The 72,089-nt window shown below is 41.3% G+C and overlaps 1 long non-coding RNA gene and 3 pseudogenes across 1 annotated transcript; 1 reads left to right on the top strand and 3 right to left on the bottom strand.

Annotated features, from left to right (window-relative positions):
* Positions 1-1,147: 1,147 nt before the first annotated feature.
* LOC147429869 (uncharacterized) lies at positions 1,148-3,030 on the bottom strand. Its single transcript, XR_015185907.1, has 2 exons — positions 2,267-3,030; positions 1,148-1,389 (listed from the first exon to the last, which is right to left on the bottom strand). It is a non-coding gene; the product is annotated as an uncharacterized LOC147429869 (long non-coding RNA).
* A 21,861-nt stretch (positions 3,031-24,891) lies between these two features.
* On the bottom strand, positions 24,892-26,078 carry LOC147429868 (uncharacterized; annotated as a pseudogene).
* Positions 26,079-41,547: 15,469 nt separating this feature from the next.
* LOC147429867 (uncharacterized) lies at positions 41,548-51,230 on the top strand (annotated as a pseudogene).
* A 12,519-nt stretch (positions 51,231-63,749) lies between these two features.
* On the bottom strand, positions 63,750-66,420 carry LOC147429866 (uncharacterized; annotated as a pseudogene).
* Between the last annotated feature and the right edge of the window lie 5,669 nt (positions 66,421-72,089).

Genomic DNA, 72,089 nt, shown 5'->3' with positions numbered 1-72,089 from the left:
GATTGAGGGTGTGGTCAAGGAAATCAAACTTTAAAGAATGTAGATAGAGATTGCACCATAAGGGTGAACATGACAACCCCATTGGTTTGCCATTCACTTGTCAATACACCTTACCCTTGCATTGAATGAACATATTGTTATTCAACCATGTGTTGAGTGCAAGTGTAGTCTTAAGATCAAAGGATAGCCCTGAATTGTATGATCTGGAAGACCATGTTCCTTCCACAGAGTGAGAGGGGAGGTGTCGAAAAGAGATAAAATCCCCATGTGAGCACGAGAAGGTGTAAGTAAGTAACTTTTGAATGTGGTGTATTAAACCAATGGAACCTTGATGGGGTATATTCTGATAACATCTCTTAATGTCCCTAGTATAGGGTATTTACATGTGTGGGTAGATTTAGAACGCATTCATAGACTGATTCTACAATCCACCAAGATCGTAGATGGATATTATGACAAAGAAGTGCCTTTTGGTCTAGTTTCCTAGCCCTTGCTTTGAGAGTTTTCATGCAAGTCTTGAGGAAACTTTTGAATAACAGCAGGAAGAGCCACACATTATCCATCGAAAGGAAGCTTTGTGTATCTTGAAGATAGCAGTAATGTATGGGTGTGAAGGATAAAGTGGTATGAGGATATTGGTGAGGAAATTGGGGACTAGTGTGAGGGTTTCCTCAATGGATTTATCTATGATTGTGAAATCTATCCCATTGAGCCTTTTATGTGCTTCCAAGGAGATATATTTTTTACATACAAGTACTATATTATTGGGTGCTTTGTCAAGGCAAGAGATAAAAAAACTTTCTTTGTATTTCCTCTACCTCAAGTCCTAAGGATGGGTGTGGTTGATGTTGCCTCTAGGTATGGAGATGTTTGAGACAATAACGAAAGATGTGTTGTGATGCATGCTCTCATGGTAAAGTAGAAGAAAGAGAGATGCACTCCGTTCACATAATGAGTGAAAAACACGATTTAATTCATTGTAAGCTTGGTCTATGTTTGTTGTGGTGGTGGAGATGTGCCCAAGGCCTTATTCACATACATTGGAGAGAGTGGGGCTCATGTGTTTGCCTAGATGAGTTGTGATGATATGTTTCTCTTCTTTAGGAAATAACTTACAAGAAAAAAAAAATGTCTCTTCTCCTGAATGTAAAGTAAACACCCTTTTGGCATTATATAAGGTGATTTTTAGAGGGCGGTCAAACGGCCAACTGAAGCTACATTCATTCCATAAGGGGGAAGTTATAATACCAAGACCAAAAAAGAATAGATTACAAAAGGAGGTGAGGCACCTAATGTCCATTAGGGGGTTGACAAAATGGATGGGGATCAACATGCTTTTGCTACACTCCTTCGGGCAAAGCATAGTCTTTCATGATGGTCTCTTTGTACCTGTTCAATCATACAAAAAAGACTTAGCACTAGCAAGACAATAAGCATTAAACATTGGCAAAGATGGGCGGGGAAAATGGTGGGCGGATGAGGAGTGGGGTATGGGGTTTTACTACTTTCAGAAGTATCAGCTCGTGAGGCCGATTTCCATCGAGATAGGTGAGTAGAGCCCGTTAACCATTGTGGAGTATGTGTGCATCCACGCCTCTGTGGAGTGCGACCACCATCTCCTCTTGTTCTCGTGTGTTGTTGAGTGTCATTCGGTTCTTGATGAGGTGAGATGGCTTGAACAATGTAGGCTTCTACTTTTGAGGTGGTGGAGAAAGAAGGAGGAAGTTGGGTGAAGAGTACAGAGTGTTGGATGGCTTCCTTGAGCTTCTCTAGGTAGAATAAGTCCATTAATAAGGCTTTGATAGCTTCTTGAGCTTCCTTTGCAATCCAAGTAAGGAAAGCAATGGTGGAATTCTTGAGAGAAGTGGTTGGGAAGAAGATGGGAATGTGGTTGAGGATGACCACAGTGCATGATCAAACCTAAGAACATTATTATCACGATAGTGGTTGCCTTGCTCGACATGCTCACACCCGCATTTAAGGAATGGTTGGTGCACATTCCACACTTGTGTTGTATAGTTAGTATCCCGCCCTATAGTGGAGATAACACCCTTGACCCCTACAGCACACCCAAAAGATGCATTGCAACTCTTGGATTCAAAGCATGACATGGTAAACGGGGTAGCCATGAGGGTGTTTTCAATGAGATTAGAGGAGTTAGTTTCTAAAACTTGTTGTAAGCCAATTTTAAGAGCTACCTTATCACTATCATCAATGAGAGTAAGTAGGAGGTGCACGGTAAGCGGGGCAAGTAATGTGAACTTACCAAAATCCCAAGGCTTGTGAAGACCATCCGCCATGTAGACCATCCTCATCGAGGTCATCTTGTATGAGGGCACTACCACCGGCCATGGTTGGCGACATGGATACCTCCGAGAGACCATTGAAGAGTGTTTTGCATCTCTGCCGTGTGATAGGGTCTTTTTTTAGTTTTTGACCATGGCCTTCCATTCATCTCTGCATAATGTTGGGTCCATATTTGAGCCATTCTGAGTGAGCCTTATCGCTAGTTGCAGCTATAATTTGTAGACCATGCACTAATTTGTTTAGTGCGTTCTATTAAAGAAGTCAAATCTTCACATGATGAAGCGTAACTCCTGAACCAAGTTGTTACGTCAACCAGCGGGCAGAGACTAAGACTAGCCTCATCTACTTGCTCATGCCATTCCAACTCTAGCAAGGATGTATGAAAGCTTGGCTCATTGAGGCAACACAGTAGCCCTAGATAATGTAGGGTAGCGCGGTTGAGTAGACTGCATACCTCAGCACGACGAGAGAGTTGTCCCAATGTGCACCACTGCCCTAAAGAGATAAGCCACGTCAAAAAAGCTTTAGAAAAGTATTTCACTATGGTAAAATTGCAAGAAGCCGACGGACATCCTTTCCTTTTGTTTTATGTAATAAAAAAAGTGGAGCGTGGAAAGGACAAGCAAGTGGAGTGTGGAGACAGAGCTCCTGAACCTTACAAACATGAGGCGAATCCTTCCAAAGAAAGGGGTTACACTCATGCCACTACAGAGAGTAGGTGATTGGGCCTACTCTTCCAAAATACCACATTGAAATTCCAAAAATTAATCATTTTTATAAATTTTGAAATAACATGACACAAATAAGAGAACCAAGAAGCTGCATTGGCCAATTGTATTATTGGAGTTAATACAAGGGTGGGTATTCCCAGAGAGCAAGATTTGCAGGCTAGGAAATTTTGGTGATGAATATTTTTTAAAAAAAGACTTCTTCTATTACCGGCCACCATCACCAGAATCAAAAACATAAGAGTGTAAGTATTTACAAGTGGAAGACAAGAATCAACAAAGAAGTCTACTTGTTATTGTTGTCATTTTAACAAAAACACCAAAAAATATACGTGACCTAGTTAACCTGGGTAGAGGGGTCCATGGATGAGGTAGCTGAGTTTAGAATAATTCAAGCTCCTTCTAGGTGAGGTATCCCCTTCCTTGTTGTACCCTTCATCTCAAGATACAAGCCCCTCTTATACCCTATTCCATAAATACCTAAAATCAAGGGGTCCCAATCGTATGAACGGTTGGGGAGGAGAGGAGTGGTTGAGTGGGTTGGGGAAGGCGGGCGGGGGGGGGGGACATTTATACCAACTGGTGGGAGTTGGAGTAACATCCACATACCTCCCACATAACTTCTTTTGTTTGAATCCCTTCTCCAAAAAAAGAGGGCTTACTATACAAGATAGATTTTAGGGGGGGAATGACAGCGAGCATAGTGTGAGAGAGAGAGACCTTCCTCCACCCACACTAGGATTTTAGTCCTTCTTTGGGGTCAATGGGCCCCCAAAGGGGTCTTGTTGCCATCCAATTTTGAGATTATCTAACACGACAATGGGGTTGGATGTATGGGGAGAAGCGACACATGCTTGAATGTACCCTCTAACCAGTCTCCAAAGTTTTACTCTCTCAAATCCATTACGACAAAAGGCATTGACTAGATTCCTTATGTCATGTGCAGCTTCTGAAGGGTTTGAGTTCAAAAGAAGATTGGTTTGAATTGGGATATAATGACCTTATGTGCTCAGTTGGACGGTCTATTGTTTGCTCTCTTCAGGTATTTGATAAGTGTGCAAAGGAGGCTCTCTTTCTTTTTGGTCAAGGGATTTGCAAAGTCGCATATTGTTGATCAACAGTCTAATCATCAATTCTTTGTCTTGACGTTACCATTTGTCACATTTCTAAGGGACGTGGATGAAGTGATTTATCACTTAAGCTATTATTATCAAATATTCCATAGCTGAGAGTGTATTAAATAGGATTTATAAATTGATTAGGAGGAATTACAATTTTTATTATCATTAATGCTTGATAACGTGCTTAGTCAAATGATTAATATTGAAATATATAGGAACCGAAGTAAAAAGCGAGCTTATTAGTAAAAGATATGAGTAGTGGATTTCGGCATTATGGAATGTGCCCTTATAGACCTCTTGGATTGGCCGAACAAGGATGGGCGAATTTAGGAAAGTTCGCTTGTTCTAGCATAAACCCCAAGAGCGCATATATGGTGGAAGTTAGCAAGAAAGAGGATCACCGAGGACTCGACACGCTTTAATTTCTCATGGAAGGAACCTTGTAGGAGGAGAGGAGTCTTGAGACGTTAGGATTTCTGCCACAATTGGTGAATTAGCAGCAGAAGAAAAACCTGCACAAAGTAGCGGAAATCCTACGGCACTTATACTCCTCAACCAAGGTTAAATAAAGTAAATAATTACAAATTGCACAAAAGAGCAGCGTTGACTATACAGTATGGTCGTCCAGGTCATTGCAACACAGACATTATGGCAGCACACAGATTATGGTAGTGCAGAGTGCAAGACGATAGGTAGCAGTGATAGCAGCAGGATGCAGCTACAGTCTAGCAAGGCGTAGCAACACCGGCCTGAGCCGTTCGTCTTCCACCCCTTGCCCAACCCCGATGGAGAGGGGGAAAGGGGAACACACTCAGCACACAACACAATGCCTCACTATAGCCCAGGGTATACAGAGCACCCCAATCCACTAGAGTTCACCTTCAAAACTTGACACTACCTGCAAGAAAACCACCGCTTGCACACAACCATACGCACACACCCCTTGCAATGCACTAGATAGACTCAGTCTCTTTGCTCTGCTCAATTCACAGCCTTCCACAACCACACAGCCTCTCTCTACCTCTCTTTGCACAACCAACTTTGGGGGGGCACACACTGACACACGCTCGGAACCACACGTGCACAAGCAAAGAGAAGAAGGGGGAAGGGGGAATGATGCCCAAAACAGTAGAGAATGGTCCTTTTGCATAAACAACACCATGTACAACCAATCCCGTGCCTGCACAACCTCGACAAAAAGACAATTCCTCAAAGCCTACACAGGCCAAGGAGCATCCTCGTAAAAAGCCTCTGGCAAAAAACTACATTGGTCAAAAGCCAACATTGGTCAAAGACCCCAAAAAATGAATGTCTACCTCCTGGGGTGTGTCTAGAAGAACTAAAAAAGAAATAATGGGGGAGCTCCCATCGCGTGCACTTCACTTGCAGCTTCATTTGGAATTTGCTTTGCATTGCTTGCATCTGGCATAGTCTTTTTTGGCAACCTTTGCATGGCACCTCTCTCTGTCCAATTTGACCACCCGGCTTCCTTTGCATTATCCTTTGGGAAAGCCCTTTTCTCTCTCTTGTTGTCTATTTCTCCACCTCTTGCTTCTTCGACTTGGTGACGGGCGGCATAGACCCCTTTTGGAATTTCCTCTCTCTCACCGCCTTCATCACTGCAGGACCCCTCCCCTTGTCGAGCAAGAGCGACATCGCTATTGGGAAGGGGCTCATTTTCCTTAAAAAATGGGGGCCGCGGTGTCCTGCCGCTCTGCTCCCATGACAAGAAAATGAGCAAAGGGATTGCAAACAGGTGTATTTGAATCCAGATGATTATTCAGCACTTATAAGGGCTTGCTAACAAGCCAATTTTTAAGCTAAAAGTGTACCAGATGAGGCTCTAAGGGCCAAAATATGTCTTGGTAATGCTAAACAGTGAGTATGCTTGAAGTGGTCACAACTAGGAATTTATTGATCAAAGTTGAAGTACTTGAAGGGCTCTACAAGCCTATCTTTACAGCTCGTCGATTGGAGCTATGATGAAGAAGTTATGACAGTTTAAAGTTCAAGTCCATTGCAGATCCGTACCGGATTGGACAACTGCAGCTAAGGTGACAGAATTGAAATGAATGTACGGGCCTGAAGTGCTCACTCTGAGGAGCGCGTCGGTCTTTTCAAATGAGTGATCGGAGTCTCGGTCGCCAAGATATTGGCCGACAAAGATTCACCGGGGGCCGGTTCTGTACTAGCCCAGTCCGCTCGATCGGTGTGCCATTTTGGAATTTTGAGCAACAGCCAGGGTTTGGAACGCAGTAGAAGCAACAAATTTCATGATGAGGTTGCTTGACGGGGCTACTAGGGGAAAGGTGTTCTGCTTACCAATGCCTTGCCCGATATTGTATCAGAGTGGCGTATATGGGTATTTTGGAAGCTTGCAGTGTGATTGAAGCCATTGAAAAAGGAAAGCACATTCATGATGAGATTGTTGGCAGAGACTGCTTAAGTGAGATGTTGTGCTTGGCATTGCCTTGGCCGACATGTGTACCGAACATGAAGCCTTTTTGCAAAACATTGCATGGCCGTCATGTATGCTCGAATGTGATGCTTGCTCGGCCGAAATGTGTACCAAATATGGTGCCTTGCAAGCCAAAGGCCGCCCGCCCTTTAAGACCGGCCGCCCAAGGGCCTAATTTAAGGGCCACCCTAACTAAAAGAAAAAGGAAAAAGGGTGTGAACAAAAGAGGGGCATGGCGAGCAGAACCGCAACGGCAGCGTGTGAGGAAGGAGACGGGCTCGTACAAGCCGAAAGACGCCTCGGATGAGCTCGCCGTAGAATCGTAACTTGCTCAGGAGCTCCTCGCGCTGATTTTTGGCACCAGCGGGGCTGGTTTTCGAGCAACTCAGAATCCACCTGCCATGTCATCGGGGGGTACCCATTAGCGACATCGCTAATCGGTGCCTAGGCTCCTTTTAGCAAGGAACTTGGCTCATGCAAAGTATAAAAGGGGAAAGATGTGGCTCTCTTAAGCTCTCTAGTGTTTCTTTTTAGAATCCTCTTCTCCTTTAATGAGCTCTCTCTCTGGGGAGAAAAAGCCTAAACCCGAATTTCTTAAGCTCTCCTTAAACTGAGCTAATCTTAATCTCCTTAAACCAAGCCAAAATTCTTAACACTGATTAGCCAAGCTTGATCTCGCCCTCTTAAGCCGAACCTTCTTGGATCAACATAAGCCTAAGATAGGATTTCTAATCTTTTCTCAAGCTAAGCCAAAGCTTCGATTTCATTGAGCCTTGATGAAACGAGCTCTAAGCCTAATCTCTATCTTCATAAGCCAAGCCTAATCGAAGGTATTCAAAATCCTCTTGAGCTTTAATCCTCAATCATAAGCCAAGCCAGGTTAAGCCGAATTTCATGAAGCTTCCTTAAGCCGTGCCTAATCACAAACTCTTAACCCAAGCCTAATATTAATCTCGCCCAAGCCATAATCTTAAGCTCTCCAAGCCATAATCTCCAAGCCGTTAATCCGGTATTAAGCCGGCACCCATAAATTGAATTGGGCCAACCAAGGCCATTGGAGTTGAAGGCAGAAGTAAGTCCAAGGCAGTTCCTACTGATCGTCTTGATTATCACGTAGATTGAGACAAGTTAACCTTGTAAAGAGCATGAACATTTCCTTTAACATTTGATTAAGCAGGGATACTGTTGTTTATTAGGCTTAAGCTAAATTGTCTATTTTGAGCTTTGTTCCCGTTAATTGTGTCTATTGCAACTCTTTTCGCCCGCACCTCTCACAGCCAGGGGCCCGGCGCCTTCCCGGCTCACCTTTCGCATAATTATCCCCCGATAGTGGGAACTAGCCCATGGTGGGTGCCATGTCACCATAAACTTCCACTGGCCGACAGCGCCACCGGACGCCGGCCGTTTGGCCCTATCGCCGCCTCTACCAACAAAACCCAACACCGCCATGAACGCAGCGCCCTGAGCGGGCCGCCATAGCTTCACGCCAAGGGAGATCTCACTCCACCTCATGATTTACAAAGGGCTCACGGCCCTGCTGTCCCAACTGTCTGTCGGCTTCATTGCATGTGGGTTTTTACCCGGACACGTGGCAGTCCCTCGTCAGTTTCCTTTCAAATGCCTTCAAAGCGTCTCATTTTATGAGGGAAATCCCCCCTTTTGGGATGCCAACTTCATCCCAACTCCTCCTGCTCACAGACCCAATTTCAGAGCTACAAGGCCCAGTCCCAAGCTCATATCCCCGGCTCCCAACTTGCCAATCCCTGTCGCATTTTGAGCTCCCCAAGCTGTAAATCAAGGCCACTAAAAACCGACAAAAAACATCTTTATGCACTCCTCCATCAAATGCTCCCAACAATGACCTTCAATATCTCCACCACCGCTACTCGGTTAGGTGAGTCGTCAATTCTTGCTGAGTCTGTATGATACATACCCTGCTCTAGAACCTTGTCGAGGCTCAAAAGACGCTAGATGGCCTGATTCCCCATGTGGTGAGAACCTAGCCCCCTGCAAAAATTCAACTAGCCATAAAATACAATCTGTGGCTCCTATATGCAATCTGAAAAGATGTGTAGGCTCCATAAATTGGGCACTACACACTTGTACCTTGACTTCCACTTGGACCACCTGTCCCTAGCTGCCCTGTCCGGCAAGAATCTGCAACACACTGAACCGTCAACCTTCAATAACTTGGGCTCCATAGCTCGATTTAATGAGCCGTTTGGACCTGCTCCTTTAGCACTTCAAACTCTACATTCTTGGACCCGAAGACTGCACCTCACTGTTAGAAGCAAGACACACCCCACGGTAGTAACTACTCGGAGGATTATTATTTTTGTAATTATTCATTCATTAAAGAAAACCTGATTTTTCACCTTGTAATTATTGGGACTTACAGAAGTTTCCAGATTGTATCCCAGTTTTGATAGTTAGATTGAGTAGATGGTTGATTTTGGAACTTTAGGGTTTGAGAAATTGTAAGGTATATATACCACTTTTTGACCTTAATGAAAAAACCTTTTGTCATTTTAAAACAAGTTTTGAAGTCTGTGAGTGAGCGTACTGTGTACGAGAGAGAGAGAGTGTGAGTTTCATCTTGACGCTACGTGTGCTCCAGTGGTCGGAACTAAGTGCGAAGAAGTGCAGTGTGTTGCCCCCGACGAGAGCTACGCGCCGATACCTACATTGCGCGCATACGTTCTAGTTTTGCGAGCTCCTTCTACGAGCTTTATCGGGTGTTTGGGTGAGCATACGTTGTCCGATTTTGCATTGCAACATATCCACACGTTCACATTGAGTAGAACTACACATTAGGCACTTTAGATTTCGGAAACGAAGACCTGTAGATTTCGGCCAGACATCTTATGTGTTTCTGCACCAGGTGTTTTGGGTCGTGATTTTGGTTCATAGACCTTAGGGAGAGCGATCTATTGGTATTAGTAGGGTCTCCTTCAAGTTCTATGGTGTTTCGAGATTGTTTGATGGGTGTTCGGCTCTAGAAAGCGTTGTAGGAAGTTTCCTCTTATGCACTCTTGAAGGCTGTGACTTAGACAATTGGTACAGACCTCTGTAGGAATTAGTTAGGAGTCGGTCGAGTGTAGGTTGACACCTTATGCTTGCTTCCACGCGCCTGCGTGTCGAGCTTCATCCTTAGCTGACATTACATGTTAGGTGAGTTCTCGCTGTGCTGACGCTCGTCGCGGCGTATCCGTCCAACATTGGCGCCGCTGCCGGGGACAAAAACCTTAGGTAGGTGACCGAGACTAATCCTTGAGGATTGGGATTTTTGGCTTGCCAAGAGTCTCGCTTTACATTTAGATAGGATCAGAGGGTGGAGGACTCTCTAGGTCTTAGAGGGAGTCTAGGAAGCGTGTCTGGCCTAGATCCTTCAACTTAGGTAGATGAGGTAGACTTAGGTAGTTTTAGGTGGTAGTCGAGTTCTAGAGTAGGAGTTGGAGTGGTAGAAGCGGTGAGAGGAGAGCTTGAGAGTCCGGAGAGGCCAAAAAGCAACCAAAAACATCATTATCACCATTTAACATGATAGGTAGGAGTAGAGTAAGTAGAACATCATGATTCAGGATCTAGAGAATTTCATGCATGTACACTTGCTTGGTAAAGTCATTACAAGTTTGTAAAAGACGCAAAAGTGTGTTTGAAGGCCTAATTGAAGTCCAAAAGTTACCGTGAGTGTTTCTGATAGATCTACAGCGCATAAGGAGCATTCCTGTCAGAAAAAAATTTAATTTTAAGCTAATCTGGGAGGAATTTTGGGATTTTGAGTTGACCAGTGTGTTCAGAAGGTAGGGTTTACCCTAATTTCAACTGGAAAGTGGAAATTTGGTCATATCTTGACAGGATAAGGCCAGATAGACTGAAATTGCCAGACATCCTACCCAAATAGTGCCAAAACATTATTTTGAGACCAAAACCATTAGATGGCTGCATGAGCATGTCTTGCATGATATATTGAGTGACTGAAAGGGGTTTCACCTCATTGGGGTGAAAAAATTGGATTCAAAGCGGACTTTAGCACTTTTGACTAAAAAAGGCAAGAACAACTGAAATTTGGGATTTTTGACATCCAAACCAAAATCTAAGCATACCACTGGGTTACTAACATCAAGGGGAAGCTGTGGGATAAGTCTAGGGTCAAACAGGCCAAAAAGACATCCTACGCGTAGGATGTCTTCTGAGTGATTTTAGACTGCAAACCAAATTTTGAGTATACCAAAGTGATCAGGAACTCAAGGGGAGCCTGGGCTTTGAGTTTGAAGCCATTCTGATGAAAAAAGACATCCTACGCGTAGGATGTCTAATGCAAGAAATTGAAGCCAGACTTTGACTTTGAGCATAGTAGGGTGTTATATAGCCTAAGGCAAGCCTCCTAGTCAATTTTGGTCCAAATTGGAGTTGATTAGACTGATCAATATCAGCAACTGGCTGTCGGCACAGATTTCTGACTCGTTGACCAGCTAATAAGTGTCCAATTCAAAAAGTAAAAGCAGTTGTAAGCTCAACACAACAAAGGAAAACAACAGTGCAAAAATCCAGGCAAAACACAGCAGGAGACATCCTACGCGTAGGATGTCTATTGGGGCATACTGCAAAGAAAATTTGACCTGGCATAGACAATGAAATTCCATTTGGCCAGAACTTCTTTCAGAAGTGAAATTGGACCTTGTTTGCCCATTTGACGAAGCAAAGACTGAATTCAGACTTTTTTGTGTAAATTGACCAACATCTGAGGACAGTACTGTTTCAGATTAGCAGACCTAATCCAGAACATCAGCAGTGTATAAAATACACTAGTGGTTGAGATTAACTCTCCAGTTATACCAATCATTACTAAGATAACCTCTAGCAGATAAATGCTTTGATTCGATTGCCGAAATTAAAACGCTTGTGTACAGGTATATTCAGCAACAAAGCAAGAAGTTGTGCAGAAACTGACCCTTTGCCACGTGAGTGGTTGGATTTGTGATAAATTGCATTGATAAGTTTGATGAATTTAAGATCAGGAAGATACATTGTTAGAGACCAGAAGGTGGCAGGTGACCAAGGTAGCTTAGTGTCCATCGAAGAGAGTGTAACTCAGGCAAGGCTAGATCCGCTAGCACCGATTATTGAGGAAGGTAGTGATACTGACACTTCATCAGACAAATCTTTCTTCATGATGGGTAGTCAACAGCCATGAGGTTTCACCTATGATGGACCTATGCGAGGAGGAAGCACCTCCCGAAATCCTTTAAATGATTCCAAGCTCACAGTGATCTTCTTAGAGGGAACAAATTCGAGAGGATCCCTAGTCTATTCTAACTATCGAGGCCGCAAGTGCATTTGTATCGAAGAGAGGCCAGCTCAAAGATTGGAGATAATCCAAGTCTATGATGATGGAGATAGATTCCGAGATGAAAAGGGGAACCACTATTTAATAGTTAGTAACCCTGAAGATTACAACAGATATGGAGATAACGTGGTGAAAAGGAAAATGGTTTCAGAAACTCAAGAACCGCCACCAAACATTGATCGGCCTGGAGCTATTTTTATGTATGATAAGAAAACAACCAGGGTTCCAACTTATAACGAGAACGTGGGAATCTACAAACATGAGAGTGAGGGTATAGTCTCTTACTTTTGCAGCAAAGAACCATACGTAAAAGAATTAAGCAAAGACAAGGTTCTTCACTTATTCTCTTATGAAACTGCTACGGGGAAGGGCATAGTTTTTGTTGATAGATACGGGCGAGAATACCAACGTATTCTCCCAGAGGAGGTAGAGAGGGCAACAGGTCCAGGAGGTAGAGATACGGGTGAGAATACCAACGTATTCTCCCAGAGGAGGTAGAGAGGGCAACAGGTCCAGGAGCATCAGCATATGCCCCTGAGGAAGTGCACAGATCCACCTACACCCCAAGCAAGTCAACGAATCCTTTTTCAGATGAGTATGACACAACCTCACATTCCACCTGACCGCAAGCATTCAACAACCAAGACCAACTAGCAAACTAGCCATCATTGAAGGCATGGCTTCAACAGAGTGCAACAATGGAACTAGACCGAAACCGAGATGGTTATCAAGCCGCACGAGGGCTCAGGGATTTGCAAGAACCACCACTCTATTCAAGGTATCAGGCAGAGAGTAAGCCAAAGACTCAAGGGTTGACACAGCCTGGAGGACCACCCATAGAACGAGTTCGAAGAGAAGAGCCACCTCCAGCGAGAACCGTTAGAAATTATGGCTTAGGAGCACCATTGGGAGAGGAACCAGCCTATTATAGAAGGCCTGAGGAGTTATATCGACTAGGACGGGGAGATCCAATGATGAGGTTTGTAGACCATTGAAGAATTAAACATTCTGAAGTGCAAAAATGGGTAAACAAGAAATACACAGGAAGCAGAGACCCAAGAGATCATGTAGCAGCCTTTGTGCGTGTAATTAGACCTGAAGAGGTGTTAGATTTTCCTACCCAATTTGCAGGGTTTGGACTAACCCTAGAGGATGATGCTGCCACTTGGTTCATAAATTGACTTAACCATTTTTACCATATTACATCTCCTACTGGTAAGATCGAATTTGTTTTTTAGAGCAGATGCTTATCTCACCGAATCAGCTAAAAGCTATTTTGTATTTACTTAGTACTAGCTTCTGTTATGTTGCTCTTTCTCTTATTTGTTATAATGCTAAGAGTTGCAACACTTACTAGATTGATAAAGAGTGGCAACACATGCCGGATTGTCTATGGAGCTAAAGTGTGGCAACACATACCGGATTGATTAAGCTGGTTCCAAGATACTTGAGTTTTTTTCAACATGATGTTTAGTGATAGTGTTCGGTGACTTACCATTACTTCAACATGGTGATTGAGTTCTGAAGGGCTTGGCTGGTTTTGAACCTCGGCTATTCTATAAAATTTGATGGCTTCCTAATTTCACTCAAGTATATATGAACTGACTCTTACCTAGCATCTTGCAGTATATACAAAAAAGCTTCTAGAAGTTGGTTATAAAGGCCTTGGTATTATAAGGAAAGTCATATAATTCCCTTTATACTGATCTTTTCTGGTTAATCTTTTGTCGTATCTTTCTCGGACCAGGTATGAGTCTGATAGAAGGACTGACTCATCTAGGGCTTTATGTTTAAAAAAAAAAAACAGTTTTATCTGGCTTGGGATACAGTATGACAGACATGACATGATAAGCATAGATATTTCTTGAGAAATAAGGTTTATATATATATATATATAAAATATAAAAATCATTTTAAAAAAAAGGGGAGTGTACTCAGGTTTATAAATTTGTAAATTCTTAGATGATCTTTTTTGAAGGTATCTCAGGGTGCTTATAAAATGGGTTCTTAAAGTAGGATCTGTTCTAAAAGATTGTTTTTTTCTATACTTCAAACCACAAGGATGAGGTTGTCCTTAATTGAGCTGTGGTATGGCTTGAGATTAACTTTGCCTACCGATATTGAGTGAAATTCTCTCCAATCGGATTTAAAAAGAAGTTTTTCGTTTTTCCTAAAAACTTAAGTGTATCAAAGAATGTTTTTTAAAAACAAAGAGATATATATATATATATATAAAATTGAGGAATAAACAGATACATAGCTACTTTATGGGTGTTCACTTTCCTTTATCAGATTGGCAAAAATGCAGAAGAAAGGTTTTTTCAAAAATGAACAATATACTAGTTAAGAACTATGGTTTTTTTTAAGGTGACATGGATAACAACTGGGATGCCCTGCATCACCTACGTACAGTCACGTACTAACGAATAGTTTTCTTGTGGCTATGGGTGCAGGTGAGGGCTACCTTCCTTGATTAAAATGTCCAGTTCTTAACAAATGGAGGTTCTCTTAGTGTGACGCAAATTATCCCAGACTTTGGGTTTATGGATTCTTGAACCATATCTTGTTATCTTCATTACCTTGTACAAAATTTATTTTCAACTGCAAATAAATTATTGTGCAAAGCCACTGTACTTTTCTAGAATTGTTAGTCTGTGAACAGTTAGTGTTCGTTTGCGTATATTTATATATATTTAAAACTGCTACACACATACACACACACATTGCATGCGAATCCCTAGTTGGTGTTTAGGGCTTATCTTTGGACAGGGTACCCACTTTGGCATCCTCTTTCCACCTCTCAAAGACTCACAAGATGGTGGAAATCATTCCAGTTGAGGATGTTGTGAGTTTAACAAGTAGCACATGCCTTTGTTGTGACTCAATCAAGTGTAGCTCATGCAAACAGAGTGTAGTCAAGGATTATGAAGCAAACCAAAAGCGCTTATATCGCGAGAGAATCAAAGAAAGGGAAGCTAGAATTAAACAGGTTGATATTAATGAATTTCAGCACCGCAAAATTACTGCACAAGTGATCAAGTTTTTCAAGCAGTGCACAGAGGGTCTTGACAACAAGGCAAAGGAGGAAATCATATGGAGCATTCTCAAGCATCGAGCATTGAGAGACCTGAAAATTCAATCTACAGGAGGTGAGGTTTCCAATGATGAGCAGAGGGTATTGATTAACGGAATGCACAACACTATCAAGGTAATCAAGAGACCAAAAAGCTCGGCAGAGTTGTTTATTAAACGGGAGAGTATCATGATGGTTATGAATTCCACAAGCATAAAACCAAATATAGCAGTTGCATGAAGGCTTCTTGGTATCCATTGAAGGAACTTCTATGCAGCTAGATCTCGATTGAAACATAATCATACAGAACTTCCATTGCATTTGTGTGGGCGACAACCATACACAAATAGTGTAATTACAGAGGAAGTGAAGGCCACAATGGTGAGATTCTGGACTCACAATACTCGCGTATCGCCCAGCAAAAAGAATGTGTGTCGAAAGCGTATTGCACGCAAAGTATTTGATAAACACCCAGTGCATCTTCTTGAGCAACCCCAAGTTTGTTTTGACTTCTTGAGTAACTACAAGCTTATTTTCATTGACAATTATGGAAATGGTTTGGTTGTATTTCAATTGACTGTTGTACAGTTTGTTTATTGTTGCACATTGCTTTAGACCTAGTAACTACCACTACCAAATAGGTAGCTTACTATACATGACTAGTAGCTTCCATTGTGATCCTTATAGTTACCACTATCAGACTTTGGTAGCGTCAATTTGTTGTCCTCGGTAAAGGTAGCTACTAGTCTGATAGGGGTTGCTACAAATCTGCCATGGTGTTCTTGGTAAATTTGTTGGCTACCACGTTCAACCTGCTAGTTTACATTCTCATAGTCATGATAAGGTAGCCACTAGTCTGATAGTGCTTTCTACCAGATTGCCATGGTAGTATTGGTGCACTGTTAGCTATTATTGTCAACTTGGTAGCTATCAGTATCCTAGTGCTAGCTGGAGCTATCACTCTGAGAGTAATAGCTTCCAGTATGGCATACAATCCTGGTGGAAGCTACCAGTCTGTCATGGAAATCTTGGTGGAAGCTACCAGTTTGCCATGGAAATCCTGGTGGATTGGTATTTATCACTGTCAACATGGTAGCTATCAATGTCAACCTAGTAGCTACCCTTAGGTAGTCTGATAACAACCAGCCTTACAGTGCTACTCATGGTAAAGGTAGCCACAAGTCTTAGAGTGCTTCCTACTATTAGACTCACGCTCTTGTAAATTTTCTCCTTCCACTCATTACAAAATATTAGCTACCATTTTGAGAGTAATAGATTCCACTCTGCCATGCAATCCTGGTGGAAGCTACCAGTCTACCATGGCAATCTTGGTGGAAGCTACCAGTTTGCCATGGAAATCCTGGTGGATTGGTAGCTATCTTTGTCAACCTAGTAGCTGTCACTGTCAACCTGGTAGCTACCACTGTTAGCCTGGCAACTACCCTTAGGTAGTCTGATAACAACCAGGTCTTAGAGTGCTTTCTACTATTAGACTCAGGCTCTTGTAACTTTTCTCCTTCCACTGATCACAAAAGTATCAGTTACCATTCTTATACTAGCTCCCACCAGATTGATCTCAATTTTGCATGTCAACAATAAGTTATGATTTTTCCAATAAGTGTAATGAATATCATTATTTAATGCAAGTAGAATTCTTTCTTGCCTTCAAATAGAGTCACCTAGAGGTACAAATTCACCAAAGGACATTTGAAAAGCTGAAACCTTATTTTGTACGCAAGCTTCGAGATCGCTACAGCTGCTGTTGTATCACTCATATTCAAATGTCATTCTTGAGGGATGCTGTAAACCATATAAGGCAGATTTCTTATGGTGTGCATGGGAAAGAGTGTAGTTGTCAATGTGATATTTGTGGTGCAGATTTGAAATGTAGTGCTCAGACAAATCAGTGCCCTAGCCTTACAAAGCTTTGGGAGTCGGTTTTATGCTCGAAGGCTAGCGGGTCAATTTTTTTTGCACTGAAGTGTTTGATTTTCAAATGCTCTTCGTGTGGGCCTTCAAAGAAGCTACCAATTTGCCTGATTGAAGAATTAAATGGTGAACGCATGGTAACAGTTAAGATTTTTGAAGACCTTGAAGTTGGCGAAACTGTTAGGAAATAAGACGTAGCTAAATAGATATTTGAGTAGATTACTTAATGGAGAGAGATAGATTTACATACACAAGAGATTATAGAGTAGAGAGAGAGAGAGTACACACGATATACGTGGTTCACCCAATGTGGGCTACGTCCACGGGAAAGCAGCCACTCAATGGCTTTAGTACTTCAAAACAAGAAGTAGTTTACAAAGGGATTATATCCCTAATGGAGCTCCCGCCTTGCTTCACTCTCACCACCTCACACTCACCTTGTTGCATCAACTTCACACTATATAAAATGTGTGTAGAAATGGCCTCCTTTTATAGGCAAAAAGGGCTACCCTCTCTCATGAGAGGCAACCATGTGTAGCCGCCCTTGTGTAGATAAGTCCAAATCGGACCCTTCAATCCGCCCATGTGTGGCCGCCCTTGAGAAGACAAGTCCGCTTTTGAATTCGGCCACCGGCCACCGGTCATTGACTTCCGACCACCGGCCACCGGCCACCGTCCGGCCATAATATTCCGGCGAGGGAAAAAAAAGTTGCCCCTGATGTTTCGCCGTGAAAATTTTGGTTTCCGAAAAGTGATTTTCCTTCACGCACGATGGCTTCTCCTCATAATGGGGGCCTTACAAATGTGCGCTTTTACACACAGAAGATTACAAGGTAAATCAGGCTCCATACTTAACAATCTCCCACTTGGAGACTGATCTTAAAACCAAACCTGTGATTGCTTTCCATCCTGGCTTCTTATCCTTGAATTTTGATTGAAGATGAGCAAAATCTCAACTTCTCCTTGTTGACCACCTTTGTAAACATGTCTGCAAGATTTTCACTTGTATGCACCTTTCCTAGCTTTAGCTGTCCCTCTTCCAAAAGAGTGCATATGAAGTGATATCTCACCTCAATGTGCTTTTTCCTTGAATGAAAGGCTGAGTTCTTCGCAAGATGGATAGCGCTTTGGCTATCACTGTACAAGACACAATTGTCTTGTTTGAATCCAAGCTCTTCTAAGAATATGTGAAGCCACTGAATTTCTTTGCTTGCCTCCGTCATTGCTACATACTCTGCTTCCATGGTAGAAAGTGAAACCACTTTCTGCAGCTTTGAAGCCCAGCTTACTGCTGTGCCTCCAACCGTGAACGCATAGCCAGTAGTGCTCCTTCGAGTATCTTTGTCACCTGCCATATCTGCATCAGCATACCCTTCTAGAAAAATATCAGTTCCTCCAAAATACAAAGCATTTGTTGTTGTCCCTTTTAGATACCTAAGTATCCACTTCATAGCTTGCCAATGCTCTTTACCTGGGTTGTCCATGAACCTACTCACAACTCCCACTGCATGTGCAATGTCTGGCCTTGTCCAGACCATTGCATACATTAGAGAACCTACCACTGCAGCATATGGAAATTTAGACATATAGGCTATCTCCTCTTGTGTCTTTGGACACATATCCTTCGTTAGTTTAAAATGACCAGCCAAAGGTGTAGAAACTGGTTTTGCATTTTTCATTGCAAACCTTTCTAGTACCTTCTTGATGTAATCTTCTTGAGATAGCTTTATTGTCTTCTTCGTCCTGTCCCTTGATATTTTCATACCAAGTATCCTCTTTGCAGCACCTAAATCTTTCATTGAAAAAGATTTAGACAGCTTCTCTTTTAGGTCTTTGATGTCCTGCATGTTAGCACTTTCAATCAACATGTCATCAACATACAACATTAGTATGATAAATTTTCCATCTCCCAAATTCTTCGTGTAGACGCAGTGATCTGAGTTGCATCTTGTGAATCCATGATCCAACATCCATCGATCAAACTTCAAGTACCATTGTCTTGATGCTTGCTTTAAACCATACAAGCTCTTCTTTAATCTGCAAACCATTTTCTCCTTACCTTTTACTTCATACCCCTTTGGTTGAAGCATGTAGATTTCCTCCTCTAAGTCACCGTGAGGGAATGCGGTATTTACATCCATTTGATCGAGATTTAGATCATGAGCAGCCACAAGGCTTAAGACAAGCCTAATTGAGTTCATTTTTACAACACGAGAAAATATTTCATTGAAGTCAATACCTTTTACCACAAGCCTAGACTTGTACCTTTTCTTCCCACCTTCTTCTTCCTTCACCTTGTACACCCATTTGTTTTGAAGTGCTCGCTTACCTTTAGGCAACTCAACCAATTCCCATGTTTGGTTGCGATGTAGTGAGTCCATATCCACTTGCATGCTCTTCGTCCATTCTTCTTTGGATTCATGTTGCATAGCTTCTTCGTATGATTCCGGATCTCCAGAATCTGAGATCAAGAGATGGTTGAAGGAAGGAACAAACCTTTCTGGAGGTCTACTTGCTCTTGTAGATCTTCGGGGAATAGGTTGAGGCTCCTCATTTGGTTGAAGTTGTTGCACATTGTCACCGTTTGCAGTCCTTGAGTCTTCACTATCCTCAAGCTCCATGTACTCATCACCTGTTTCTTTTGTTTGTTTTCTTTCCAAGTAATCTTTGTACATATTTTGTTCGATAAAAATTACATCCCTACTCCTTAAAATTTTACCATCTTCAGGATTCCATAGGCGATACCCAAAGTCACCTTCTGCATAGCCAATGAAGAAACACTTTTTGGACTTTGCATCTAGCTTTGATATTAGGCTTCTATCTATGTGCATGAAAGCCTCACACCCAAACACTTTGAGAAATGCATAATTCACCGGTTTACCTGTCCATGCCTCTTCTGGAACTCCCCCATCCAATGCCATTGAGGGTGACCGATTGATTAAGTACACAAACGTACTTACAGCTTCCGCCCAAAGCTCAAGCGGTAGGCCAGCATGTAGCCGCATGCTTCGTGCTCGCTCCATGATTGTCCTGTTCATCCTTTCCAAAATCCCATTTTGTTGAGGTGTCCTTGGGGTTGTCCTTGCCTCCGAATGCCATTACTAGCACAAAAGCTTTCAAAAGCTTGGCTGCAATATTCACCTCTATTGTCGGATCTGAGGCATTTAACCTTGGTACCTGTTTCATTCTCCACAAAGGCTTTCCACCTTTGAAATATGGAAAATACATCACATTTATTCTTCATGACATAAACCCATGTTTTTCTAGTTGCATCGTCTATGAATGTTACATAGTACAATGAGCCACCAAGTGATGGTGTACTTGGAGGACCCCAAACATCAGAATGAACCAACTCAAGTTTTTTATTTTTTCTTTCATTTCTTGTTTTTTGAAATTTTACCCTCTTTTGTTTACCATAAACACAATCTTCACAAAACTCTAAGTCCACTTCTTTCAAACCTGGTAGAAGCTTCTTTGTTTGAAGGATTTGCATTCCTTTGGCACTCATATGCCCAAGTCAGTAGTGCCACACTGCACTGTCAACTTTTGTAGTTGCTGCACAAGCTGAAGGTTGCGTGCTAACAATACACAAGTAAAGTGTACCGACCTTTTCTCCCTTTGCAACCACCAAAGATCCCTTTGAGATCTTCCACCGTTTGTTTCCAAATGCAATGTTGTGACCTTCATTGTCCAATTGTCCTGTAGAGATCAAATTTTTGCGAAGAGAAGGAACATGCCTAACATCTTTAAGCTTCCATTCATTTCCGTTAATAGTTTTGACAGAAACTGTAGCTTTGCCGACAATCTCACAAGCTTCATCATCTCCCAAGTATACATACCCAAAATTACCTTTGGTGTAGTCTTGGAAATGTTGCTTGTGTGGTGTCGCATGGAATGAAGCCCCGAAATCTACTATCCAGGAATTAGACACATTGTCTAATGAGAGAATTAGAGCATCTTGCTCTACTTTACCTGCCACATTGGCCTCTGATGTTGGCTTGTTGTCTTGAGACTCTGTCTCCTTCTTCTTCTTGGACCAGCAATCCTTCTTGACGTGGCTCTTCTTGCCGCAGTTCCAACATTCAAGAACTGACTTTGTGCGTGACTTTCTCCTCCTTGAGCGATCACGACCCTTTTGGTTTTTGAACCTCTCCTTAGGGCTTCCTCTCGTTTCCACTGACAATGCAGCACTTGATGATTCTCCTGTGCTTATCCTTCGTATTTCCTCGCTTAGGAGAACACCCACAACATCATCAAACTTAAGAGTATTTGTGCCAGAAATAGAATTACTTACAACCATCACAAGGTTGTCCCAACTATCCGATAGAGATGATAGTATTAGAAGAGCTCCCACTTCGTGAAATTGATTTTCATCGATCGAAGTTGACTTATGTTTGTGTTAAAGTCATTTAGGTGTTCTGCAACTGAACCATTCTCTGCCATCTTTAGATTGAACAAGCGCTTCATAAGAAATACCTTATTGGATGCCGATGGTTTCTCGTAGAAGTCGTCAAGTGACTTCATCAAGTCCTCCGTGGTCTTCATCTCCGAAACATTGAAGGCCACCGTTGACGCCAAGCTGAACCGGATTGTTCCCAGTGCATTTCGATCAAGGACAATCCATGCTTCATCTGCCATTGTTGCGGGCTTCTTCGCAAGACCGCCTAGTGGCAAATAGAGGTCCTTTTGGTCGAGATAGCCTTCAATCTGCATCTTCCAATGTTGGTAGTTTTTTCCATTGAACTTCTCAACCTTGAGCTTCCCTTCCTCCGCCATAACTCCCACTCAATTCAAGGAATCCTTTCCTTGAAATAATTTAGCTACGAGCAAACCTTGCTCTGATACTAGTTGTTAGGAAATAAGAAGTAGCTAAATAGATATTTGAGTAGATTACTTAATGGAGAGAGATAGATTTATATACACAAGAGATTATAGAGTAAAGAGAGAGAGAGAGTACACACGATATATGTGGCTCACCCAATGTGGGCTACGTCCACGGGAAAGCAGCCACTCAATGGCTTTAGTACTTCAAAACAACAAGTAGTTTACAAAGGGAGTATACCCTTAATGGAGCTCCCGCCTTGCTTCACTCTCACCACCTCACACTCACCTTGTTGCATCAACTTCACACTATATAAAATGTGTGTAGAAATGGCCTCCTTTTATAGGCCAAAAGGGCTGCCCTCTCTCATGAGAGGCAGCCATGTGTAGCCGCCCTTGTGTAGATAAGTCCAAATCGGACCCTTCAATCTACCCCTGTGTGGGCACCCTTGAGAAGACAAGTCCGCTTTTGAATTCGGCCACTGGCCACTGAATTCGGCCACCGCCGGCCATTGACTTCCAACCACCGGCCACCGGCCATTGACTACCGGTTGTTTTCCGACCACTTTCCGACCGCCGTCCGAACATAATATTCTGGCTTGGCCGTGAAAATTTTGGTTTCCGGCGAGTGATTTTCCTTCACACACGATGGCTTCTCCTCATAATGGGGGCCTTACAAATGTGCGCTTTTACCACAGAAGATTACAAGGTAAATCAGGCTCCATACTTAACAGAAACAGATTCAGGGAAAAAGAAGAAAAGAAAAGTTCTTTCTCACAAGGAGATGCAGTGCGGGCAACTTTTCATACTGTTCAACGATCATCTAAGTAAGTTTATAAAGAAAAATTTTGTTTACAAATGGCAGGCCGAGCAGTTTAAAGATTGTCTACGTATCTTCCCTGAAGATGTGGTAGTGTCAGTGGTGGATTTCGTTGAAAATTACACTTTCAAATAACAGAGCGAGATCCAATCAATGCATTGGTTTTCTAGCCAGGTAACAATCTTCATTCACATTACATATGTGAGGATTGCAGGTAGTGTCCAAAAATACTATCATTTCTATATATCTGATGATAAAAGCCATGATACTCTTTTTGTCCAGCATTGCTTTATGCTCCATTATGGTTGGTTGAAAGAGCTAGGCATATCACTCAATGAACATTGGGTATGGTCAGATGGAGCAGCCTTGCAGTTCAAAGCAAAGAGGCCTTTTTATTTTGTTGCTTGATATGGAACTCTGACAAGTTTGAAAGTGACACATCACTTTTCAGGTTCAGGTCATGGAAAGGGCGAACATGATGGTGCAGGTGTTGTTACTAAGAGGCATCTCACTCAGGAGCAGCTAAAGCTAGACTGTGTGAAATTACAATGTGCAGCACATGTGGTGCCATTTTTGAGAGAAACCATGTCCAATGGTGCTACAACCATGTATTCTTTGCAGGTACAACCAGTTACTCGATTGTTCTAGGAGGTCAAAGTAGGTGATGTGGATAGAAGCCAACATCGGGATTGTAAATCTATGCCTAATGCATGTGGGTTACATTGTGTCAGCGGCTACTCGTTAACAAATGGAAAACTTCTTAGGTATCGACAATTCGCATGCTTTTGTAGTGCTTGTTTGCAAGGCAGCTGGAGGAGGTGTTCAAACAAATCACACGTTTTTGCATGGAATTATGTTACCCGTGAACCTACAGATGATGTCGAAGATGATGATGAGATTGAAGAGTTTGCATATGAAGGACACCATGATGCTGCTGTTATAGCTCCTCATGACAATAAGGAGCTTGTGGATTTCTATGTCTTGAAATGTACAGCAGAAAAGACTCAAACTAAAGCTTTTCTAAGAGATGCATGGGGGAATGTTTGCAATGCCGGCTCATTTTTTGTCAAAGGAGTTTGGTACGAACAAGCAAAAGAAAATCCCTATGAGTTCAAGCTATTAAATTCTGAGCTTGAAGCCACCTTGCAATCCCACTTTGTTTGCAATCCCACCTTGTACGAGCTATTAAGTTCTCAATGCAGAAAGTGGGATGTACAAGAAAATTCTTACTTTCCTCAGAAACATATGAGGCTATTTACAATAGAACTCCTTTTGATGTGTAGCATTCCTAGTTCTAATCTAAGATGATTTTGGTGGCCCTTCAACATCTTTTTTTTTCTTTGGGGGAATCTCCGTAATCTCTGTGCCGAGCATCACCTTGTTTTGCAATTTCTTGAATCATGTTTAAAATGCCTATGTGATATCCAGAGGCAGATAGCATGAACACTTTGTCGAAAGCCTTTCCCTAAAAAAGGAGATGAGGGCAACTCCAAATGAGACTTGCACATGCAGCCGGCCATTCAAGGGTTCGATGCCCCTAACGGGACAGCCAATTGATGACGAATCTCACACATGCACAGCAGGCGGTTGCTCAACGATTGTGTTGACAGAGGATAAGGTCAGAATTTGCAGGCCCGCAGCAGTAGGTGTTAGCAGTCTTTTGTAGGCTCCTGCTTCTCTCCTGCCTTCGCCATCGGCACCATTATAGCTGAATGTCGTGGGGGGGGGGGGGGGGGGGGGGGGGGGGGGGGGGGGGGCATCACGTGGGGGGCGATAAGGAGCCGTTCAGAATAAGCGCATGAGCGTGCAAATGTGGCAGCACTTTTTGAACGTTTGAGGCTACATGTGCCAGTCCTAAGAGACAATGGACAAGTGACTCTGGTAAATGCTGAATACATCTGATGCATGAATGATCATGACCACTAGAACCAACCCAAGTGCCCACCAGTACTCCGACGTGTACATTAAGCCATAAGAAATAAATCATCTCCACAAGAGACATAGAAAAATTAAACAAGCATAGCTAAGTAGCTGCAAGGGTAGCTACTATGTAGACTGGTAGCTGCCCTTAACATTTCCTGGTATCGGAAGCTATGTTAAGTACTTGTAATTGTGCAAATGTGGAGGTGTAGTGATGAACAATGCAAAAACGTAAACAAGTGTACAAGTCAACAAAAGCTGCTTTACTACATTGTGTCATCGTTACAAGTGAGCAAAATACTCCATAAGTCAGTAAATGGTTGACTGTTTACATCGCTTATCATGGTTACATGTCAGGATAATAAATCTAGCCGTTATACTCTAGATGCCATTGCTTTGAGATCCTAATGCTCAGGTTATCGATCGGTCTCGACAATGCACAATCCTCGGCATACTTGAGGCGATCTTCCGCACAAAGCCAAGCCGTGAGCCAAGATCTTACAATTGTTGTAAGATATCCTTGAATCTCAGTGGGATTCTGATTTTCCATATTCTTCACAATGTAGAAAGTGTCTGGAGGATTCCACAGCTGCTTGTACTGTGTGTCATCCACTAGAATTGTGGACGTAGCAGTGTACTGACCTCTTTTCTCCCAAAAGTCACTTAGCTTCTTGTAAAATACAGGCTTTCCACCAGTTATCTTGAATCTAGCATCTCTTACACAATCATGCTGTGTAAGAATTTCCTTGAATTTGGGGAAATTGATCAGGAAAGCAAGCACTCAACAGGTTTTCTGCTTTAGTCTTCATGCAGCAGGTCCACACAAATACATCAAAGTGCACAAGGCACCACTCCAAGAATGCAGGTGCATCCCTTTTATACCCAGCAAACACCCCTGCTATGTCTAACAATTTCTAGATCATTCCAGTAGGCAAGATTCCGTGAATGGTAATTCTTGTCTAATGAAGTCAGCACGACACAATTAATATCAAGGATTAGAGCTGGCTTACTCTCAAACAATATGTTCCCAGGATCCTCCCATGGACGAGACACCGTCCCATCATCGTTCCTAACATAATCTGCAACACCACCTGCACCTCCTCCATCCTCCCTTTGCTGATACACCATCCTATCATCGTGCCTTACATATTCTATACCACCTGCACCAACTTCACCAGCTGCACAACCTGCATCACCACCTGCATCCACAGATGCATCACCATCTTCCTGAGGTGGTTCAGATTTTTCATTGGTAATCTCCGTGTACTCACCTGCACCAACTGCCCCATCTGCACTACTTGCTTCACCACCTACATCCACAGATGCATCACCATCTTCCCAAGGTGATTCAGACTTTTCAATGATAATGTATGTGTCTTCACCTGCACTGCCTGCACCACCTGCATCCACAGATGCGTCACCATCTTCTCAAGGTGGTTCAAACTTATCAATTGTAATCTCCGTGTCATCACCTGCACCAATTGCACAACTTGCATCACCACCTGCATCCACATATGCATCACCATTTTCCCTTCCTGGTTCAGACTTTTTCATGATAATCTCCGTGTCCTCACTTGTACTGCGGATTAACAAGCATAGGGGCATCATTAGTAGCCTGTTCATTAGCAAAATCAAAGCTATCAACATTAATTTCACTCTCTTAAAAAACTCCGTGTTTTTATCCTCTTGGTCATCAATGCTGCTAGCACATGGGACTTGGCCCTCAACTCTAAATGAACCATCTACATCAGAAGGGTCTTTCATAGTAGTCTGTGCTATCATACTTATTATGTGATCAAGATTGTCAATGTTGCTAGTGGCAGCATCTGAACATAAAAACAATAATGAGATAAACAACAATGATGGACAGGACAAAAAAAATTTGATTTTGGATTTCTTAATTCATAGGAAATGGAGAATTGTTACAAAGCCAAAAACGGCGACAGGATTTAGGAAAAGAGCCAAAAATGGGGATAGGCTACAAAGCAAAAATATTGAGACTATGTTTGGAGTCTTTTTCTGACTTTGGTTGTTGTAGCACCTTTTCTTCCAGATTCATGTTACTATTTTCTCCAGTCTCTATGGATAATTGGTCCTTTGATGTCTTTGTTTGCCCTTCTGCATCCTCTATAGGCTTTTTGGCAGCTCCATCTGCAAGAGAGAAGAAACAATCAACAAGAATGAACCTTAAACAATATTATCTACCTTTAGGAAGAAACAAAACCAGAAATAACACCTATCATCTTTCTCTTTCTTTCCCTTTGCATCATTTGTGTGGTCTGTAGGATGGAGGGATTGGTGTCTCCTACTGACACTTCATTGTCCTTCATTGATGAAGGAGCATTTTCTGCTTGATCTCCATTCTCAGGACTATAATTCTCTAACACACCTTCCTTCTCAACTGTAGTCTCTAGCTCAGCCTTTGCAGTCATGAAAAGTATTAAGGAATTAATAACTTTCTGTTTCAAGTTACATGTAGCTACAACATGATAGTGGAAGCTACCAGGCATGATAGTGAAAGCTACCAGGCAAGCACTGATAGCTACTAGCACTATTCTGGTAGCTACCAATGCCATCCTGGTAGCTGGCTGACTGAGAGCTACCAAGATGACATAGGGGCCACCAATTCTATCCTAATAGTAAGCAATCTAACAGTGGTGGTTAACAGAATAAAAGCCTAGCAACAACCTTTATCTAAAACATCTTCCTTCTCAGCATGTACCAACACCTTGATTTTTGTTCTTCACAACAACAAGAAATTAAGAACAAGTTTTCAAGTTACATGCAGGGTAAGCATGATAATAGAAGCTACCAGGAAAGCACTAATAAGCTACCAGTAGCACCAAATGATATCCTAGTAGCTACCTTGCCCCCTGCCATCATGGTAGCTACAGATGCTATCATGGTAGCTACCAATGTTATCCTGGTAGCTACCTTGTCACTTGAAAGACTTCCTTGGCAGAATGGCATCTACCAATACAATCCTGGTAGCCACCTTGTCACTTGCAGGACTTCCTTGGTAGACTGGCAGCTCATGGCAGAATGGCAGCTACCAATGCAATCTTGGTAGCCACCTTGTCAATTGCAGGACTTCCTTGGCAGAATGGAAGCTCATGGTAGAATGGTAGCTACCACTATTATACTGGTAGCTACCAGGATTGACAGTGAGAACTTCCTTGTCACCAGCAGGAGTTCCATGGTAAAACAGTAGCTAATGGAAGAATGGTAGCTACCTTGCCACCAGCAAGACTTCCATGGGAGAATAGTAGCTCATGGAAGAATGGTATCCATAGCCATACTGGTAGCTAGCTGTACCAGGATTAGCATGACAACTGCCACTATGAGAGTGGTAGCTACCAGTATTGTACTAGTAGCTACCAGTCTTGTATTAGTAGCTAAAATTAGCAGGGTTCCCTTGATAACAGAAACACAAAAAAGCAGATAAATTTAATCTCGATGCTACAAAATGCAGCAGGGTGTATACCATGGTCCATGCTTAAGGGCACTGATGAGGGTTTGGTGTCTAATTTCACTCCTTGGAAATTGGCATTCGTATTGCCGAGGATCACCAAAGACCGCATGGTATGCGAAACTGGTTGCATGCATCCCATCTCCATGCATGTTTCTTGGCTTGCAACAAGATGGCCAAAACAGTACATGTGAAAGGCATGATTGTAGGGCAACAAAAACATGCCAAGTGCATCTTCGTCGTACATCGTCAACCCACAAGCACTGCAAACTTTTTTTCTTTGCTTGCAACAAGATGGCCAAAACAGTACATGTGAAAGGCATGATTGTAGGGCAGCAAAAACATGCCAAGTGCAATCGTCATCGTACATCGTCAACCCACAAGCACTGCAAACTTTGCCCATATCCACAGGTGAAACTTTTGATGGAGGTGCACACAACAAAACTGTACTTCTTTTGACCTGCATGGTCTTCACAAAATCCATCCGCGCCTATGCACACCTCCACTTCTTGTGTAAAATCTCTCTCCTTTAGAGCACTATCCATAGCATCAAGTGGTGCCTTCTCCTCAACTACCACTTGCAATGTTTGGAGTGTTAGCAACAACCTGCCGCGATAGTATTTTTAAGGTGCTCCACCTTCATTGCATCCAGAACATCGATGTTACCTTCTGCCTTTAGTAATGTAGCCTCTGCATCTTTCAACTGGCCTCTGAGCTTTTCCACTAGGAGGTTGGCACCTTCATTTCGGTGCACATCAGCCCGAAGCAATTCCAGCTTCTTTTAAGCTTCATTATACTCTGACAATGCAAAAGAATGCCTACTTACAACCATGTTGTAAACAGTATCTAACTCTGTAAGAGACGGTGGACCAAATAAATTCTTTTTTTGCACATCATCCACTGTATTGATCGAAGTATCCTGGGGTGCCTGATCTGGAGTCCTCGTCATTCGCCGCGAACTGTTAGGGGCAGAGGAGGAATGGAAATCTGCCCATCGCTGCTTCTTTGCATGTAATTTTCTTGGATCCATATTTGTGACAATACTTTCTGAAAACAAGGCCCAGTCAACCTGTCCCTTCAACTGCTCATATAGAAAGCCTCTAGCAAATCCTTAAGATCTCCATACCATAATTGCCAGGAGGTTCTTGATACACGGATGTGAACGGTACATAAAACCTATTCCAGAGCTCTGGTTCCACATCTCTACATTTTACTTTGCTGCCCCTCTTCAGCACCTCCTTAAAGCATTTCAACCAATCTTTGTTGGCGGAATCTGCCTTAGTCAGCAGTCAAGCATCCACTCCAGAGTTGGGGAGGTCGTATACTTCATGTGCTTGAGGCTTTGTCATGCAAAAAACTGTCTTCCTTTCAAATGGCGCATATGGAGTGCACCAACGGCCTTTGCCCTGTAAAATACATGAAAAAACATAAGACCATAGTTGTTTCCATACGGCAAACGCATACGGGTATGGAAGTATAATTGGAGTATGGTTCAACACTTAAGCTTGAAACATACACCGCCATAAATTTACTAAAAACTTAGATAACTTATGCATGGTGAGCATTTATAATATCACAATTTTACAGACGTTTTCACATTAAACATCAATTGTTGCATTGAGCAGGAGCAGAAGCAGGCTAGGCATGTGCATGAATAGGTGGTACAACCACCTGTGTCCCAGAAAGATAGCTACCATGTAACTACCGCCTTGGTATTTCTTTGCTAAATGAACTTTTTGATTGGTAGCTGGCTAACATAATGCTACCAACTTGTTATGTTTTTTGCAGAATGCTTAACGCTACAATCTTGATGATCTCTGATGCACTTTCCCTATATTAAATGAGTGTTTCAGGTGGTAGCTACCACACTCATAGAGTATCACTGATTCATGCTTCTTCATAGCACTATGATTTGCAATCCATACGAGTACGTTCTCAACTATGCACAAGACATGAATGCATGTGCAGCCAGCCAATTGAAGTTCAGTAAAAAATGCAAAGTGCACAAATATATCTGCTTGAATGCATGCATGCATGCATGCCTCTACACAGTTTTTCAATGCAAGATTGATTGCATGCATGCATGCCTCTACACGGGTTTTCAATGCAAGCTTGAATGCATGCACATTAGCTTATGGAGCTTGAATGCATCGACAAACATCTAGCCTGTTTGCTTCAGAGCAAGCTTAAGAGAGCTTACATGGACCTTGGAAACAAGTTACAACAATAAATTGTACAGAGACAGCCAGCAACACTAAGATGCAGTAGTACCTCAGTATTGGGGGTTACGGTGGCCCCCCTGCACTACTTTCACACACACAGTTGAAACTGAAAAGATAAATTTTAAAGTTTTTAAATCCAGCTCGCTGCTCAAGCCTTTTGATGAACAATTTTCAAATAAAACCTTACAAAAGATTCTCAATGTTTACTCACCTAGCTACCAACCAGCCCACCCCCTTGCTACCACCCCCAAAAATGGGTAGCTAGTGTACCACCTATTCATGCATCCACCCGTGTACATCCTTTTGCATCTCGTTGCGTCACACTGAACTTGGCTAGAGGCCAAAGTGTCCATATCAAAATTTTGTCACCCCCAAGTACCTTGTGTGGTGTGAGAACTCTATAGCCTGGACTTCGAGCCAGTCAAAAACTGTGTGCAAGGTCCACTCTGTGTGATCCCTGCCACACAACGGAAAGGAGAAGCCTACTGCTCTATCCAAAGCCTGGGTGCCTGTGGCTGCTAGAGGAAGAGGACATGAGTTTGGAAGCAAGTTGCCTCAAGGTTGGGAGAAGGGTAACCAAGGAATCACGTGAAGCTGTAGTCAAAGAAATCCCAATATCGACCAATGTCAAAACTAGCGATTCCACGGGGTGCTGATGCAAAAGGAGATACTTCTATGCCATACCTATTTGATCTTTTTCGAATCTGCATTTGCTTTGGTTGGGTTGTCCTTCTTTGACTCTAAAGACTCCATTGTCCGTTTGATTATCCAATTGGGCCTGTTTATAGGAGTCTTTGATGTAGTTGTAGGCCTCTGTTGATTGTCGACTACTGGCTTTTGACTTGGAGCATTGGAAGACTTAGGAATCCAAATTCTTGAGGACCTTTGTATCTCCATTGTTGACTTTGCTTCATTCTAGGTCTTGTTGAGTTCTTGAGATCTTCAAACATGTCTGGTGTAGTTGCAGTTGGCTTGTGGTTGACTGGTAGCCAAATCTTTGTATAACCTGTGTAGAATACTTGTCAAAGAGGAACATTCTTTGAGATCCGTCTTTGTACTTTATCCTCTTGAAAATTGTGGTTGACTTTAGCATCTTTTGATGCTGTTCTATTGTATACCTGCTTCTAAGGTATCCTAGGATATTGTAGAGGTTCATACCTTGTGGGTCTTCTTTCTTGGGAGGGTCTTGAAGTTACTTTAGATGCTCTAACCTGCAGTTTTGGTACCCATATCTGTCTATTACCTCCATAGTACTCCTGTTTTTTTAAGCTCCATTGTGATGCTATCCATCCAATGTGTTTGTCTTCATGTGTTGATTTCCTATCCTTAATCCAAACCGGATCATTGACTTTGACTAAACTGCTCGGAACAAACACTTGCTTGACTTTCCTTTGCTTTCTTGAGTACTTTGATTGAAATATCTTTGCTTTTTTGGTTTTAATTGGGTCAGCATTTGACTTGAAGTTTTGAAAGCTTGACTTGCTTGAAGAAGCTAATTCATGAGGGTTCTTTGATGTAGAGGCATACGATGTCACACCTTTTTTGCTAATCGGTGGAAGTTCCACTTTAGCTTTACCTTTGTCTGCAAGATTTATGTTCGATCCTTGTGACTTCTGCAACTCTGAATCTGACGTTTTTAGTTCTATTGAAGATCTTTGTCCTGCTTTTTCCATGATCTCATCTTGATCTAAATGTGTCTCTATGGAGGGTGGATTTAGGATTTTTGTTGCAATCTGAATTACAACAGCTAATTCTATTGGCAATGAGTGATTGAGCTTTGGACTTCCTGTTGCTTCCTGGTTGTCTGCAACCCCGTTCTTCTTAACTTCTAGCTTTGGTGGCATTCTTTGCTCAATAGCTTCCGTGGTCTCTTTGCTCTGTTTGATCTACACCTGCTATTGCCTGATTTTCTTTAAGCTCTTCTGAAGTTTTGATTGATGGAGATGAATCATCTTCAATAAGCTTTTCTTTGGCATTCATCTCCATTTTATTTGTGCTTGAGGACTTTGTGCTGTCGTCCGTGGGTGACCAGTCTTGAGCTTCATTCTTTGGTGTCTCTAAAGACTACATCATGTTTGCATTCTATATCTCTAACATCTTCTGGGCCATTGGCATTCCCATTATGATGTCTTCTAGAATATCCTTTGCTGTGATCACGTGGAATTGAGCTTTGATGACCTGTGAACTTACTTCAATGGTGGTGGAGATGATTCCCCAGCATTCTGCTCGTTTGTTTCTTGATGTACTCACAAATTCAGGAGCATCTTCCAGTTGTGGTTGACCACATCTTTTCCAAGTGTGAAAAGACATGAGGTTCTTGTCTAGTTGAAATTTTTGAGTTTTTTGTGATTTTCTATGTGTTTTTTATTTTTCTGTGAATTTTCTAATTTTATTGATTTTTTACTCTTTTTTTAATGATCTTTCTATTTTTTATAAATTTCTTAATTTTCTAACTCTTTTTTTTATTTTTATTGGGTTTTTGAAAATTTTTATTGTTTTTATGATTTTTAATGGTTTTTTTGTGATTTTTTTGACTAATATACAAATTAATGAAATGAAAGTGAGAAAAAAAGAAAATGAAATTGAAATAAAATTTAAGGGAAAGAAAACGAAATGAACTGAAATTAAAATAAAATTGAACAAAATGAAATGAATCAATACAAAAGTCAATGACACCAAAAAGACAAAAAGACAAAAGGCTCCACAGTCTTTGAGGAAAGAGAGAAAGAAGACAAGTAGGTCCCCTTTTTAAAACATAAATAAATTATAATGTCTTCTTGTAGCTTGTGTGTTGTGTGTGTAAGGGTGGGTTCACACGTCATAAAGCACAAGAACAACGACGAAAGCGAAAGAAGAAAGAATAAGAAGATTATTTTAGCGTCGTAGAAAACTATCCCAAGATACTTAAAGCTCTCTCTGACGAGGAAAGTCCATGCGCTGAAAGGCACGCTCGGAAACAAAAAAAAAAAAACCGAATTTAGGTTGAAAATTAGCCAAAATGCATAAAATCACCTGAAAATCCAAAAAATTATTCCAAAAATTTCTACAAATTCCCATGCGCTGAAAGGCACGCTCTAAAACAAAAAAAATCCGAATTTAGGTCAAAAATTAGCCAAAAAGCGTAAAATCACCCGAAAATCCAAAAATCTGCAAAAATTATTCCAAAAAATTTCTACAAATTCCCATGCGCTGAAAGGCACTCTCGAAAACAAAAAAAACCAAATTTAGGTCAAAAATTAGCCAAAACGCGTAAAATCACCCGAAAATCCAAAAAATTACAAATATTATTCAAAAAATACGCAAAAAATTTCTACAAATTCTCCACACATCAAGGAATAGTTCAGAAAAATAAAATTGCCAAAATCACATCAATTCAATTTCCAACTAATTTCATCAATAAAATCAAGATTAGGCAATTAAACCGGCAAAATTACCGACAAAATTAGGGCAAAAATTGATGCAATTAGAGTGTGTAAATCCCTGTTTTGAGCACAAAAACGTAGAAATTAATCATTTCATACATTACTTATGCAATCAAAACATTGAATTAACCATACAAATTAAACACTTTTTTCGACACACACACACACTAAAAAATTGACATTTTTTACCAATCTTTAGGTGCGCACACAAAAGGATTAAATTTGTCGGATTTGCAATGTGACTTCACAAATCATTAGTTGGGCATGAGCACAACACATATCAATCATCACATTTGAAAAATCATAACGCACACATTGATTTCTAGGTGCACAAACATGGGCAAAATAGTGCGCACACACCTAAAATCAACATACACACACTCAATTAGAATGCAAACACACTTGAATTTGACCATCCAAGCATGCAATTAACTCAATTAGGCACCCAATTAGCAACACACATTCATCAATTAGCAATTGAAACTTATCAAATTCATGCGCCACCAATTCTTAAAAATTTCGGCATTACGACGGCGTGAAAACAAAAAATAACAATTTTTTCAATCCCTAGCATCACATTACATTGCATCAACATAGCATAGCATATATTACATTGCATCATGGTGGGATTTATACAGAATTCTACACATCCTTAGATTGTAGGGAGGTTGAGAATACCACCTTTATTACCTTTGCATTGAAGATCAATTGAATGGTCGAATGCTCCAATCCTTCATAGAAAATTAGTAAGTTAGCAAAAATTAGTCAAATTAGCAAGGGGTTAGTGAGAAATTAGAGTGTGTAAAATACACAATTGGCAAGATACGGTCACACATTAGGGAATTATGGACACGATGCTTCATGCACACACCTTCAAAATCCACAAAAACATAAACACACAAGTGAAATTAGTGAGGGAACGCATTTGTTTATGCCACAATTACACTAACATAGGCCATCGTCCCCGGTAGCGGCACCAAATATTGGGGGCTCCATCATTGCAATATCTCCAATGACCAACAAAATTATCAATCCGGAGGGATGAGCTACCCGGCTAGGACATGGAAACACTCACACGGTTAGTGAGCTAATCGTGGCAACACAAATGGTTAAATCTATGAGGTGAGCTTCTCGGCCTATGGAGGAGCTAAGCCGCAATGAAGGGCAATCTCCATATCCACTTCTCTTCACCTCCAATCAACCCAATCACACACACTATGATTGAGTGTTACCGTTCTCCGAGCGATTTTTTCCGAGCAATCCTAGTTTCTGAGCAGGTCTTTGTGGAAGGGTACTCCGTAGAAAACCACTCCTATTAGACAGGACATAGAGAACTTTACCTACAAGAGGATACATGCTGCATTGATTAATACAAATGGAATGCCTAAATCAATTGTTTATTTATATACACCCTAATCTCATGTCTAGAGAGAGAGAGAGTGAGAGAGAGAGAATGCTAGACTGCAACAATAACAATACACATTTAAATGGAAGACCCCTGGATACTAAATTTTTGTTATCAAAAAGACATAACAGATTATAGCTGAAAATGAGGATTTCATGTACGATCAATGAAACAAAATGTAACAATAATTTACAATGATTCACTCTGTCAAAACAAAAAGTAAAAACAATGATGGCAATATACTCCAAGCTTCATAGAAAAATGTATGCTCTTTGATTTTATATTGCTATAGTTTTCGATCCATTAGATAGTAGCGAAAGAGGCATCTCCGTATCGATGTAAGATATACACCAAAAAGTTTCTAGTTGTTGCTTGGTCGCGATTTGCATCTCAAAAAGACCAAAAAAATCAATTGGCTTTAATGCTCACACACATGATTGTCAAATTGTGACATTGCAACGTCTGCCACTAAGAGCCTGAAATAATTCAACTTTTGTGAGAGCTTCCTGGTGAATGAACTCGTGAGATGATGAATCCAATCCCAATATTTGCAAATACACGTAGTACAAGTGCTTACATGGCGTGTATGTCAAGCGCTTGATTTCTCTTTTAAGAAATCCCTCATACGTGCAACGAGGAAACTCGCCCAGAGTCACTGAGTAGTTGACACCTAATGCTCGCGAGCCTTCAGTACTTACGTAGAAAATATGAGACTCATTGCATAAAAAAATGGCCTCACGAACCAGTTGTGCAGACAAAGTTCTTCCTTTCTGAATGCTAACCTAGAACTCTTTGGTCAAATTTGCTCTCCACTTAACAAGCTTACCATCTCTAAATTTTGGCCGAAAAGAACTAAGCGCTTGCAAAGAGCTCGATGTTGCATTTGCTGTAGTTGATTTGATTGAGCTTTTACCTGATTCAAGTGAAAATCCATTTTCCTCCAGGATTTGTTTCTCTTGTGGTTGCAACAAATTTCCCTCATCCACTGGCCACACTCCTGGAGCAGGGCCAATCAAGCCAACAACATGGTCCTCATCAACCTCCCAAGAGTGTGTTGGGGATGAGTTACAGAACCAAATAAACCCCCCCACAAGACCTCCAGGATACTTCCTTCGACCCCAAAAGCAAGGTGCAGGTACTCCATCTTTGCTATTATCAATTGTATGCTCCACATCTTCCACTTTGCCCTGGTAATCGTCCAAAACAAGTCATTTTCTTTCCTAGTTCGGTTCTTCTGATAGCCCACACTGTCTTTGGAATCCTCCTCTCCACATATTCTCCTTTTCTTTCACCTTCTCGTTTATTTTGGTGACTATGACCCTCAATAACAGTTACAAATTTTGTCCTATGACTATCCTCTTCTAGGATCTCTCTTGGATCAACCTGTAGTGGTCGCTTTGCACGCACACTCCGTTTACACATTGCAGAATGTTGCATCTCCGTAGACTGAATCCCCATTTCAACCATAGATGAATGAGCAAGATCTGCTAGTTTTCTATTCAATGTCCGGCTTGTACTTTGACTACTGAATCTCTCTGCCATATCTTGTATTCCAGGGCATGTCCCAGCATGAATACCTTTCAAGAATGCATTACACTTTACACTTTGCAAAATAGCCATTGACATGTCAAATCCTGTGGCCTCATAAAGGGATATCTGGCTTTTAAAACCAACTCCAGCACGCATACTTGCATGTTTATCCTCTGCTAGATTAGTGGTTGGCACAAAAATACCTGACTCATCTTGACTCACAAACCAAGATCCCCAATGGAATGCTCTCACATCCCACCAAGCAAGCCAAGTTTCCAATGATGGTATCTCACCATTGATTGCATGACCTGCATGCCAAAATTTTCTAATTTCATTCTTGCAGCTGTCTGCAGTCACGTCGGATGGTGCATTTCGCCACTTTCGACACAAGTATTTATGCTCCTCTTGAAATGAAGGACGGATACACTTACGTGTGTGGTGAACCATGCTTTGCTCCCAATGGAAAGTACAACTCCTCTCTTTTTTGGGTACCTTTTTTTTTGCCCCACCAAAGTAAACTGCACGCACTGCAAGCCAATTTGCATTTTCCTCATCTGCCATGAATCCACGAGACTCTGGTTTTTCAAAGCCATTTTCATGAACCACAGAATTCAACTTTCTCCAAAACTCAGTCTGAGCAAAGCGATCCTCGACCTTGAACTCACATGTGGCAATAGTCAAAAGAGAACGCACATAAGGGTCATATACATGTGCAGACATTGTGGGCCAACTAGAAACTCTATGTATGTGATCAAAATGAACCCACATTTCTTGCAAGTTTCCACCAGGTCTCATTCTATTAATCAAATCAAGTCCACTACCAGGTCCCCTAATTGACATTTTAAAAACATGTGGCTGATGTCTATCACTCAACTTCCCTGGGAACAGCACACTGTGTATGAAAGGGTAGCAGCAACGATTCTTCAAGTCCAACACAGCTTCAAGGCCCGTTGCAGTGATATTCTTCTCTCTTTTGGCATACTCTAAACATCTTCCTATCCTCCTCTTATTTGAAAGAGGAGTGGCATACTCAAGAATGTGGGCAAGTTCATCCTCACCAATCTTTGAGTTCCCCTCTTGATTGTCTTTCATTAGCATGTCCATAATAAGATCTTGAGTAACGGCACCCTCGAGTTGTTTTGGAGTAGTGAAAGGATTTAGCTTTGCACGTGCTGCAACCTTCTCCTCTATTTGTTTTTTGATGGCTCTGCTCACACCCTCTTCATAAGGGTGCTTATGATTAGCCAGATGAATCGCACATCTTGTAGTGTTGAAATGATCTCTAGGCACACAGTAGTAAATTATTGCATGACACAAATCAACACACTCAGGCATTTGTGAGCAGTGCTTGCAAACTATATTACCATGTTGAAGCCCAACAAGACCAACAGAACAACTTTTTTTCATTCTTCCTTTCCAGTGTGTTTCATTTTGATAATGTAGTCTCGAGTAGTGAGGACAATCAATGTTGAGGCACTGAAGGTGTCCAGGACAACGACTCAAGCGCACAACACCATCAAAACAATCTGAGTTGCATGTGACGTACTCCATCCAAGAGTGACCATCATACTTCTGCTCCATGCCATGCATTGTTGACTTCTCTTCACAAGGAGGGAGCTCAAATGCAATGTACCCATCGTAAACTTTGGACAGTTCTTCAGCTTTAACAATCTCTGTAGCACTTTGCATAGCGACCTGCAAGCTACTATTTAAGGGCAGCTGTTTAATCATATATCAATGACACTATGATTTTTTGGTGTTTCATTAGAAATGAACTCGACAAAAGTAGGAGTCTCATGTACAATAATATCAATAAAAATCTTATAGAATTGATGTATTTCTACATCAAGAAGAAATCCTTCTTCACCAGTGGAGAGTAGAACAGGCTCAAACTTTAACTGTTCATGGCTGAGTGACAAAGGCTTAAGTGACAAAGGCACCCTTGCTAAGTCAAAATACTCCTCAAGAAGATTTAGCTTGATTTCCACAAACCTGCTTTGAAAATTAACACTTAATTTCTGTCGTGGAGAAGGACCATATATGGTGATGAATCTACTCATGGATGATTGAAGAAAGGAGACGATTGTAAAAACAGGGCGTTAAAGCAAGGACTGATTGTAGAAACTCTGAGTTGAACCAACTGAAGGGAATTTCTATTAATTTCGGCAAAAAAAATCTAGTGAAACCGTCATAAATGTACCTCTATTTCATGATCACATAATTTTAAAAATCCAATGCATTAAATTTTTGCCATCATAAAAATAACTAGATCTATCTTTCTCACACTCTCCTACTCTCTCTCTCTCTCTCTCTCTCTCTCTATATATATATATATATATATATATATATATATATATATATATATAGCTGGTGTGCCTCTATATCTCTCTCACTAGTTCTCTCTCTCTCTCGCTCTATATATATATATCTATCTATATATATATAGTGTGCGTCTCTCGCTCTCTCTATCTCTCTCTCTACCCAAGTGTGGCAGATTGGTTATGCCATTTCCTTCTTGAATACCAGGTCTTGAGTTCAACTCCTCATTGGCTAGTTTTCAGGTCTCTTGGGATAGTTTCCTATGAAGTTAAAACTCCACCGTCCGCGGCTTTTGAGAGCTGTCAAGTCTCGACTCTCAAGTTGAGAGACAATCAATGTAATCTTCTTCTTCTTCTTCTTCTTCTTCTTCTTCTTCTTCTTCTTCTTCTTCTTCTCTCTCTCTCTCTCTCTCTCTCTCTCTCTCTCTCTCTCTCTCTCTCTCTCTCTCTCTCTCTCTCTCTCTCTCTCTCTCTCTCTCTCTCTCTCTCTCTCTCTCTCTCTCTCTCTCTCTCTCTCTCTCTCTCTCTCTCTCTCTCTCTCTATCTATCTATCTATCTCAAAAGTTCTCAAAATTTTGGGCTTTTCTGAGTCGAAGGTGAACAAATCGAAGGTGAACAGGCGAAAATGAACAAATCGAAGAAAATTATTCAGAGGTACATTCTCTTCTCCATGGTTGAAATAGCTGCGCTCTGCTTAAAAAAACTCATCAAACGCAGGCCGCGCCGGCGCACCCTCCTTTTGTGGGGTTTTTTGGAAAAAAAAATCCAAGCAGATTTGTGCCTGCGTTTTATCAATATCAGCCTGCGCTTCTATTTTGATGCTCTTTTGTCAATTTCAGCCTTCTATTTTGACACGCTTTTACTGTAATGTACATATGTTTGCTTTTGCTTCTATAAACTGATCAGGGCCAGGTTTTGTGCTGCTCTTTTGATCGTGTGCAAATCAAGGGCTTCTATTAAGATGCAGGCATGTTGGCATTACACATGGGCCAGCAAAATCACTGAGATTTTCAGTGGAGGATTGTGGGGAAAAGACATTATGCTTGGTCCATGTGTATGTCAGTGTGTATGCCATGTGAAGAGCCGTTAAAAAAATGTCAATAGTTGATGGATATGCCCAACCAGGTGTAGATGGAACTAGAGTCAGGGAAGAGTATAGGGACAATTTGGCCTTGGAGTATGCAAATCTCCCCACTGAGGGGAACTTAGTGGTGGATTTTGTTTCTGCTTTCAATGAGGGCTAGCAAAAGACCGGATATGATGTCGTGTTTCTTGGTTTGGCGTGTCCTCTGCCATCCATTTTTTGGCCCTTTTCTGGTTGTTCTCTCTGTTGTTGGATTGATGACAATGTCTCTTGCAAAAAAACACCCCAAAAGTAGGGCGCGCCGGCGCGGCCTGCTTTTGGGGTGTTTTTTGTCAAATTGTCTTCATTCTCTGTGTATGCATCTTTTGGGATAAACTGATCAGGGCCAGTACATGTGCTGCTCTTTTGATCGTATGCAAATCAAGGGCTTCTATTAAGATGCGGGCAACAAAAGGCATGTTGGCATTACACATGGGCCAACAAAATCACTGAGATTTTCAGTCGAGGATTGTGGGGAAAAGACATCATGCTTGGTCCATGTGTATGTCAGTGTGTATTCCATGTGAAGAGCCGTTAAAAAAATGTCAACAATTGCTGGATATGCCCAACCAAGGATATGCCCAATCAAGGCAGAGTATAGGGAAGCTTTGCCATTTCAATACGGGCCTGGGGATAGTGTCTTCTTAAGGCATTGAGAGCTGAAGGTTCGTTCATAGAGAGGGGCCAGGGCAAATGGCAAGGAATACACAATCTAGTGCCTGCCACTATCATTGACTCATACCCAGACATTAATGGCTTTAACAGCCTGGAAAGACTAAAATCTGTGAGCTTAGCATTGAAATTCTCATCTAACAGCACATTGTTGGGCTAGACATCTCTACGCAGAACAACTCCATTGCACTCCTCATGAAGATATAGCAAAGCAGAGTCTAGACCCAAACAGATATTGAAGCGCTTTGCCCAGTCGAGGGCTACACGCTCGATGATTATAGAGAAAGCTGTCCAAGCTCCCATGGGGCATATAGTCATGGACAAGAAATAGTCAGCCCTTGCCCTCTCCCCATCCTCGGAGTCGGACCAAATTGCGGTGCCTCAAATTGTTGATAGCAGAAAGCTCTGCAATAAAGCCTCTGAAACCCCCTTTCGTTTGAATGGAGATGCACTTTACAGTCACTAGCTGATGCCTAAAACTAGAGGTGATGTTGGCAGAGGCATCTGATCTTATAAACCATCAATAAACCATTATCACTTGTAGGCTTAAAAAGATATCAATTTTCCTTTGCTCAAGGGTGAAACAGGTCTCTCTCTTGTCATTTTAGTCACTATATATGCTTTATTAGCATGATGATTGGCTTGACTATACTAGTTTGTCATGGCTTCAGACGGTAGGATCTGTTTTCCAACTTGATGAAATATGTATATTGGTGTCATCTTCTGCTCTAAAACCCTCCTTCTGTTCGTGATGCCTCTAATTTTGGCCTTGCTTGGAGTAGCGACAATTGTCCAGCCCCTGAGCAAGAACCCTATTCTCATGGCGAGCTTCTGTAACATGATGATGATACCTTTGACGGGGATGTACGAATCCAGCACCTGCTTACAGGCATCTGATGACGAGCTTGGGATCCCGCTGTCCTCTTCATCATCCGAGTTGGATGATAGCTCGTTTCATGAAGAGTGGGCTTCCCTTGCTGACGAGATAGGGTCCTTGACCTTCAACCTCAGTTGGCTCAATGGCTCCTTCCAGCAATTTGAGGAATCGAGGGACCTCTATGAACCTGTCATTCTCTTCGCTTTAGCAAGTGTGGATTCGGGACGTCTGTTTTGTCCTCCCCCCACCTCTCCTTTCCTGCTAACATTTTGAAGTAGAGTGGTGTACAAAATGACACTAGTGAAGTCTCTTAAAATGTTCAAAACATTGAAATTTGGAAGTTTGAAAAAACTGCCTTCGAAGCAGTGATGAATTTTTGTGAGCGTGCAAATTTGGCAGCCTTGTGGCAGAAAGGAAAGCTATATGCATAAATATATGCAAGATTCTAGCGATTATGAAGCGTATGTAGGTGGGGGCATTCACTCATGTTGAGTTTGATCACCTGGTTATGATTACGGCTATTTTAATGTCCATCGATTATGCAATTCTAGGCATCATTTATGTAGTTAAAAACTATGAACGCATGTTTACAAACTTGAAAGATATTTTGGCGGGGGATTATAAATTTTACAAATTTTCCTTTCATTTTGTTGGCAATCCGTGAAGTATACGGCCGGACTTCCTCCTTTTCATGTTTCTTTTGCCTTGCTTTGAATCCAGCGGCAGGGATGGATTTTCAACTAAGTTGAGGAAAACTTCCCATCTCTCTGGCACGAATGACCACAGCTAGCTCTTGACCATTCCTTTTAGAATCTATACACGACCTATTCTGTAAAGCAATAATCCTTCCTTCTAATTTGATCTTACAGCAGAGGAATCTGATCTTAGCAAAGCATCATTTTTTAGTGTCTTGCAGAGTTTGCCCGCTCACAATCCCTTTGGCTTTTCCAATGCTATGCACAATTTTCTCCTTCGAATCCTTCTGCTGCCCGAATGAAATACTTATTAATGATGAGACGTAGCTTTGCAGGTTGCGATCTTCTTTTAGCTTGCACAGTACTGTAATTAAATGCATGATCAAGTTATAATGGTAATAATGGTAATTAGTGGTGAAAATTAGAAAAGGATTGCATTTGAACAATTTAAGTTGCGAGTATAAATGGCATGCAAATTGCAAAAAAACACCTCAAAAGTAGGCCGCGCCGATGCGGCCTGCTTTTGGGGTGTTTTTTCCAATTTGTTTTTTTTATAAATTTGGGATGCTTTTGGGGTGTTTTTTTCAATTTGTTTTTTTTGTTAATTTGGGATACTTTTTTATTTGTTTCTCTTTGCAGTTCTTCAGGTCGTAAGCGATTGAGGAAAACTAGAGGATCGTCTCAACTTAATGTAGACTCAATGCAACAAGAGAGTCAAGATGACATAAGCAGAGTGGTGGACACTTCATTGCTAGAGCAAAATGATGTTGAGGAAGAGGTTGAGAGCCAAAATCTGTATGCTTCAGGGGTTGCAAGTATGATGATTGTCCCTTATGTTGTTAGGCCAGAGGTACCATCTGTAGAGCCATCCAATGAAGAGAACAAGATTTACATGGACATGGGAGAGGACATTCTTCAAAAAACAAGGATGTTCAGCTGTCATCATTGTCCACCCATTCCTCTTTGTAGACTAATTCCTTATGCAAGGGTTAGGGGTCTTCGTGATGATCTTTCAGGCTTGAAAATAGCATTTGCTAGAGAGGGTTATGTGGCAGAGAAAGGAGCATTTATTGTTTCCATTTGGACGAGGGACAAAGAAGTTTCAGTTGTGGATGAAGCAACACAGAGGGATTGGGATCCTATTTGGCATGAGGTTAACAAAGAGTTTGAAGTTGATCTCATTCTGAAACCTGAACTTCAGGAGCTAATGGGTCACATGTTCTATGTTTGGGAAGGCAACCATCGTACCGTGGCATGGACATCTGCTATTAAAGAATGCGTCAAAGAAACAAAAGTGAAGCATTGTCGTGTGCTTTGTACTATTATTGACCCTGCCAGGGTTAGTGAGATTGCCCTTCTTACAAGTTTACAGAGGATGAACTAGTGAATCTCCTTCCTTATCTTTTTGGTTATGATAGTTCTCAAGTTTTCTTATGTTTATGTGAATTTATCTTGCTTTTGAACATGTAGTTTGAATACACATGCTTTGGTGACCACAACATTGAGGGATGAACTAGTAAATTGTGCAAATATTTGTTCTGCTGATCATGGGGAGTACCTTAAAGACCTACCTGAGAGAGATAGAATGTTGATTGCACGTATCTGAAAGAAGAGTACCAAGGGTGTTGAGCCATGGTATCCTCTTACATGTAGATATCTCGGAAAGCTAGTTTTTAATGTAAGTTTTAAGTAGCATATATTTCTAACATGAATTTAGTATTGCTATGCTTGTCACAATGGATTTGATTCCTTCCCTTGTTTTTCTAGGTGCAAATAAGTAAAGCACTAAACAAGAAGGTTGAAGAGGCAAGACTAAAAATTTCAGATGAAGAGCTTCGATTGTTTGAAGAGAAGGAGAATGAAGAGTTGGCTTCAAGATATGGTGATAGGATTGGAAAGGTGATTCTTTCTCAATGAACAACTATGTGTTTGTATTTACTTTGCTTAGATAAATTATTGACTTCACTAAGTTAATTTTAGATCCTTAATATTGTCGATCCCAAGCATGGAGATACTTGGATGTCAAAAGTATGGTCTCTCAAGTGGGGGCCCAAAAGTTTTGCAACGCTTGAGAAATTGAATTTATTGGCTTTATGTGATGTTCAAATGGAGTCAAAAATCTTTTGGTTGACTTTGTTGGAGGCAAACAAAGCAACAAAATCTATGTATGGCCTTGCACGAGGGGATCACCTTTATAGACAGTGAGTTCCTAACATTTTTTATGATTGTATACATTGCATGGTTTATAGGCTAACAAAAATACATGAGTTTATGTTTTCTTCTTAAAGTTGGCTTAGAAGAGAAGCTGTGCTTGAGAAGATATACCATAAAGCTAAGGAGGTGTTGGTCAATTTTATGGATGTGCCGGGAGGGGTAATTGTGCCTCTTGATCTCTCCCTATTTGACTTCTATGAAGAGGTGAAGATAGAGATGAGGACATATCTGTTTCCTCTTGAGGTTCGAGGAGAGCCAAAGGAGAAGAAGAGCAATGATAAACCTCTCAAGAAAGAGGATATGATATTGAAAGCTTCGATGAGGCTACTTTTTAGGTGAAGATGTGTGAATGAATTTACTTGATAGTTACTTTAATTTCAAAACGAAGATAAAATCATGTCTTTGATAGTTGTTTCATTATCCATTGTAGGTACTTTGTTTGCTTGCAAGGAAAAGGTCATGTGCCAAGTATTCCAGTTAGGGCAAAGCAATGGCTTTTGACCCTGAATGAAGAGACTTGTATGTACCCACGTGCTATGCATCAATGTACACAATGGGAGCTTGACAATTGTCCATGGTGGATAGATCTTGAAGGAGGTCATGTTTTGAATAGAGAGAAGGAGTTCTATTCACAAATATCAACCATGGTTCCAAAAGAAGTGGACCAAAGAAAGAGTATGATAATTTGAAATTTTGTATAAGTGATGTTTTGAATCATGTATTATGTCTTGTAATTTGCCTTGTTTTTTCTTAATGTAAATATGATTTGTTGGTATTCAATAATGTTTTTTTCTTTATTCTAATGTTGTGTAGATAAACAAAAAGAGAAGCATGTTGAGAAACAAAGTATTGATGTTGAAAGTCAAAAGTCCTTTGATATTTCTCATCATATGGAGGACTTGGAAACAGAGGATTGCACTCAAGGTTTGAATTCCAAGATCCACATCTACTTTGATTCTTTAGTAAATATTTTAATAGTGTTTATATACACATGCACTCACACACATACATACCTACTTACTTGTGTATGTATACATACATATATAAATGTCTCTGTATGCATGTAAGTACCTATATATATATATATATATATATATATATATATATATATATATATATATATATATATATACATATCATGTTTCTGCATACATTAGTCTATGTGTGTATGTCTCTCAAGTATCCACGTGATGTCTTTGCATTTATGTGTACAAGTGTGTACACATACACAAAGACTCTCTCTCTCTCTCTCTCTCTCTCTCTCTCTCTCTCTCTCTCTCTCTCTCTCTCTCTCTCTATTCTCTTATCTGTATGTGTTTTGAGAGGAAAACCTTATTGATATCATGCTCTTGTGATCCTGAAGGGAATTCTCTTAAAGGTCAAAAGAGGCTTTCCAAAAGGACTACACAATTTATTTATCTTGCAACGCATTCTTTGGGATACATGCCTCGTGTTGAGAATCCCAAAAGCATTGTAGTGGTTGGTGATTACATAATCATTGGGAAGGATTTTGCGGGAGGAAGAAAAAATGATACCTTCTATAGTGTGCACGAGTTCATCAAGCAAAATAAGCCTTCAAGGGTTAATTATACAAAGAGGGGAAAAGTTGTGGATTGGGTAGCTGACTTCATTTTCCTTGACTTGCCATTTGGAGGCACTCAAGGTGGTGACGATCCTTGTCCCACCTGGGATTTTGTTTCTGAGGACCATGTGCGCTATGGGATTGCTTTGGCAGCATCTACTTTGGCAGACTTGGGATGGTTATTGGTGATGGCCTCTATGGCAGGTATTTGTTAAAGTTAATAGTTGTTAACATTTATGTTTATTTTGGCTTCTACTTATTGAAACTTTTCTAAGACGGTGCAATTATATTATAGGTGATTCCACAATTGGATGGATTGACCGCTATGTTCGCGTTTACGATTTGGAGATAGTGAGACGAGTGGTTGTCATTCACCATTCTACATATGGATACAAGGAGATTGATGGTATTTGCACAAATGTGAGCATAGTGATGATTATATTACGTTCAAATGCTCAAAACTACATGTGTTTCTTAAATTAAGGTTTAATTGGATATTAACTTTTGTTGCTAGTGTTCTACATCAATGCTTTTTATGGTTCGACGCCGAGCTACAGATCCTCCTATTTTTCATTCCAGAGAGTACACCCCTCTTTGAGTCCTTCGGCATGCATCCTTTAGATACCCTTGCCTATCATTATCTTTCGGATGATCTGCGTGCTTTGGACCCCGCCGGGCAGCAGTGGCGTGGGGGACTAGAGAGGAGTCATACATTTTTAGCATGATTTGTATACCTGTACTATCGTCGAGGTGGTGTGTGCATTGAGATGGGATGTGGTACTGTGCCTATTCTTAAGACATGCATGCACACTGGTAGAGTATGTGCATCTATCGATGTGGATACATTCTTGATGACCACGTATGTAGAGCCTCTCCTTTTGGCTTACATGCAACAGAGCAGCCATGACGATCTTAGTAGGCCGCAGGCAGATGATGAGGTGGATCCACTTGCAGGTTTCAAACCATATGACTAGTGAGGCCCTTGTCTTTTGAGACTATTACTATTATGGACTTCTTCAAAGTGTGGTTTGTTTTTATGTGATGTTTAGTTTGTATTGCCATGTTAATTATGCTCTTGTTTTGTCGCAGAGTGACATTTATGTAAAACTCATTGGTTTTGGAACATAGTTGCTTTGGTTATGTTATGTTCTTGGATGTTATGCTGTTCATAAGTTAATCTTCTCCCTTTGTATGGATTTTTTGTTATAGAAATTTATTGCCAGCTCTAGGTAAATAGTAGTATTTCAATATATGCTTATGTGATGTTTGGCTTCTATTGCCATATTTGGATATGCTTTTGTTTTATCATGGTTGGTGACAATATATGGAATACTCACAATTTAGGAAACACATTTTACATTGGAAATGTTATGTATTAGATGTTATATTTGAATATGTTAATTATTTTCCTTTGTATGGATTTCTTGATATGTATTAAGATCTCGTTTGTTCCTTCCATGCAAAGTCAATTGCCCGTGTATGCCGAAGCAATGGCAAAGAGCATGTGTAGAGACAAACGATTCGACATGGAACGGGAAGAGCGACGCTCCATTCGAAACCTTTACATTGATGATGAATGTGAATCATTGTAAATTACTGTTACATTTTGTTTCATTGATCGTACATGAAATCCTTATTTTCAACTATAATCTATTATGTCTTTTTTATAACAAAAATTTAATATCCAAAAGTCTTCCATTTAAATGTGTATTGTTATTGTTGCAATCTTGCATTCTCTCTCTCTCACTCTCTCTCTCTCTAGACATGAGATTAGGGTGTATATAAATAAACAATTGATTTAGGCATTCCGTTCGTATTGATCAATGCAGTATGTATCCTCTTGTAGGTAAAGTTCCTATGTCCTTTTCAAGTAACAAAATCCATTCTTGTCAATATGTATTCGAGAACGGAATAGGAGCATGTTTTGAAGTGACTCAGACCACCTTGTCCAATAGGAGTACCCTTCCGCCAAGACCTACTCGGAAACTAGGATCGCTCGGAAAACCTCACTCGGAGAACGGTAACACTCACTATGATTGCAAGATGCACAAAACACTAATCCCATCATGCAACACATTAAACCAACATGCACACAGAAGCAAAAGAGTGAAATCACACAAAATTAGAGAGGGATTAACCACTAATTAATTAAGATCTAGTTAATCTAAGCTTCATAGGCAATCATAAGAAGTAAGAGAGAGGCATAGTGAGAGAGAATGAATCATTGATTAGTGTTAATCAAGTCTCATGAGCAAGGAGAAGCTCAAGGACTCCATAGTCACACACCTCAAGAGCTCTCACCAAAGAGTGCTCTCAAAAAATGACTTGAGAACCCTAATTTCTTGTACACACATGCCTTATATACCTAGATTAAAAATATGCAATGTCTGGGTGCCCAAGGTCTTTAGAGCTCACCACTTACTAAATCTGCAACCTAGGCACAGTAAGTGACCTATTCTTTACAACTTGGAACTCCCATTGAGCCTGTAACACGTTAAAATATTACAATGGCTTGAAATAAATCGAGAATTTACAATACGTGACCATTATGGGAAAACATGAAAAATGTGTAAATCCAATCTTTACTCCTTCTTTGTATTCATCCTCAATGTGCATTCGTACGTCTTCGGTCTTTAGTAGCTTCTGTTAACTGACGTTGATTCAGTTAACAGGATGGAGGAGAGGGAGGGGGGGAGGTGGCGGTGGGGCAAAGGAGTTAGAAGGCGGAGGGGGTGGAAACGATGAAGCTGAGGTGGAGGGAGGATCCTTAGGGGACTCCTACTACAAAGGGTCAAAACGATTCCTAGTCAAAACCCAATGGTGGTGGGTTGCAGGAGGTCGGCCACCAAGGGGTGGTGTGGTGAGCCCTTCCCTATTGACAACGGACAAGCATCTGCTTCCAACCATCAAATTGGATTATCGTTCGCCTCTCTCAAAGTGCTAGCTTGTGTGCCTTGGATACCTATATACTGAACATGTTTAGCCTTGGGGCATTGAGTATGTGCTACAGGTCAAGATCTCCTACAAGGACAGGCCTTCGCTAAGTGGCCCATCTGCTTTCAAATAAAGCACTGGTTTTGGAGTCCCAAATATTCCACCCTGTAGTGTAATCACCCACCACTCACCCCAGGTAGAACGCATACTATAGGAACACATGCAGTCTTGGAAGTAACTAAAGTTGATGTGCATGGGATCTCCAAGACTGTCCCAATCTCTAAAGGAACCAATCCTGGAAAAAAAATTCTCCTCAGGCTAAGGAAGCATACCAAAATTGGTAGATCTGCCTCCTTGACAAGAACATCAGATGCTGGGTCAAAACCATGGTGCCACTATAAAAAATGATTCTTGATTGTTCAGATGGCTAGTGAGCTCAATTAAATGACCTTAGTAGCCATCTTGAAAGTCTCAAACTTGATTTGGTAGTACCCTTGCCCAAGAATCTATATGTCAATGATCTTTTTCACCTCTATTAAGGAGACGGGCTTGTAGGATATTGTGCACCTTGAATCTGCTAGGTCAACTGCGAATGATCTTGCAAATAACAGAGGTGGCTTTGAGGCACTCCACCTCTTCTACAAAGCACTCTTGCTCTACTGGCGACATAGCAAGTCAAATGGTGGGCTTTGTAGGATTAGTCAAGGGGGCTTTGTAAGAGTTCCTCTGTCACATAGCATGAGACTCCATTTGTGTTTTCTACTGTCGAGGACAACGATGGTGCTAAAACGGTTGCTAGCAGACTAAGAACAACCCACAAGTAGTGGAGGGGGGGGGGGGGGGGGGGGGGGGGAAGCAAAGGTGAAGAGGATAGGTGCAAGGCAATGTGGAAACAGGGCATGCAAGTGGAGTGAGAACAACATCGAGTGTTCAACTCACCTCTATTGTGACATGTCTGAGATGCCCTCTATATTCCTTGAAAGAAAATATGTACCACAATGTGTCTTTCCTAGATTATGGGAGATTATAAAATCAAACTCCATCAAAAACATTGTCAATTTGATCAATCTGCTGTGATTGATTATTTTGTTGATCACAAAGATAAGTGCTTGATGATCTATGTAGAAGTGAAATAGCTTGCCCAACAAGTTCTGTATGAAATTTGTGGCGCTAAAAACCCATTTGTAGCAGGAATTTCATAATCACGTGATCACAGTTTTTTATGGTAATAACACTTGTGAACATCTTATTAACATGTTAACAACTTCTCATGTTCACAAAAATGCCGGTTTGTGATGACTTGGGGACTGGCCAAAATCCCACCGAGTTTTAAATTCGTTCGATGGGCCCGCCGGGTATCTCTAATACCTGGCGGTGTCCATCAAGGTCGTCTCAATAAGCCCGATGGGCTACATTTTCCTATATATAATTGGCCCCAATGGGCTCCTTGGGATAAATTTCTTGACCATCTTCTCACCCACAGGTACTGAGATTCGTATGTATAGGTGTGTATGCTTGTGCGAGCTGCTACACACAGTCGCAGTGCATGGCTACTCTTTGTTACTCTATATTGAAGATTTCAAAATGATATGTAGTGCAACTATCTATATTTCCCTCTATGAAAATGTAAAACAATTTCAAACATGACTTTTGTCTATCTTTAAAAATTTAGGAAACTACTCTAAATGCTTTCTAATATCCTCTCTCTCTCTCTCTCTCTCTCTCTCTCTCTCTCTCATTTTAGTGTAAATGGATATCAATGTGTTTTGCTTGATGTACAATTAATTATCGGGTTAATACTATTTGACACTTTGTTTTTGTATTTATTTCAAAAGGTATGGTTGCGTATTAAGTTTTGTTCTTGTGTTATTTCTTGAAGTATAATTAATGGTCAATGGATAGCAATGTGATGTTGGACTTGATGTACAATTAATATTTTGGTTGCTATTGTCTGACACTTTGTTTTTGTTTTTATTTTGAAAGATATGGATGCGTATTAAGTGTTTTGTGTTGTAATATTTGTAGCTCTCGCTATCTTTGCGACCACCATGCTTTCCACCAACGAGCGAAAAGTCATCTTGCATGCCCTACGCATAGAAGCAGTCATTATAGTATCACAAAATGCAGATGAGGCCATAAGGAAAGTCAATGAGTCTGATATTCTCATGTGGGATCTTGTTGAGCAGATTTGGGAAAAATACATGGTGGCGACTCCGAAGAGAAGGCAATGCAAAATTGTGTGAAAGGCAGCAGCTAGGCGACTTTGACTATCAACACAGAACTCACACTATTTCGGAAAGTATGCGAGTTGCATACGAGGATTTAAAAGATTTGGCAGCAGCTTCTACTTATTTATGTTGACTGCAGCTATGGGATGGAATATGGAACTAGCAGAAGGTGAAGAGCAAGCGCATGAGGGCATTAGATGTAGAGTCACTTCCAAAGAGAGTGCACATCGCCCGAGACACAACCGTTGCATCATTTGGGTAGCCAAATGTTACAAGGAGAGGGGAAATTATGCGCACTGTTTACAACTCCATGTGTCCACATCTCATCAACATTTCACACAAGGCATTGATTGAAGAACAAATGATTGGTTCAGGGGCCTTTGGTGAAGTAAAAGAGTACAAAGTACGTGGGACTTATTTTCTTCCTAAGCACATGACATATTGTGGGAAGCTGTATAAGGGAAACAACATCTTCATGTTTGAGGGCTTTCAAACAGCGCAGGGTATGCAAGTCTTACAACCAACAATCATCAGGTGCATTTCTTTCAGACAATATTTCCTTACTATAATGGCGGCTCACTTGGTGACATGCTTTTGAAGGTGCCCTTCAAATACAGTGAATTTACTAGAGTGATGTATCGCTTGGGTCAAGGGTGGAAAAAGCCCCCTCTGCAACTAAGCCAGGAGTAGCTTGTCAAGGTAAAGGAGGTAGTGATGAATATGCCCCACATTATGCATGCTATGGTGGATGGTAGCTCTACATCATATGACGAGCATTATTCACACTGACCTACACCCATTTAATGTAGTGCTGGACTTCACTAAATATTTGAAGGCACGCATAGACATCATTGATCTGGGATACTTGTTGCAAGTGCTATATGATTTTTGGAAGGTTGTATAGGATCTGTGGATGGGTGGCAATACCCATGAAAAATCCACCATGAAATCCATACTTTATAGAGCCAAAAACTGGATGATCCTCTTGAATCGCAAAGAGAGAAAATCTGGGATGCAAGTGGTAGAGTTTTTTAGATCATTGAAGACTGAGCCAACAAGGGTGCAACGCCCGCTAGTCTCACTATCGTTTAATCCAATTTTGTAATTGAACATGGTTTTTATATTCGAAATATGTGGCCAAGAGTAATTTGAGATGTAGTTAAGTTAATTTGTTTGGTCTCATGTTTGAGGTGTACTTGTCTTTATTGGATGCTTTCCTCTGATTATTGCATTCCATCTTTCAATCTTTGAGGCCAATGAGATGTTTGTTAGATGTATTAATCTTTCACTCACCAAGTTTCTTATATCATCTATATTTTTGTAGATATGGAAACACACAAGATAATGAGCACCATGAATTGGCTATAAGGCATACAAGCGGCTCAAAGCTCTCACACAAGGTTTGATAGCCCGCCAGGCAACTAGAAATGCATGCAAATTTTCCAAAAGGGCAAATCCCAGTCATGCCCAATGGGGTGACAGAAACAAACAAGTCACAAAGGATACGAAAGAAGAGATATGGCCATGCCCAAAAGGTGAGATCAAGAAGGGAACTGTGGAAGGTTTCAAGGTGCCCAAATAATAACATCAAACTTAACGCTGAACGAATCTTCTTGGAGGTGTACATCTATCCGCTCCATAATGTAGATGCACTGCTCTACTTTACTAAAATGCTTTATATGCATTTTATTTTGGATAGGCTAGTGGACTTCGTGTCCAGAGATGTCACCGTTAGCACCCATGATATACATGAGGATACAATGTCATTCACAAGACAAGATCTTGCTCTTATGGTGAAAGGGGTTGGAATGGAATTGAGCAAGTTCAAGGAGAGCATGGGGGAAAAGCTCACAAAGAAAGAGCAAGAAGTAGTGAGACTATCCCAATTGCATACCCCCCCCTGACCACCGCAAGGGTTGAAGTGCAGCTTAACAAGCTTAGTCAAGATGTGTAGGGCCTTTCTCAACGTTTAAATCCTATACGCCAAGGCAATCACATCTCCCACTTTTTAACGCATCGTGAGGTTGTGGGAGTCTAAAATGTGGCTAGCAGTTCCTCCACCAACCAATGTCCCCTATGCTACAAAGTTTTTGACGGTTGGAGTGGCCATTATATATTGCCATGTGGATGCTATTACCATCTTATATGCTTGGTGAGACAAATGCAAAATATGTCCACATGCACATTGTGTGGTACAACAATTAATGAAGGCCAATATAAAATACTTGGCATGGCCAATGAATACAAACCATTGGCATCACAAGAGGCAACTCCTAGTAAACTTCAAAATCTATTCCAAGACGAAAACTAATTGCAATCTTTTACTAAAGACACTTTTTCAAAAATTCAGTGAAAATATCACTTAATCTTCATTGTCATCATTTTCCAAAATTCTATCAGCTATGTCTACTTTGTCGCATGCTTCATTGAGCTCGTTTGATGCTATATCGAGATTTTTCTCTAGCTCAAGGCTTGTGCACAACACAAGTCCAATGCCAAAGTGTTTGTCTTCTATATCATCACAATCGTACATCCATCTGGGCATATCTTCTTCATATTCTTTGCTTCAATGTGCCGCATAATTTTTTTCATTGCACTACATGTGAAAAAGTTTATTTGCATGATCTATAAGAATCGATTACGAGTAGTGCTGTGAATATATTTGTACATGCTCCAATTTCTTTCTGAGCTTGAATTTGAAAGACACTGGCTTAAAACCTTTATCGCAAGGTCGTGCAACAAAGCATAGTGTTTTTCACCATTCATCGTCTACCATTTCCATGCATGCTGCTCTTTTGCCATTTGTTGAACAAGAGAGTTTAAAAATAGACCTTCTTTCAATCAAAAAGAGGAAATTTATTTTACACATCTTACACAATCATCAACATTGGCATAGAAAGTGTTTACCACTGTGTAAAAATCATGAACCACTTCAACATTGGACATCAAGTCCATATTCGAGTATTCAGCATTTTGTAATGGTGTATGCGCTCCAATCTATCTAGCATGAAAGTACTTCAAGAGGACTTTCCTTTGTTGACAAGAGAATGGAACACGCTGAGAGGCGAGTACGCAAAACAAACCCGGTGGCCTCTACACCAAGACTATGCACTATAGCCTCATCATGGGAGGTACACAATAGGGGCACCACTGGTCTTGGAATGCGGCTAGGATGCATGGTAGGGGGTCGACACATATCACAAGGAGAATGAGAGAGAGAGAGAGAGAGAGAGAGAGAGAGAGGAAGAGATCATTTTAATATAGGCTTCATAAATACCATACAAACATTCACGAGGGAAATTGCACATAATTAACATCTCACATATGCATGTGTGCATGGTAATGCAAACCTCTTAGCCATTAAGAAACCAAAACAAATAACCATAGCCAATACTATGCCTAGTAGAACTATGTGTGCATGGAGGTGCATACACAAGGATGTACATATAAGAGCATGAGTGCTAGAGCTTGATTGTGTGTGACATTTACAAAAGAGAAGGCCTCCTTTTATAGGCCAAGAGAGTGATTAGGAAAGAGATTATGAGAAAGAGGATTTATTACAAAGTAACCTCAGCTAGAGGCATTCCCCCAAAATGAGAGCTCCGTGTGCCCTGCTTATTGACCAATTTCCTCCTAATCGCCTTCATCATGGAAAGCTTTGTCTCCATGCCTCCTTCCATACCTTGAGTCCAAGAGCTTCCTTATAATATTTGAGAGAATCTTGATAAAATAAGAGAAAATTAAGCAATAATGGAGAGAAACCTATAAGAAATTATGTGTGTGGAGTTGGATAACCATGACTTCTTCCTGTTACCATATACATGTGGTAGTGATGTGTGTGAACACACTAGGACCGCCGGGGCATTTTTTCCCTCTTTAGGAGGTTTTTTCCCCCGTTCATTGTATATACGCCCATCACTCTAGGGCTATCTATCTTTCCATTGCACACTAAGTAATACACTCTCTATTGTGTGCCTTGAGCTTCCTTCGTCTTCTCCAAGCTGTGTGTGTTTCTCTGCAACCCTAATTCCAACAATTGGTATTAGAGCAGGTCACGTCCTCCCGGGCTTAGTCGCCAGCTGCTCCAGCACACGCCTGCTCATTGTCTTCGATTTCAGTGAGCTTTGGCGAGCGTTCGCAGGTCGACAAAAATTTTGGGCGAGCTCGAAGAGCCCTGGTTTGCTCAGAATTCTAATTTGGGCTCATTTCGGCCTCCGTTTCCACTACACGCAGTACTACACAGGCTATTTCGTCATTTTGTGCAGAATTTTTGTCAGTGCCGTTTTCTGCATAACAGGTGCCTTATAGTCTTTACGGTTTGTGCTATATAGCACAGGTTGTTCCCGCTCTGTTTCTCCTATTTTCGGGCAGTTTTCACATCAGGTGCAGCATTTACCATGGCTGACAACAACAACACAGATGTGTTCAAGATGTTTGCTGCTGAGGACAGGTTGGATGGGGACAACTACCCTATGTGGGCTTATATGATGCAACATGTTCTTGTGTCAAAGGGTGTCTGGAACATTGTGCAGGGCATTGATGTACGTCCTGGTTCTGAGGATGTAGGCGATGTTGAGGATGTTGCAGGTCTTGCTGCAAGGATTGCAACTGTTAGAGTTGTTTTGCCTACGGCAGAACAAGCTCGTTGGGATGTTAAGGATGCGTATGCTCATGCATTGATTGCGTTTTCTATGAAGCGCACCATTGTTCCTCACATCGGTTCAGCAAAATCTGCAAAACAGGCTTGGGATATTCTAGCAGGTCTTTATGCAAGCCGCAATGAGGCTAAAATTGCTTTGCTGCGTAAAGAGCTAGAGTCGAAGATTATGCATGAGGAAGATGATATGGACACTTTCCTTGCTAGTGTAAAGGATATCAATGAGCAGCTTATTTCTGCAGGTGAAGTCATTTCAGACAGTTCCCTTGTGCAGACTGTTCTTGATGCCTTACCAGATTCCTACCAAACTTTTGCTAGTACTTGGAGACTTATGACCCAAGGAAATCCAGAAGTTGTCAAGTTTGATGCATTATGCACATTGTTGTTGCAAGAGTCACTTTCTAGAAAAAAGAGGACTAGGCAGCGTGCAGTTGAACAGGCTTTTATTGTTTCTCAAAGAAAGGCTGGTAATAGTAATGCAGCCACTTCTTATGGTTCTGCTGCGAGTGGCAAAAATTATGTTCCTAATGCTTCTGCTGGCAGTACTTCGTCTGGAAATTCTGGTGATAAGGGCAAAAAGAAGATGCGTTGCCATTATTGTAAAGGCAATGATCACTTGATCAAGTCGTGTCCTAAGTTGAAGGCCAAAGAGGCTAAGAAGAAAGAGGGTGGTTTCACTGCAAATGCTGGTTCCACTACAAATGCAGCCATTGTTGAGTCTTCTGTGAAAGGAGACTGTGTTGCTAATGTTGATGCAGAATGGGCTTTTAGCGCAGAGTGCACTTACAATCCTGCTGTCCATGATGCATGCTTGTCAGTTGCTGCAGATTCACATGTGTGGTATTTCGATAGTGGTGCTACAAAGCACATTACCTCACATCGTGAATTGTTTACCTCTCTCGAGTCTGTCCCTCATGGGAATTCAGTCACTTGTGCCTACAACGCCTCTTATCCAGTTCAGGGAGTTGGAAAGATTGTGCTCACTGCTGCTAACGGCAGTTCCTTCACACTTGTTGATGCACTTTATGTACCTGGGATCAAGAAGAATCTCTTGTCTGTATCCGCACTTGCTAGACTTGGACTTATAGTCAAATTTGTGGATGACAGATGTACAGTTCATGATCTCAGTTTTGGTGATGAAATTGTTGCATCTGGGCTTTTGTGCCGTGGGCTGTATAAGCTCACTTTGTATGACAAGTGTGGACAAAATTTTGCAAATGTTGTTGCAGATTCAAGGGCTATTTCAGATGCAAAACTTTGGCATGCACGTTTTGGTCATCTGAATTGTGCCAGTTTGCTGCGTTTGCAGAAATCTGATATGGTTGCTTCTTTGCCACCTCTTGAAGCACCTGTCAAACATGTTTGTGAAGGCTGTATTTTGGGTAAGATGCAGTGTTCTAAATTTCCAAAGGATGGTTCAGTTCGGGCCACATGCAGGTTGCAGGTTGCAGGTTGCAGCTTGTGCATAGTGATGTTTGTGGGCCCATGCAAACTCCGTCCTTGGGCAATTACCTGTACTTCGTGACTTTCATTGATGATTACTCCAGGCATGCATGGGTATTTCCGCTTAAAGCGAAGTCCGAAGTTTTTATGTGCTTCAAACAAATTTCTGGCTATGGCTGAAAATGTCTCGAAATGTACTATGGGCACCCTCCGTTCCGATCGAGGGGGGGAGTATATGTCTCATGAATTTAATGCATTTCTGGCTAGTCGTGGGATAAAAGACCAATGTACAGTGCCTTATACGCCTCAGCAAAATGGTGTTGCTGAGAGGAAAAACAGGTCACTGACGGAAATGGCACGATGTATGGTCAAAAGTCAAGCTTTACCGCATTCTTTTTGGCTTGAGGCCATCATGTGTGCCACTTATGTATTTAACAGGTGTCCTACGAAAGCTTTGCAGTCTACTACTCCATATGAAGCATGGCATGATAGAAAGCCTTCTATTGAGCACATGCGTGTTTTTGGCTGTTTGGCATATGCTTTGGTGCCACAAGTGCAACGCAAAAAATTGGATGATAAGGCTGTCAAATGTATTTTTGTTGGTTATAGTGCTGAAAGCAAAGGTTACATGTTGTATCATCCGCAAAAAAAAACGTATACTGGTTTCTCGGGATGTAGTGTTTGTGGAAGATTCTGTTCAGCCCTTGCTATCATGTACTAGAGACAATAATGTAAGCTCACAGGACATTTATGACATTTTGTTGCCTCTTTTCAGTGGTGGAAATACGAATGTAAGTTCCAATGAGGCAAATGTACAGCCTATGGGGGTTTCTGAAAATGTTTTAGATCAGCCTATTATTGATGTAGATGTACATGATGTACTTGATGAGGAAAGGGCTGAGAATGAGCAGGCTAGAGGTATGCCAAAATGGCTGGTGCACACTTTGCGTGACAGTAAATTGGATGCACCTTTGTCTAGTCGTACTCGTCCAGGCTCTCTCCATGCATCTTATGCATCAGATTGTTATGCTTTGGCTGTGTTTAGTTTACATGATGTTGAGGAGCCTCTGTCTTTTGATGAAGCATAGAATTCAGAAAATTGGATGGCTGCGTAGCCTTATAGAAAATGACACATGGACTTTATGTGATTTGCCTCCTAGCAAAAAGGCCATTGGTACGAAGTGGGTTTACAAGTTGAAACGCAAGCAGGATGGTGAGATCGATTGCCATAAGGCTCGACTTGTTGCAAAGGGTTATGCACAAAAAAAAGGCATAGATTATGAAGATACTTTTTCTCCCACTTGTCGTATGACTACTGTGCATTGGCAGCTCATTTTGGTTGGGATGTACATCAATCAGACATTGTTACTGCTTTCTTGAATGGTGACATATTTGAGGAAGTTTATGTAACGCAGCCTCGCGGTTTTGTCATAAAAGGACAAGAGGACAAAGTGTGCAAATGTAACAAGGCTTTGTATGGGTTGAAGCAATCTCCTCGTGCTTGGTATGAGAAAGCTGACACTCATTTGGTCAAACAAGGCTTTCGTAACAGTCCAACAGAAAGCACATTGTATGTAAAGCGTGAGGGTGATGTATTTCTCATTGTGGTTCTTTATGTTGATGATTTGCTGATCACTGGACCAAATGAGAGACATATTGCTGAATTTAAGGCTGATTTGAATGCTACTTTCAGTATGAAAGATTTGGGGTTGTTGCATCATTACTTGGGTATACAGTTTAAGCAGTGTGATGGTGGTATTGCCTTGTGTCAGAAAAGTTACATAGAGACATTGCTATGTAAGTTTGGACTTGAGGATTGCAAACCTATTGCCACTCCCATGGAAATAGGTTTGAAGTTGAGTCTACATGATGCTGGCGATCCTGCTGATGTCACTCTTTACCAAACTGCTGTTGGCTGACTCATTTATGTATGCAACACAAGGCCGGATATTCAGTTTGCAGTCTCACAGGTCAGCAGATTTATGCATAGCCCAGGGTATAAGCATTGGCAGGCTGTCAAGAGGATTTTCCGCTACCTTAGTGGCACTTTACATCTTGGCTTGTTTTATCCCAAGGGGGGATCATTGCTGCCAAACTTACATGCTTTTTCCGACTCAGATTGGGCTGGTTGTTTTGACACAAGAGTGTCCACAAGTGGTTTTTGTTTCATGCTTGGCAGTTCATGTATATCATGGTTGATCAAGAAGAAACCTATTGTGACCACTTCGAGTTGTGAGGCTGAGTACAGGTCAGTCTTCATAGCTATGGTTGAGTGTGTATGGCTCAGACGCCTTATGGCTAATTTGGGTGTTGGACAGGACACTGCCAACACTATCTACACTGACAGTCAGAGCGCATTGGCAGTTGCGAGGAACCCAGTTTTTCATGCTCGCACAAAGCACATTGAGGTGCATTACCACTATGTCAGGGAGAGGCTCTCAGCAGGAGAGATCAGCATAGCTTATGTGCCAACACAGGACAACCTTGCAGATCTTTTCACAAAGGCATTGTCTCGTGAGAAGCTTGAAGCTTTCCACAAAGCTTTGGGCTTACTCCCCTTTGTGGACTGATCCTGTCCTCAGGGCATGTCACTTCACTTTACTCATGTGCCAGCTCTCGTTCACCGCATCACTCTAGGGGGGATTTGTTACCATATACATGTGGTAGTGATGTTTGTGAACACACTAGGACCGCCGGGGCATTTTTTCCCTCTTTAGGAGGTTTTTTCCCCCGTGCATTGTATATACGCCCATCACTCTAGGGCTATCTATCTTTCCATTGCACACTAAGTAATACACTCTCTATTGTGTGCCTTGAGCTTCCTTCATCTTCTCCAAGCTGTGTGTGTTTCTCTGCAACCCTAATTCCAACACTTCCTATGTGAATAGATAGGCTCCATCATTTCTGCCATATCTCCCAAAATGTAGCTCCAAAGTTAGGGGCAAAAAGATCATCTCAACGCCTACAACTTTGTTGTTCAAAATTTTTTCCAATTCGGAATGAAAAAAATAGAGGAAAATCCCACAGAAATTTGTGTCCGTCTTTTCCCTTACAAAAGTCTTCCAAGTGGTCCCCTCTTGACTCCATGTGCAAGCCTTGTGTCCACAAGTGAATTATGCTTGAATTTGATAATATTTTGTTGATGCCAACTTCATAATGCATAAGATTCTCCTCCCTTTCACTATTGACTCTTCTTTTTCACTTGTAGTGACCATTAGGTAGAATCAACATCCAGTGACTTTGTCATTTTCATAGGGTTTATTTCTACCTCTCCTGATTTCAAAGATCCAAATGTGTCAAAACCATAGCTATGTACAAAATAAATACATAGTTTTTTTGTAATTTTCATGCATCAAGTACTTCCTCCTCCACGAAGCCTTGAAGCCTTCCATACTTGAGTTAGACTGCAGTAAAGGAGTCGATATCTAGTTGCCTTTTGAACTAGCCATTGCCTGTGGCCATTAGTGATATCTCTGGGATATTCACTTGTTTTTAAGAAAAGCAATGACAAGGCTCCCTGGCTAGAGCATTAATGATCAACAACTCAAACAACCTTTGAGTAAATGGGAAGCCTACGATTTCCAAAATCTTGTGCTAATATCCTCCAGGATCCCAAGTAAAGAATAGATTATGACTTGCAATGTCCTAACAATAAGACTTCTTACTTCATGCCAAAAAGGTTAGGATTTGTAACTACCATAAGTGAAAGGATAACTGAGTACCTTAGCTCCTTCCAAGACAATACTTAGAAACATGATCCCTAAGAGTGTACCAAGAGTCCTCCATCTATGGCTTCCTTGTTGATGTGGAAAGTCCCAGTTGTCTTTAGAACCTAGCTTACCGCTATTATTGAAGCAAACAAAAGAGTCACCATACTCTTGGGTGCTGTCAAAAAGGTCCATTGCCTTTCCTGACATTGGTGATAAGCCACCAGCCTTGTATCTCAAAGACAAGCTTGATACATGTTGTACCAAAGTGCATAGATATACAAAACATAGGCTGCAATCCACTGGTTGAAAAACACTTCATCTCAACTATATGCATGCAAGACCGTACTCCAATCTTTCTCATGGTGGGATTCATTCTCTGTGACTCCTATGAACACCCCTTGTGCTAAGGGTTCTTTAAATCTTTTCTTAAATGCATCAAACACAATACAATCAAACACAATCTTTACATCCATGTTGCCAAACCTAGATCTCCAGTAAGTTGCCACTGCATCCACTTGCTTAATAATTTCCTTAGGGTGGACTCCAAAATAAGTTCCTTGCTTAATAATTTCCTTAGGGTGGACTCCAAAATCCCACTCCTTGGTAATAACCATTTGAGTTTGGTCTACAATTGCTTCCTCTAATTGGTGTAGTACCAAAGAATTCATGCTTCCTTCCTGCAATTGTATATCCGGCAGATCCACCTTGTTGTGATCAGTGAGAATGACACACATGATTTTAAGAGATTTGTCACTATCATTCATTGTAGTAGATTCCTCCTCCTTTGATGTTGTAGTAGAACTACTAAAGAGTGCACTAGTCTCTAGGTCCATCCCTTCTTTCTTACTGACCTTTGTGTTGTATGGGCTCTCCTTGCCCTTTCTACCTTGAATCTTGACAATTTTTGTGTCTAAATATTACTTTTTTAAAGATAGTTGGGTAGCTATCCCCCTTAGGGATGCTCAAGCCTTGCATAGAAACATCACTAACAAGATCACAAGATTCTATAGACTCTCCAATTGTGACATCTGAAATGTCAATTTTTTGTCGTGGCTTAAACTTCCTCTTGATTGACTCTCCCTTGGCCTTCATCTTTCTTCCCTTTGTGAAGCTTTCTCATGTATATTGTTCTTAACTCCCATGGTGTCCACCTCTTCTACCTTGGTCTTACCTTTTTCTACTCCTTTGATATCCTCCGCCACTTTTTCCTTTCCCTTACCTTTCAGATTGATGACACTCACTACCTGGTTGCCAACTAGTGGTGGTGGTTGCAAAGGTCATTGTAGTTGTGGTGGCCTTGGTGGTTGTCTTGCTCTTGGTGGTGGTATATGATTTTTTCTTGCTTCTCTATTGAAACTCTGTCTCCTTGGGTATGGGCAGTAATACATGCCATGACCATCTTCCCCACAATTGTAGTAGTGGTACTCTTGGTTTTGCCTTTGTTTTCCTCTCCCTTGCTCTTGATTGTAGTTGTGTGCATGTCCTTGTTGCACCAAATGCATAGACAGATTCTCAAGTTGAGTAGTGATGAGGCTCAACAGGTTTGTTGCTCTTCGTATGCCTCTTGTGGTTGGGTCTTGTGAGAGGTTGTTGCAGTTACTCGAGGTTAGTCAGACTGTGCTTAAGTCCTCTGACTCATTGAATCTTGCTTGAATTTGTATCTTCTTGTCTTTAAGATGGGCTACTTCTACTACCAACTCATACGTTGCTGGGAATCTCCCCTTCACCTTCTCTTTAAGTGGCGACAATGAAGGGGAGATTCCCAGCAACCTTGCTGGGAATCTCCCATAGGCCAACAATGAGGCGGTCCTTCTTCAAGAAATTAGGCGCTCCTTCACCTTCCTCCAGTGAGGGAACCCATCGCTCCCACACATCCACAAACTTCAATTATTAAGTGGCATACTCTAGTAGACCTCCTTGTTTTAACTTTGTGAGTAGTGTTGGCGGTCATAGCACAGCGCACAACCCACCAACATAATGTCAATCCGGTGGATCGAAACCCGTCTAGTGCATGGAGGCATGGATGCACCTAATGTGACTGAATGAGGACTCTAGGAATAGGGGTAAAGCAAGAGAGGAGAAGAGGGAAAGCCAATGAAGCAAGATCCATGCACACACACTCTCAATCTACACTCTAACTCTCTAATCATGCAGACAATGGTGTATCCCTTAGCTCTAATCTCAAGCACACACACTCTAATCACACATTAAGCATACACAAAGAAGACTAATGAGAGAAATTTATGTAGCCCACGTACACACACACACTCTAATCTAGCACACATGTAAAGCAAGATGCTCAAACAAGAGGGAAAACTTGAGAGAGAAGAGAAGATTAACACTAATCATACACCATTAACACACATAAGCTTGAAAGACAAGAGAAAGTAGAGAGAACTTAGCTTCCATTAATCCAAATGGCTACTACATATGATATGGAAGATCCAAGCTCCATAGCCACTCCTCTTCTTCTTCTCCACACTCCCTCACACTCTCTTCTCTAAGAATGCCCTTTCACATCTTGTGAATTGACTTATATACAAGGGCTTTTAAAAATGGGCGGCCGGCCAAAAAATGTATAACATGCTGCAGTTATCTAAGCTCATTTAATCATCAATGTACAACTTGGAACCCACTGTGGAGCCCGTAAATACAAAAAATATATGCATACACATATGTGTACACACCAATGGAAGCATAATGCATGTCGTTGAGGCTTGCCCATCAACACTCTCCCCTACCGAAGCTTTGTCGTCCCTGACAAAGCCATGTCATGGTAGATGCTTGAGAAAGAATGTGCCTGCAAAAAGAAAAAGGTGGATGAGGTAGCAAGCTCAAATATATGGTGATAAGGCATAAGGAAAAGTCAAAGCACATGTAGTAATGAGTAAATGCAAAGAATTATGAAATGTTACACTACCATTAAGGAAAAATAAATTGCACTTGCTGAAATTAGTGAATCAAGAGTTTTGGTCTTATGAATGAGTCTATCAATTAGTTAGCTACAACTAAGGGTTAAAACATTTACTCTAGTACTAACTAAGTTAGTAAATTTATCCCAATGCAAGATTCCCTAATTATGTCTGTCATAGATTAGTTAACTAACTCTCACAACTCGAAACAAAAGATTGAAATTTTTTTACTTGAAGCTCAATGGAAGTCTTTCTCATTTCATTTTTCTTGTTTTTCATTTGTTATTTTTCACATTTTGCAAAATCATTTGACGTGTGTGCTTATTTGTATACCTGGGGCTTTTTGCTTCTCAAAGAAAAGCACCCACACTGGGAACCTCTAGGGGTCTAGTACCATATGCAATACATGTGCGTGAAGTACCAAATCAAGCCAGGATTTCTCTTCTAGCTCAAGCTTTTACACTTGTGGCACTTTTGTTTTTCTTCCATTTCCTTTGTATTTTCACTAGTGTTCTTTGTTGTTTGGGTGAGAAAGCCTCTCTATGCTTAAAACACTCCTAAGGTTGCAAACACTCAAATAATTTTACGAACTAGGACTAGTAGTCAAGTAAATGAGTTAACCTAAAGTCTCGGCCTCCTAACCTCAAGGCTCATCAATAAAACTAAACTCTAAGTCAATTACCTAAAGAAAGGAAAAGTTTATACATCCTTAATGGCAGATAACAAAACATAATTGAATGCACTTAATTAAACCAAGAAGAAGCCACAATCAACAAATATAAATGTACAAAATCATATAGCATAGGAAGGAGTACACATGTGCATGGGCTCGATGAAGAGGTTGATGTCATGGAAGCTCCTCATGTCTGGAGATACATCATGTCCACATGGTCGTCCAATCTTCATGGGCAAGCTAATGTCTGTCTACGTGCTGCATCAAAAGATCAACAAAAGCACTATACCTCCAAGAGGTATGTCAGCAGCAAGATAAAATAACAAAAGTAACAGAATAATAAAATAAAACATCTAAGCTAGGGTCTAAAACCTGGATATCCACATGGAAAAACCCCAAAAGGGAAAAAAGTGCCTCTGGTATATGCACATAAATCTAGTGCACATATCAATGTGTACAAATCTCAAATCTCGTGCAACTAGGAGTCAAGAGAGAGCTCTCACCATGAAGCATGATCTGCAATCTCTTAGTTCGATCTCTAATAGTCAAGGGCTGGCTAACACCTAGCTCCATATGTAAAGTCTGCTCAACAGCACAAGGAATGGGCGTAGGGGGGGCATCAGCCTCTACGCGAATAGTCTGTGGAAGGCTCTTCGGGAGCCAAATCTGCAATGCTCGCGCTCTCGTAGGAATGTTAGTTTGAGATCTCCTAGTGTGTCTATGTGTGCATCTAGCTCTAGGACATACTATCTGTTGTGAAAGTACCAACCTCTCTAGGGGTAGTCTCATCTCTCAACATCTCGCTCGTGGAGGTCTCGCTCTAGGGTATGATCTTGTATGCGCTAGGTACCCAAACATGTCTTTGTCCCTCAAAGTAATCATGTGCCTCAAGTGACCGTCTAGATGTGAGCCAACCATGTGAAAGTACATCGTCGGTCATATGGCTCTTTAGAAATATGATCGTGTCATCACAAGGTAAAAATCTACCATGTATCTCGTCATGGGGAACAAATACCTGGTCGGTTGTCCTAGAAGCTCTACGTTGAGAGCTACGTGCCTGATCTATCGTGTGTCGCTCCTTAGTGGCACTACTCATCGTCGCAGAGCCTCTGCCTAGAGAAGGCTCTACACATGGCTGCGATGTCTGTGTACGTGGTCTCCAAACAAGTCTAGCAGGCTCTATCGTATCCCTACATAGGGTGTCAAACGAGGTCACTCTAGTCCTTGTATGTCCATGTATCTATGGTGTAACCTCTATCTCTGTGGTGTCAGTAATGTGGTCTCTAGGAACTTGATCTAGAAAAGTATGGCCCGTGGCTGGTCTCCGCTCAATCGAGTGATCTGATTGTGAATCGGCACTCGTAGATGGCACTAGGGCAACATCTATATGTGGTGGCTTCTCTCTCTGTGACTCACTAGCTATGACACCGCTATGCAAGCTAAAAGAGTGGGATAGCGATGTTGTCGGCTCTGCATCTTCTCTCATAGGGGGATCTACTCTCGTAGATGGCTCTAGCTCGACAGCTATCTCTAAGGGCCTCTGTGAGGTCGGCAGATGTAAACAAGGATGCTCAAGGGTAGCTAGAATCTGTGGAGTGGTCTCATCTATAACAAAGCCATCGGAGTCACTCACTCTATGAATCTGTGAGATCTCTCGCTGTGTGCTGGAAGTCTCATGGATAAGTGTGGTAGGTGGTGTAGGCTCCCTAACAATACTCTGATTGGGCTCTAGTCTCAGGGGCTCTACCTGTGGTGGCAGTCTAGGTGTTGGAGCTATCTCTCGTGGCACACTATCATCCTCATATGGCATCTCCCAAGGTGGTAGAATACGACGTGACAAAAGAAGCCTAGGAGGTGATCTCTCTAGTGGTGTCTCTCGAGGACTCGGAGCTCTCGATAGTTGTGGAGCTAGCGTGGTCGTCGTGGGTAAACATAAATCATCATGTCTAAGTCAAGCGGAGTAGGGTAGACCTATAGTCAAAACATATACTGCACGATCGAAATCCCTATAAACTCGCTCACGTGGATCTCCTATCAAATATGCAAGAAGGAGGGCTGAAGGATCTCTGGATCCACCACTCGTCAGGCGTGTGTACCTATGACCAAGCTCATCTAGATAGGTCACGGTCTGCTCAACTCTCTAAAGCTCCTCTAGCCTAGGATGTGTCTGTGTGCCTAGGCTGTCATCTAGGTGTGCTCGCTCAATGTCATCAAAATCAAGGGTCTCAATCAAGAGATACTGCTCTCCGAGCTCATCAATAAAAACTGCTCTATCGGCCTGTGGGAAGGCTCTCACAATCTGCCTAGGTGTAGACATCATGCGCTACGGGGTGGCTAGCCTCACAAAGGGGTGATCATAAGTGTCAACATAATATGAAACCCCTCGTGGAGATCGGCCTACTATATGCAAGATCTAACCGTTTATATCTCTCATGCTATCCCTAGTCCCTCTGGTCTTGGGCACTGTCTGAAGGGTGGGGGTCAATGGTCTAGGGGCACTCATATCTATAATGGGTGATCTACCGGGCCCTACCTCTGGTGCTCTCAACTGGGGTGATGTGGTCATCATAGCCTCTCTCGTATGCTCTCTAATCTGTGTCATCAAAGGCTGGCATGGGTCTCTAGATGGTGCAAGGTGTCGAGGTTGAGACTCTCTAAAGTACGTGTCTCGAAGGCTCTGGGTCTCTATCTGTGGTTCACTCTGAGTGGTACACAAAGTGCTAGCAATCGCTGTGTACATCGCTCTAGACTCATGATAGCTCGAAACGCTTGGCGGAAAATCAAGTCTAGGTGAGGAGAATCCGGCGGTGGTTTCCTAAGTGATGTGGATGGTGGCACTCTGTCTAAAGGAGGTAAGGCACTCCTACTCGAAGTAGGACGCTGGGTCGGTCAAGGATAGTACGGCAATCCACAAGTCAAAAAGTAAAGCTCAGTGTCTGTGGTGCTCATGTAGCATCTATCTTTAGGCTCGCCAACTAGTGTCACAACATCTGTGAATAGGCGTCTACTAGAAGTGCGACACTCTAATCGATATATGCACTGAGCACTATCTATATAGATCACTCGAGGACCAACCTGATGTAATGTAACCTGCACGGGATGGTCGAAGGCCTCAAGACAATCATCTGCGTGTACTAGCTCTATCTCCTCTAGCCTAATCAAATGGCCGACCACATACGTGGCGCGATAGTCATCTCTAAATGTGCCATCCTGCGTGTCGTCGAGAAGGACTCGCACCACCTGGAGGGTCTGTGTGGGGCCAAAGGAGGCACGGCACTGGACAAAGAAATGTCCATATGTGTCCGTGTAAAAGGGACGGCCTTTGTGCTCGCCTACAAATGTGAGCAATGTGTACTCAGAGCACGAAGTGGTCATGGTCATCATATGTGCGCTCTCGGCGTGTGATAGGCCTCTAAACCTCGTCAACTCGTCGAATGTAGACTAAAATCAAAATCTGCACTATATCGAGGTTTATGCGTACAATCGGACTGAAATCTGGCAAAATTTGGTAAAACCTAACTCTCGGACGTATCTGCTCTAAATGTGTCTAATTGTGTGTACATGCGCGCGAGCACCGAGTATGTGGGGCATATGATGCGTGTGGAATATGTGTGAGAAGCAAAAAAAGAAAGAAAAAAATTGTTTTTTTTATAATTATTTTTAATTTTATATTTTTTTTAAAGGCCTTTTAAATTGTGACGCCCATGCAAATCAAATTTTGTTTTCTTGTGCTTTCACACTCTTTTTATTATCTTTGTTGACTTTGTTTCTCTCTCTCTCACCTCGATTCTTTTCTCACATGCCTTGTTTTTTCTTGACTTTACTCCCTTTCCACACACCTAAGAACAAGCATGTACATGTGCTTGACCCCCACTCCCTTTGTTTGCTTGTGCACTACACTTTACACACACCCAAATTGAGGATGGCACACACCCCTTTTAAATGATGCACACACCTAGATCAAGTAAGTGCACACACACACCCAATTTAAGTAAATGCACACACACCTAAATCAAGTAAGTGCACACACACACCCAATTTAAGTAAAATGCACACACACCTAAATCAAGTAAATGCACACACTGTTCCGAGAGGTGAGACCTATGCGCATGAAAAGCTAAAAATAGGTCGTGAAGTGCGTACGCTCTCAATTTGGTGATTTTTTTTTTGCAATTAACACTTCAAAATCACACCCAAAATCAAATTTTATTTCATTTTGCATCCAAATTAGGTCGATTTTTGCTTCTCTTTTTGCTTAATTTTGACTAAAAATTAGCATATTAGCAATAGAATTAAGCAAAATTAAGCATATACATTTGATCATCACACTTTTAACTTTGCAATTCATCCAATTTCACATCAATTTGCAATCAATTACAAGCCCAATTAAGTGTGCACACACAAGCATAATCAAGCACTAATCGCTAATCAATGCACACACAATCTAGCAAAAATTGGGCAGCATTTCGGTGCAAAATTGGCAATTGAAAACCATAAACCATATCAACATAATGACCATAATCAATCAATGGTTTTGCATCAAACACATTGGCATCAAAATTGCCAAAAAACAAGCACCAATTTGTACACATTTGCCCTCACATTGGCATACACTAGTGCACATAGATTTACACCGATTAACTGCACCCAATCAATTCTCAAACCTGCACTTTAATTTTATATTTTAATTCGGGTTAATGCACTCACATTACAACAAGAATCGCGTCGATTTCTCCACTCTAATTGACGATTACACACGTGTGTGTGTGTAGGCAACCGCTTCACCGCATCTCCACCTACAAGCACCAATCACAAAGCATCATGTGTAGTGATAGCCGTTTTTCGGCTCTCCATAATTGCCAAAGTAAGTTACTCCACCCTACCAAATTCACCCAAACGCTATGGCTATCCCTACCATTTCACTTTACATAGGCGTGCGTGAGTCACGGGACTTTTCCCATATCTTCTTAAAAAACCCTCAATTAGGTAGTCATTGGGCTAGTTGAGCCAAAAAAAATAAAAATATATATAAAAAATATAAGTATATTATGGCCCATGCGTATGTAAATATTTCTTTGTATATAGGACCTAAATAAAATATTTTTTCATAATTATTTTGGTATTTATTTAAATATTTCTACTTAGGTGTGTGTTATTTATGCTCTGTACATTGCCTCACAATTACCACAATTTTTCTTACCATTTTTCATACTCTTTATTCAATATAGAAATATTTTCATGTAAGCTTCTCTTATATTTGGTGTAACTCCATCCCAACAAAAATCCAAAAAAACTAGTTCTATTTATGTGTATATTTTTTTCACTATTGTGATTTTTTCCTTCCTACATATATTCTCTATTACTCTCATAAATTAGACCACCAAAAATATTCATCTTTTTATGGTAGACTTATAATGAGAGAGATTTATTTTGACCCCTTTATATTTTTCCACCTATATTATTTATATTTGACATGTACATATTTTTTAGACCCCTCAATATTTGATTTTCTTAGTTGTACTATTCACTTATATCATGATCTCAACAATATCTTCAATTATAGACCTACCAAATAAGGTCAAGGGTAGGTGGCATGCATACATGCACTATGGAGGGCTCACTCTTGGAGATATTCAAAAGAATCATCCAAAGAAGGACCCCACAAGGACCTTGTGCAGTGGAAAGAAATGGTCGGTTTTGCTGAATTTTTAAAGTTCACTTGCTCTCCAAATTTGAAAAGGTGATACAAACAAAAGTTGTAGCTCGTGGGCTGAACTTTTGCCTCAAATTTTTTCATATTTTTTTGAGCTACGAGCTGTGAGCTATGATTTTATTAGTGGACCCCAGTTTTCCCATGCTATGCAGCCACACTCTCTCTTCCACTTTATCATTTTCCTCTTTCACACACACTTCTCCACTCATCATCCCCATCTCTCTCACCACTCCTCTCTACACACTACTCACCTTCTCCTCAACCTTGAAGAATAAGAGAAACCATGGTGAACTCATACCTCCCACACACAATTCCATTCCAAAATTGACCACCTAGTCTCATTTTTCCTCCTCCAATTTACCCATATCTATCAAAAAAACCACAAAATTCAGCCTCTTCTCTTAAAAGACAGCATCATGGTGGTTGATTACTCAGCTTCAATTACCTTGTCTCTCAAGGAAGGTCAAGAGTGGAGAAAAAAGGTACCGTCAAAACTAGTGGACCGTCAACAGGCGTCAAAATCGGCCCTACTCAAGACACTTGGAGCATCAACCTTGTAAGAAAGCCACCTTTTCTTACCTCTTAAGAGTTTTTTCTTCCTTATTTGTATCCTACATGGATACTCCCATTGTAAATATCCAATTCCATTTGTAAATTAATACTAACTCTACTAACACTAACCCACTATGAAAAGTCCTATCACCTCCATTTCTCTCCTCTCTCTTTCCTCACCAACTTCTTGATAATTCCAAGCAAAAGAAATTAGATAAATTGCTGAAAATCTAACCCAACCATGGTTAGAGGAGTAACCCTAGCCTTCAAAATTGCTATAAAAGGAGGGTGTAGCTAGCACAAAAGGGGGAGCCATAAGCAAGAGCACTATGCTATAGCTTGAGAAGCCAAGCTCAACCTCTCTAGAAGGAGCTCTTGAGTGGAAGCTCATTGTCTTATGCATGTGCATGTGTTGTAATAGGGGATTAGCAAGGGAACTCTATGCCATTTGTAAGAGAGAGAGTGTTCATTCAATTGAGAGTAGGAAATCTATCATTTCTCCTACTAGTGTAAGCCCAACATTTGCTGAATCAAGGAGGGTGGATTTGGACTAAGCTTGGATACTTTGTCTCCCTTCCAACGTGAAGTAATGGACAACAATGATGCGTAAGTGTCTTGGTGTTTTTTGTTAAGTTCTTGATAGCTTGTCTCGGGTGTTGTCATCAATCTAGCCATAAATCCCACATACTGTAAGAGGGCGACAGGGTGGAGAGGACTCCCCTTGCCTTAAGACAGTGATTGGGGTGGTTTTTCTTGTGATGCGTTGTGGTGAAATTTACACAAGCTATGTTGAACAAATACTAATCTCACTTTGATTTGTCATGACAGATTTGTAAGGAGGTATTAATGCAACAAGCACCCCTCCCCCTTTCTCTCTCTTTCTTACATATATAATTGTGTTTGCTTGATCATTGCCGATACGTTTCAAAGCATCCCGAGCACTATCTCTCTCTCTCTCTCTCTCTCTCTCTCTCTCTCTCTCTCTCTCTCTCTCTCTCTCTCTCTCTCTCTCTTTCTTTACGCGTCCTAGTTCGCATCCAAAACTAGGTGGTGCCCCAAATTTGTGTAGGATTAGGTTGCGGGTTTGTGTGTGTGTTTGTTGTTTTTCCAACCCCAACCCAATTGAGCAGCACGGGAGCCTTGAAGGGTGTCTAGAGGTTGCTCTTCTTGTTGCCCGCCCCGGACCGCCTCAGTAGCATCATTCTTTTTCAAAT

Source organism: Adiantum capillus-veneris, chromosome 22, assembly GCF_014529385.1.
Source record: "Adiantum capillus-veneris isolate H3 chromosome 22, ASM1452938v2, whole genome shotgun sequence".
NCBI lineage: Eukaryota > Viridiplantae > Streptophyta > Polypodiopsida > Polypodiales > Pteridaceae > Adiantum > Adiantum capillus-veneris.
This window is presented reverse-complemented; position numbering and strand designations above follow the sequence as displayed.